This window comes from Sturnira hondurensis, unplaced genomic scaffold (genome assembly GCF_014824575.4).
Source record: "Sturnira hondurensis isolate 20B ecotype Veracruz unplaced genomic scaffold, ASM1482457v3 Scaffold0009178, whole genome shotgun sequence".
In the NCBI taxonomy this organism is placed as follows: domain Eukaryota; kingdom Metazoa; phylum Chordata; class Mammalia; order Chiroptera; family Phyllostomidae; genus Sturnira; species Sturnira hondurensis.
The window spans coordinates 1,455,268-1,526,453 of NW_028081809.1; the positions used below are offsets into that span (position 1 = coordinate 1,455,268).

General features: G+C 48.3%; 1 protein-coding gene and 1 pseudogene across 2 annotated transcripts; both read right to left on the reverse strand.

Annotated features, from left to right (window-relative positions):
- Positions 1–23,777: 23,777 nt before the first annotated feature.
- MALL (mal, T cell differentiation protein like) lies at positions 23,778–52,070 on the reverse strand. 2 transcript variants are annotated; one of them, XM_037056765.1, is made up of 4 exons: positions 51,880–52,051; positions 30,277–30,444; positions 27,568–27,690; positions 23,778–25,157 (listed from the first exon to the last, which is right to left on the reverse strand). In XM_037056765.1, exons 1-4 carry the CDS (start codon positions 51,985–51,987, stop codon positions 25,095–25,097), a joined length of 462 nt encoding a protein of 153 aa, XP_036912660.1. In that variant the 5' UTR covers positions 51,988–52,051; the 3' UTR covers positions 23,778–25,094. The 2 variants fall into 2 exon arrangements, with proteins under 2 accessions (XP_036912660.1, XP_036912661.1); XM_037056766.1 differs by lacking the exon at positions 27,568–27,690 and having other exon boundaries at positions 51,880–52,070.
- LOC118994189 (myb/SANT-like DNA-binding domain-containing protein 3) lies at positions 34,075–34,989 on the reverse strand (annotated as a pseudogene).
- Positions 52,071–71,186: the final 19,116 nt, after the last annotated feature.

Here is a 71,186-nt window from a genome sequence, read left to right on the forward strand (position 1 = left end):
TAGACACCTTCCCACCTATCCCCCTCTGTGCCCATATTCCCACCCTTGGGCCCTCCCTGCGTCCTGGTCTAGAACAGCCCCTTCCTCTCCACCCCCAAATCCTGCTCTTCCTTCAAGTTCCCCCCTCAGCCTTCCAGCCTGCAGGAGCCTCAGTGTCGACAAGAGAGACCTGGTTCTTCTTACTGACGCATGTAAAGAATTACAGATCAGCAAATCTGTTAGCATGCAATAAGTTTATTAGTGATCTATTCCCATGGAAGAGAACAGGCCTAGCTAAGGTGGGGGTGTGGGGTGAAAGGCAGAGGTTCAGGGCAAAGCAGGGGGGAAAAAGTAAGGGCGGCTGAAGGTTGGGGTAGCAAGGCCCTGGGCAGCCAGAGGCAGGTTAGCCTGAAGCCAGGCGGCCAGAGAGCCAAGGGAGCTAAGATAGTGAGTCCTTTGTTCTGAGGACTTATATAGCTGTCAGGATGAGAGTAAAAACATTTCCATTGATTGGCCGAAAAATGTGGTGCCAGCTTTCCCGGGGTGCGGGAGCATGACTTATGTATGTGTGGGGGTCTGTTAGCCCAAATCCTTATCTTGCTCCTACTCCACTTGTTCATGCTGTAAAATAGATATACAACAGGAGGCAGGTAATTAAAGTTGAGGCAGTTACCCAGAGTTATTTATGGATTGCTTCTTTGGGCACTATGGACCCTCTCTGGCATTTCAGGCCTTGCGATGAAAGCAGTTTCAAGTCTTTCTTTCCCAGGCAGTGGAAACGCTACACAGAATTTCAAGGACTCCCCTGCTTCCTTGCTAACACGGTGTTTCTTGTGATGTTGGAACACCTGCAATATTATCGGATGAGGCCCAGATTGCTGAGTTGGGGGGTAAGACATGTCTCCCTCCTCCTCTCTGCCTTGGTTTGCTATTCATTCTACCTGAGTGATAAAAGGCATTTCCTGACTGTCAGGATGCTGGACACTGGCGAGTAACAGCAGCACGGTCTCAGAGTTCTTCCTATGCTATCTCCTGCCTCATCAGGGCACAGATTGCAGACCCTCATTTGAGAGGCTGTCCACTGTGGGAGCCAAACACAGCAGTGTGGAGTCCAAGAGGACCCCTGACTGAAGAAGCCCCTGTGTGGCCCTGTCTTGGGGCTGGTGTCATCTCCTGGGCATGCTCCCACTTTCTCCTCTTCATGTCTTTCTTGCTCCTTGCCATGTAACCTCACCTCACACTCAACCTTCACAAAGACTTCAGCTGCCAAGGTGCTATGGACCGAATTGTGCTCCCCTCAAATTCACATGCTGAAGCCCTAACCCCAACTGTGACAGTATTCTTTTTTATTTATTTTAAATTTTTCTTCTTAGGGAGGGGAAGAGAAGGAGGAAGAGGAGAGAAACATCAGTTTGCAACGCAGGCATATGTGCTGAGGGGGAATTGAACTGGAGACCTTTTGCTTTGCAGGACAACACCCAGTCAACTGGGCTGCACCAGCTAGGGCTGTGATGGTAGTTGGAGGTGAAGCTTTGGTAGGTGATTAGATGAGGTTGTGAGATGGGATGTGCTCTTATAGGAAGAGGAAGAGACCAGAGCACCTTCTCTTTGCCATGCTGTCAAATAGGATAAGGGTCTCAAGGTCTGAGTGGCTTTTACTAAATGTTAAAATGTAGCACAGTATTTCTCAGATGCAGCTGTAAACACTATGAGCTGCCCAGAACTCAACAGGTTAAATGTGTCCACTGCAAAGAAGAAATCAACATGTAATTGACCAAATAGGGTATAGAAGTAATGGCTAAGCCTCCCTCCTGGAGACAGAAGTTTGGATATGTATCTCTTCTCCTTACCTGTTGTTGCAAGTAAACAAACCTACCTTGCCATAACCCCAGCTGGTTCTTGAACAGAGCACCGCAAGAGGCAAACCCCATCAGTTCAGTAACAATGTTGAGGACAAAGAGAAGGTGGCTGTCTGTCTGAACAATGAGAAGAGAGCTCTCACCAAGAACTGAAACTGTTGGGGCCTCCATCCTGTACTTCCAGCCTCCAGAACTGAGAAATACACCTGAGTTTAAGTCGCCAGTCTAAGGTCTTTGTTACAGTGGAGCTGACTCACGTAGGCCTCCCCACTTTGATTTCAGCCGTAGGACAACTTCACTAGGCACTCTGTGTGTTCTCTGCAGCAGCCGCTGTGCTCGAGTGAGGTGCAGATGAGCCATATGAGCTCTGGTAGGAGCCATATGAGCTCCACGTGAGGACAAGGAACCGGAGACACAGGAAGATGAGGTAACCTACCTGAAATCACACAGCTAGAATGTGGCAGCTGGGATTTGCCTCTGGCTCTAATGCGCCCCAGAGTTCGTGGTTTAAACCTCAGTGCTGTATTCTGCCCCAAACCAATGAAGTGGCCTCTGGGTCTCAGTAATCCAAATTTAAAATTGTTATTTATACACTCAGTGTTTGCAAAGTAACGCAAAACATAACTCTGTGAGCCCATTGCCAGGGCTGCCTCCCAGGGCCGAGGGGAGGCCTCACAGCCTCGGGAGAAATCCTCTGTACTCTTAGTGGAGGCCATCACATCCTGGAAACAACTGAAGAGTAGATTTATGAGATAATACGATACATCGATAATGGATTTTAAGGAATGATTGCCTCCATAAGGCAAAGTTAGAGCAATATATAAAACTGTGACTCCTAGGGAGAAATCAGTCTCATCTCGATTGTCTTTTCCCTGTTTTAATCACGGAGCTGGGGCCACTCTGGTTCCCTCCCATGAGGCCCCCAAAGGAGACCTCTACGGTGGCATCTTCACTGTCCGTGAAGGAGGCTTGGGCACCAGAAATGTTAGCCAGAGGTCAGTCTGCTTTACAACTTTAATACTCAATTCATTAAACTCACAAAGACCTAGTTTTTATTTAAGCATTAATTTTGGCCAACACATGTTTGAATCTTACATATTTTAGCTTACATATTAGCAATCATTTTAAGAGTGCCTTTATTTCTTGATAATTAAATCCCCTTAAGCCTTTAGAATTGAGTTTATAAATATAATAGTTTCTGTTTTTCTTTTAAGTGTTTCTGTTACTGTAGACAGTCCATTGGAGGGCTAAGGAGCCTCCTCCATTGGCCAAGATTTCGGCAGGGAGAGGTTCTTACACTGAAGGCTGCCGAAAGCTAGAAAGATGAATGGACAGGGCCTCGAGCACACCCGAGGCAGAAAGATAACTGGGTAGGAAAAAGCCTCCCCCTCCTTCTCCCTACAAGAACACTGCAGGCTTGAGCAGGAAGAAGAGTTGGTCTTGGAGATGGGAGTCCACCATTCTCACAGGTTGCAGGGCACCCGAATAAAACTTCTTTCCTTTTGCACCAGCACCTGCCTCATTAGTTTGGCTTTTGGTGTGGCAGGCAGCCAAACACCCATTTGTTCGGTGACGGTCTTTGCCAACCCTGGCGGGACAGCATAGACCTCAGAGAGCCTGGGCTGGGGTCCCAGCTGCCTGTGGCAGGCTGACGGCAGAGTGGGAATGTGGGCGCTGCCCAGCAGGTGCCGAGAGCTTTCCTCAGGGAATTTCCTTGCACTCCTTCCTCTCTCTCTCAAATCAATCAATAATTTTATTCTTATTTTTTATTATTTATTATTTTTTTAGATAAAGAGCTTTTGGGGATCCAGCTGATCTCCAAGGGGAGGCAGAGGGTATGACTGTTTTGTGTCAAATCGAGGACTTTAAGGAGTCTGATGGAAGAATATAACCTGTGTCCTCACAGTTTGAGATACAGAGGGACTGGTCCCAGGTTCAAGCTTGAAAAACGCCGGAGTGAGTGATGGCGGGTGCCTGCTGTCTCATTGGAACCCAGTGGGGGGTCAGAATGCCACAGATTTGCCTTGGAACAGACGGGGACCACCAAGTGAGGGAGGAGCCTGATGGTCCCCTCAGCTACTGTGGGAACAGGATAGCACTGAGGAGTCGCAGGGGCAGCTGGCTGCCAAGGGCCTTTGTTAGCAGCCAACATGGACAGAGCCACTTCCCTCATTTGGGGTCTGCCAGCTGGAGATACACAGCAAAGCACCTTTGGGACAGGGGGTGGGGTGGCGACTCTCCACAGAAGTCATGAAACACCCTGCTTCCCACTTCTGCCAGTGCCAGAGCACAGTGCAGGACCCACTGCCTTGTCTTCCTCTTCCCTATTCACCCCCAGGGTCTCCGACCCCTGCTGCAGCGGGCTGGGGTTGGGGGAGCAGAAAGGTGGAGGGGAGGAAGGGACTCAACCTCAGGTTCAGTCTTCACCACCTCAGAAGGACCCGACAACCTGTCCAAACTTTTTCCTCCAAGAATCAGCCCCGAGGAGTGAATTAAAGGCCGAGAGGGATGTTAACGCCCAGCTGCTTTTCAATTGCTTTACACAAGTCGTGGATAAATAACAGTAGGTTGGAAGGGCTGGGCTTGGTAGAAACAGAAAAGGCCACTTCTCCTCCCTCCCTCCCTCCCAGCAGAGCCCTTTCTCTGGCTCCTGGGAGAAATCTCAGCTTCTCTGCACAAGACTGAGGGACAAGATATCTCGGCAACGCCATTCAGCAGACAGATCACAGAAGCCATTGTGGATGGAAAGGGGCCACACACTGAACTTGACAAGCTCAGGGGAGGCCTTGCATGGTGGCCTCACAAACTCACGTAAAAGTAACCACATAGGATGATCCGAAATTAAGTCTTTCTCACCAAAGCAGGTCATGGCCAGCAGTCATGTCCTAGGCTAGACTCTTCCCTGACAAAGGCCAGCCTTTACCTTGATTGAGCCTGTCTGTTGTCTTTTTACATCTATGATAACATCCTTTGGAATGTCGAATCTCCTTTTTCTGGACCCCTGAAAGCACAAGCGCTGCGCCAGGAGCGGAGACCACAGATCTCACTGCCATTGTTAGCAGGTTACTTGTTGACTGTTAACTATCCTGAGCTCACCTGCGTAAATGAAGTACGTGTCTATCGTTTTACTTTTTATCCAATCCTGGAGCAGTCTCCCTTTGCTTTCTCCTGCCTCTGTAATCTGTCACCAATGGATTTCACGTAACCCACTTACATCTTCTGTTTTGGTCGTAATGTATTAAGTAAGGTGCAAAACTGCCATTTTTCCGGAGCATTTTCTCAATCTAAGGAGATTTTGCTCCCTAGCAGGTGTTGTCAGTTTGGCTCAAATAAACCGCAGGTTTGGATGTTTCTTGCATTGACATTACCTTAACACAGCGCAGCAGTGTTCCAGAGAAGCCCACGCAGGACCACACTGCAGACCCGGACTCATGCTGGGTACCCACAGGGGCCCATGGTGCCCCACCAGCCCCTCACTTTGCAAAGGGTGAACTTGAGTGAATTTCGGTTGGAATTCTGGACCTCCCTGTTTTAAGGTAAGAGGTGCTGACTTTATTTGAACTGTCTCTTTCAAGTCCTTGAGGTGGAACTAAAGGTTAAGTAAGAGTTAAGAGATAACCCAGGAGGGGCTGGAGGAAAAATGGGTGGCTGGTTTTAACCTTGGCTTTTCCATTGGAATCGCTTTCTGAGAGTCTAAACAGAAAAACCTTTTTGTTGGATAAATGAGAGCCTAAACGTTTTGGGCTCCGAAGACAAGGGGCACTTCCTCCTCCAGCCTGAATCTCAGTATTCTTAGAATACTGAGAATACTAAGAATCTGCGGAGGCGTCAGGGGGCACCCCCCACAGCGTGTGGGAGCCCCACAGGGAATTCCAACTCAGCTGCAGTTGAACAGTTGACTTGTGGGGCACGCACACATGGAGGTTGGCCACCCGGAACTCCGGGTCCTCACTGCTGTTATTAGACACCCGAGGAGAGGAACCGAGGCACCAAAGGGGGTTGATGTGACTCAGGGAGTGAGAGCCTTGAGGTAGAGCTCCATCCGTACACAGTCCGGCTCAGTACACAATGCCCCTAGAAATTTGTGCAGACTCTACAGATCCCACAATGAAATTAAAATTTATGTGGCAAATTGTGCCTCCACGGCCAGAAACTCCCAGACCCCAGCCCTCATTAACACTCCTGGAGATGTAGGTAGACTTTACTTGCAAAGACTTTACAGAAATGGGACAATTTAACTAGAAACGATATCAACTTAAAATGGCCAAAATGAAGATTCCTTTGGATGCCTAAATTAATTTTTGCATGTAAAATTAGAAAATGCTGGCTCTAAAATTAAACTAAATGAATGGGAAGTGTATCTTGATTTGTAAATTAGAAGTTTCTAGGAGGAGCACAGATAAATTCTTTTAAAAAAAGAAGTTAAGCCTTGGCTGGCATAGCTCAGTGGATTGAGCATGGGCCTGTGAACTAGAGGATCATGGTTCGATTCCCAGTCAGGGCACATGCCTGGGTTGCAGGCCAGTTCCCAGCAGGGGTCGCATGAGAGGCAACCGTACAGTGATGTTTCTCTCCTTCCCTTCTTCTCTAAAGATAAATAAATAAAATCTTTAAAAAATTATATATATATAAAGTTAAGAAATTTTAGAGACTCTCTCTGAATTAGAGAAGGCTTCTGAGGCTAATAAACGCCAAAACCCCATTTGCCCCCGTCTACAGCTCCTCCACTGTATTCTTTGGACTCCGGAGCTTCTTTGTCCAGACTTGTCTTCCCCTCCCTCCCTTCCCTTCTCCTTATTTCTTCTCTGTATTTCCTCTACTACCTCTCTGTACTGACCTAGGGGAAAATGAGAATAGAAATTTGGACAAGGATAATCTAAGAATTCTAGCAGTTCAATTTGGAAAAAAATTGGCCTCAGGCAGAAAGGAATCAGCAATTGTGTATGTTTCTTGGACTTGAACAGAATGAAGGAATCAACCTAAAATTTTCCCCAACTTTCTCCGGGACTCTGATGGGTTCACAAAGGAATTTAACTGTTAGAACATGTATTCCTGGCTACTCTGATCTATTCCAATTAGTGTAGCTGCTGGTTTCTGGGAGCAAAAGCAACCGAATTACTAAATTGGGTTCACAGGGAAACCCCTGCTGAGGACCTGTCCGCCTTGGGGAGTGGAATTTAGAAAGAGAAAGCAAACAGAAGCAAGCATGTGCTTGCTGAGGACAATGAGCAGGAGTTCCCCTTCTCCTTATTGGTATTTTAGGAAAAGTTAAAAATTACCAAAATAAAGGGAAAGCTACATGTAAATACTGGGGTTATTTTATCTGTTCTTAACCACCAGACTAAGATTGCCTCCTCCCTCAGAGTAAAGCTTCTGTGCAGATGGAGGAATATGTAACCAACCAATGTCTTATTTTTTTAAAAATATATCTTATTGATGATGCTATTACAGTTGTCTCGCTTTTTCTCCCCCTTATTACCCTTTACTTTGCACCCCCACCCCCATTCGCATTCCCTCACTTAGTTCATGTCCATAGGTGGTACATATAAGTTCTTTGACCTCTCCATTTCCCATACTTTTCTTAAACTGACCCCCAATTCATTTTGGACTTACCACTTATGCTTCTTATTCCCTGTGCCTTTCCTTTTATTCTCTCCCTCTCTCTGCTGATAACCCTCCATGTGATCTCTATTTCTGTGGTTCTGTTCCTATTCTAGTTGTCTGCTTAGTTTATTTTTGTTTTTTTCTAGGTTCAGGTGTTGATAGTTGCAAGTTTGGTTTCATTTTACTGTTCATAGTTTTGATCATCTTTTTCTTAGATAAGTCCTTTTAACATTTCATATAATAAGGGCTTGGTGATGATGAACTCCTTTAACTTGACCTTATCTGGGAAGCACTTATCTGCTCTTCCATTCTAAATGACAGTTTTGCTGGGTAAAGCGATTTTGACTGTAGGTCCATGCTTTCATGACTTTGATATTTCTTTCCAGCTTCTTCTTGCCTGCAAGGTTGCTTTTAAGAAATCTGCTGATAGTCTTATGGGAAGTCCTTTGTAAGTAACTGTCTCCTTTTCTCTTGCTGCTTTTAAGATTCTCTCCTGACCTTTAATCTTGGGTAATTCATTATGATGTACCTTGGTGTGTGCTTCCTCGGGTCCAACTTCTTTGGGACTCTCTGAGCTTCCTGGACTTCCTGGAAGTCTATTTCCTTCACCAGATTGGGGAACTTCTCCCTTATTATTTTTCCAATATGTTTTCCATTTCTTGCTCTTCCTCTTCTCCTTCTGGCAACCCCATGATTCAGATATTGGAACATTTAAAGTTGTCCCAGAGGTTTCTAAGCCTCTCTTCATTTTTTAAAATTCTTGTTCCTTCATTCTGTTCTGGTTGAATGTTTATGTCTTTCTTCTAGTCCAGATTGTTGATTTGAGTCCTGGTTTCCTTGACTTCACTGGTGGTTCCCTGGTCATTTTCCTTTATTTCACTTTGCATAGCCTTCACTTCTTTCTCTGTTCTGTGACCATACTCAACCATTTCTGTGAGCATTCTGATTACCAGTGTTTTGAACTGTGCATCTGATAGGTTGGCTATCTCTGTATTGCTTAGCTCTATTTTTGGAGTTTTGATCTGTTCTTTCATTTGGGCCATTTTTTTTTTGGTCTTGCCGTGCCTGTTATATAGTAAGGGGCAGAGCCTTAGGTATTTACCAGGGCAGTGCAACCTACATCTCTGCATTGTGGTGCTGTATGAGGGGAAGGGATCCGAGGGGGAACAGTGACTATTGCTCATCTCTTGGCCAGCTTTCAGTCACTTCCCCCACTACCCACAAGAAAATTGGGCCTTTCTGGTGCGGATTCCCAGGTGGATGGGCTTGTGTATATTCTAGGACCCTGTGTATCATTTCAATGAACTCTCCTGTGAGGCTGAGAGTTCCTCCTGCCACTGCAGCCCCCACAGGTTTTTATAGACAGAGGTTGAGGATTTATTTCTTCACTCCAGGACCCACACAATCCAGGATTGTATGGTCTCTCTCACTCCCCAGGTTGCTCCTGGTTTATCTGCACACAAATGTGGGACCACCTGGTCCTCCAGCTGCCACCTTGCCACATGTCCTCTCGGCCCCAGCTGCCCATCTCTGCCCCTCCTACCAGATGTTTGGATGAGTGTTTCTTCTTTAACTCCTTAGTAGTCGGACTTCCATACAGTTTGATTTTCTGTCAGTTCTGGTTGTTTTTGTTTTTAAATTTGTTGTTGTCCTTTTGGTTGTGTGAGGTAGCAACGTATATCTACCTATGCCTCCATCTTGGCTGGAAGTCCTGTCTCCCAATGTCTTATTTTAAATCAGAAGTTGTTCCTTTCACTAGGGAATGCTACAGGGCAATATATATTTTTTGCTAATCAAATCTGCTCCAATTCACCTGTTAGGGCAAGGTTTTCTTAAAATCAATGACACCCAAATATCCATTTTCATCGAGGTATTTGACGTTCTTTTTTTCACTCTAAGTCTTGGAAATGTGTGTGCATTTTACATTGACAGCTCATCCCACTTCAGACCAGCCTTGTTTGAAGAGCTCAGGAGCTGCAGGTGGTAGTCAGACATCAAGGTACCAAAACGTCCAGTCCAGTCTGGAGCCAAAACCGCTATCTTTCATCCAAGTCAACCCTGCAGCGGAAGGGCACCTGGCAGGGACTATTCTCTCTCCTCCCTTTACCTTTTCTTCCACTTGATAGCTGTTCTTTCTGCACCCCACACCTCATCCTCTGCCCAGGCTGGGACAGTCAATTAAAGGATGAGGACAGAGTTCTCGGCAGGGTTGCCCTGAGTTGTTTATGCTGGGGAGAGGCCCTAGGCAGCCATTCCCTCAACTGGAGCTTTGTGCCTATAGTTCCTTCTTCTTTTTAAAAAGATTTTTATGTGTTTACTTTTTAGAGAGGGGAAGGAAAGGGGAAAGAGAGGGAGAGAAACATCAGTGTGTGGTTGCCTTTTGCATGCCCCCATCTGGAGACCTGGTCCACACCCCAGGTGTGTGCCCTGTCTGTTTGTGGGACAATGCCCAATCCACTGAGCCCCACCAGTCAGAACTGTGGTTGCTTCTTGTTTGCAGTTCAGCTCTGGGCGGCTGACTCTCCACCCCACCCAGGTTCCTCTGAGGAGGTTACCTTGCTTTTCAAGGTCTCCTGGGCCCTTGGAGATGCCTGCTTATGCCACTGCCCCTGCTGTTGTGCACGCCTCTGTCACTCTGCTTCTTGGCTGGAGAAGTGGCTCCGACCATGTTGGCAGTGGCAAAAACGGCACCAGGTGTTAGACCAGTGGAGTCAGACCCGGCCTTGATTCAGCAACCTTGGTACTTGAGTTCTGGCTAAGAAAGAATTCAGACCCTAGACTCATACTATAAGAGAAACTTTATTTAGGAAGTCACAGAGGTGGAAGTGAGCTGTAGAAGAAATACATTCAGGAAACAAATTACAGAGGCAAAAGAAGGGGCTGTTGGAACTTAGGAGAGAGAATGGTAATGTACCCAGGGTGTGGGTACAGGTTGAAGCGGGGTTAGGGAAGGTGTGGGCGTGCTCCTGAGAGGGAAAGCTGCACGCGGTCTTCCAGCCTAAAGACTTTTAAGGGCAGGGATTCTAGGGGTGGTCCCAGGAGAGGATCTCAGTGGAATATTCATCAGCTTTCCTGATGTGTCCTTTCAGGGTTGTAGTCTCCACTGATTGGTTGGTGCCAGGGCAGGGGGTCATTAGTCAATGGTGCTGGTCCTGATGTCAGTGGTAGCATCATTAATTTAGTGTTGTTGCTTTTCTGGGCCTGGAGCTGAAACAAAACTGAAGCCTAAGGGGTTAGTGCTTAGCTCGAGGGAGTGGTCATGCCAGGGCCCATGTGAGTCTCATGAGGCCACCCTTTAGCCTCTTGTTTCTCTGAGGGGGTCTACTGCATAACCAGTGACAGGCCAGTGAAGGAAAGGTCAGGGGAGCGACCAGTAGTATGAACACTTAGAGGGTCTAAACTGCTGGGCCAATGCTGTACTAGGGGAGGAAATGTTACGCTGGGGGCGAGATCTCTGTTTTCCCAGTTTTGCCCATTGCTAGGCACCCAGGGCTTTCAACCCTTGTGACCTGTAGCTGGTGCATCATCCTTGCTCAGCTCATGTCTGTCTGACCACCTACCACAAGCACATCTCTTGCTCTTAGATTTCCCAGGCACAAATGTGGTGCTGTACCCTGGCCCCCACCCCCACATGCCAGTTGTCTGTTGCCTCTTTATTTGTTTGAGGCCACCCTCCACTTCCATCAAAGCGGGCGGTGGGCTAGCAGTAGTGGCAGAACACGCCCTGGGGGGCTGGACTTCCTGTTAGCTACTGATCTCCATGGAGATGTCAAGACCCCCATTATCACCCTTCAACCTTTACGAATACAGCCGGGGAGAGCATGCCCATCACCAAAATACTACCATTGGCAGCCCCTGGGTAGAAGCATTCCACGTGATTTCTACTTTCACTTTTGACACCTTGGGATTTTCTAAAATACATTTAAATGTCTAAAATTAATCATCTTTATATTGATATTTTTTTGAGACAACTCATAACTCCTGATGTCAGATGAGAATATGAAACTCTAGGGAAAATGCACAGAAAGAGTGACGTAACTAGCAGGTGTTAGTGTGTGGTGTGTGCGCACACGTGTGAATGGAATGCTGCATATTTGGAGAGTAAAACTTCTCAAACAGCAGCTCTCCTGCCTTGCTCTGCTGTGCGCCACCCCCAGGCTTCCAGTGCCACTGCTTTGTCACGTGGCCCTCCCTGCAGGGCACTGACAGGGAAGTGGAGGAATCAGCAATTGTTCTTTCTCTGTTTCTGGTGGTTGCTCTGGCTGCGGGCTCCAGGTGCCCCTGGCAGTTCCCCCAGCCCCTCCTCCCCATCTTGTGTCCCCCAGTCCTAAGCACAGTTCCGACTTCCAGAAATTATTAATCTCTGGATTCCCTTTCATTCCTCTTTTTACTCTTTCAGCCCTTTAAACTATTTGTACCTACCTCCCTGAATTAAATCCCGTCTGTCTGAAACGTGTAACCTGGTTTCTGTCTTCCAAACTGGATTTAGCTAATCCAGTAACCAAGTCCTTTTTACCATCATCCTGGTGCTGTTAGGTGGCTATTTAGGTATTAACAAAAGAGAAGGGAGCTAAAGTGGCTAAGCCAGGGGCATAGCCACTGGCTATACCCTCTGCCAAAGGGATATTAATCCCCAAGCAGGCAGAAAAGACACACTTTTAACAAACTGTTTTTATTGATCATGCTATTATAGTTATACTGATTTTACCCCTTTGCTCTCTCCACTTAGCACCTCCCCACTCCCTCAGACCATCCCCCCACTATTGTTCATGTCCATGGGTCATGCATATGTTCTCTGGCTACGCCATTTCCTACACTGAAATTGACATCTCTCTGGGTATTTCATAACTACTTACTTGTACTTCTTAATTCCCTCAATTCTTCACCCATCCCCCCCTCACACATTTCTTCCATCTAGCAACCATCAACATACCCTCTCTATCCATGATTCTGTCTCTGTTCTTCTTGTTTGCTTAGTTTAGTTTTTAGATTTAATTGAGGGTACATATGTATTTATTGGCATTTTATTGTTCATAGTTGTGATCTTCTTTTTCTTAATAAGTCCTTTTAATATTTCATATAATAATAGTTTGGTGATGATGAATTGCTTTAGTTCTAGGAACTAAAGCAGTTTTTTCTTGTCTAGGAAGCTTGTTATCTGTGTTTCAATTTTAAATAATATCTTTGCTGGGTAGTGCAATCTTTGCTGCAGGTCCCTGCTGATCATGACTTTGAATATTTCTTGCCAATCCCTTCTGGCCTGCAAAATTTCTTTTGAGAAGTCAGCTGACAATCTTATGGGATCTCCCCTGTAAGCAACTAGCTTATTTTCTCTTGCTGCCTTTAAGATTCTCTCTTTATCTTTAACCTTTGGCATTTTAATTATGTGTCTTGAAGTGGGCCTCTTTGCATCCAGCTTGTTTGGGACTCTCTGTGCTTCTTGGACTTGCACGTCTATTTCCTTCATCAAATTAGGATAGTTTTCATTATTTTTTCAAGATTTTCCATTTTTTGTTCAAGATTTTCCATTTTTTGTTCTTTCCCTTCTCCTTGTGGGACCTCTATGATGAGAATGTTGGTCCTCTTGAAGTTGTACCAGAGACTTCTTTCACTTTCCTCATTTTGGGGGATTCTTTTTTCTTCTTGTTGTTCTGTGTGGTTGTTTTTTGCTTCCTTTTGTTTCAAATCATTGATTTGATTCTCAGCATCATCCACTGGGCAATGTTTCTTGGTATCTGCATTTTGGCAGCCTCCCTGTGTTTGTTTCTATGTATTAGGTAGAGCTGCTTTGGCTCTGTGTCTTAGTAGTGTAGCCTAATGTAGTAGGTGTCCTGGTGGCACAGCCTCCCCTATCACCCAAGGTGGGTACTCAAAGTGCTTCCTTCATGTCATCTGAGTACAACCTCCTCTTGTAGTTGAGCCTTGGTTGCTGTTGATGTATTAGTGAGAGGGATTTATTCAGTCTAGTCAGCTGCAGGGGTTGGCTATGACCACTTACCACCAACTTCCACCCTCCAAGGAGGGACGGCTTTCAGGGGCAGGGTGGTGGTGCTCTGACCTAGTCTGTAGCTGTCCACTGAGTGCCCAGGCTCTGGGGTTTCCTGAGTGGTACAGGTCAAGTCCAGCCCCTCCTGCGTTTTGCCCGGGACCAGCCTGCCTGAGCTATAAAGTAATTTGAAGTGGCTGCTACCTGTGCTGGGCTTGGAGATTTCCAGGCAAAGCCAAAATGTGAATCTAGGATGGCTTCTGCTAGTGCCAGGCCTGAGGCTGACTAAGGCCAGCTGTTGTTTGTTTGATAGGATTTAGGAAGTTGTGAAGCATGATCCAAGGCCAGCCATTCATATGGAAAAGCAGGTTGGGTGATCCCATAAGTTGGGTAGGGAGGAGTTTCTGGGAATCTCCAAGAGAGGGTGAAACAGTGTCAGTCAAGTTGGTGGAGTCTCCAGTATGGCACCAGCTGGATGGTTCTGTGGTGGGAGGGTTTAGAAAAGGGACAATGACCTCTGCTTGCCTTGATGCCAGACTGTGGAGGATGGTGAAGGCTGGCATCATACAACCGCAACCCCCAGGGGTTAAGAAGGAGGTACTTAAATAGTTAACCACAAGCTTCAGCTGAATGCGACTGTAACTTTTGCAGAAGAAATATTTGTCATTTAGATAGCCTGGGAACAGAGCAATTATGCCTGAAGTCTTTCCCTGAGTCTACAAAACGTCCTTGAGCTTTATTCGACTAACTCTTATAAAATAAACACAAACACCATGTTCAGGGTCATTGTCTCTCCATCAGAGGATGATGTCCCACGTGGTCCCCACTTTTTCTTAAACTATCTGTGCCTGTGTCTTTCTTAATCTCCTGTCGCACCCTGACAGGGACCTCCTTCCCACGCAGGTGGCAGCACCAGACACTTCAGTTTCTACCTGTATGCCACTGGTGCCTTTCGAGTTGCTACTCCAGTGGTGGAGCTCAGAGGGAGTGAGTCTGAGTAGGTGAGTCTGTGTGTGTGTTCTTTAAGAGTATCTGCTTGTGGCTCCAGCAGTTTCTTGTATTGACTCAATCCCCATTGCTTTTTGCACCAGAAGTTGGGGGGACTTATTTTCCTGGCACTGAAACCCTGGGCTGGGGGGCCTGGTGTGCAGTTAGGATTCCTCACTCCTGAGAAATCCCTTCTGGATTTTTACCCACCACATATGGCTGTGGGACCAACCCACTGAACATCTGCACCACTCCACCAGTCTATGCGGATGTGGGTTCCTTACTTCCGTATTTGTCAGACTTCCATTCAACTCAGTTTATGACAGTGCTGAGTGATGGTTTTCCTATATTTTAGTTGTAATTTTGATGTGGTTGTGCTAAGAGATGAGCCATGTCTGTCTACACTGCCCCCTTGACCGGAAGTCCTGAAAAGGCCCACTTTCCAATCTTCTCATGGAACAACCAGCCCTTTCCCATAGATCATGGGGGAGGGGTTGCGGAGGAGGATAAATGGTAAAGGGGAAATTCCTTTGCTGGGTGCATGGGCAGTAAAAGTCAGATGACAAGGCAGAACTGTGAGGGTTATGCAGTGGGAGATAATATGGAGCCCATAAAGGGGAGGAGCTAGCCTGGGAAAACCTGGGAAGAAGACTGGATCAGTTAAGGGCATGGAATCCCAGAAGCTCCAAGAAAGGGATTGGATAGGCGGAGGGCCCAGCACAAGCCTGTGAAGAATTAGGAAGAAGATTGGTTAGTTTGAAAGAAAGCCTGCTCTCACCTGAGCCCAAGAAAATGTAATAAAAGATTAACAAAGGCCCCAGGCGCATTCTCGCCATAGCAGCCACACAGCTGAGGCAAATTGCTAAGTGTGGGCCAGGTGGAAACAGAGACTATGCTGGACACTGGTCTCAAATGCCAGGGCGATGACGCGGCAGGTCTAGGTCCTGGCCCTCTTGCTGTGCTTGGTGGGCCCCCAGAGGCTGGTCTTCTTATGTAGTGAGACGGAGCTGAGCCACCTGGTCATGGATGGGGCACTGTGGCAGCCTCTTCAGGAGCATCTATGCCCCGTGCACCCTTCCATTTAATCTTGCCACTCTCACTCAAATGCTCCCATGAATAAGCCCCTGAAATTCTTTCCTTGAAACTTCATTTTCAGACCAGTCCAACAGACCCACCTTGGTCCCGGTCCATGTCCAATAACAGTGCTGTGTGGGTTCAGCCTCCTCTTCTCACCGTCCACCCCAAGGCCCCTGGCTGGCTGCCACAGCGGGCAGGTATGTAATTTTAACACACAGCTCTGGCCCCAGGATAGTCTTGCCTTCCCAGAAAGTGAGCCCTCTGGTCAGGACTCCTGATCTCTAGTGCTTCCTGGCCTTGAGACAGCCCTTGCCGCTCTGGCTCTGCAGCTGCAGGACACGGCAGGCCCTGTAGGCCTCTGTGTTCCGTACACCTAAGGAGCCTGTGTCCTCAGGCCAAACCAACACCACAGCCATGATTCTGGACTGTCCACACTGAAGGACACCTTTGAGACATTAAACCTTCATCTTTAGGATAAGGAAACAAAAATAACAGAAGCACAGGGGCGTGATCTGCCTAGGGTCACACAGTGACTTGATGGAAAAACCATGGAAAAACAACTTTTTACCTTAGGTCATTGTAGTTTCTCCTGCAGTTGTAAGAAATGATGCTGAAAGATCTGTGGACTCTTTGCTCAGTTTCTCTCAGTAATAACATCTTTCAAAACCATTGTCCAGCATCACAACCAGGATACAGACATGGATATAGTCCACTGATCCTGTTCCCATTATATTCATCCCTATTTGTCTGAGTGTGTGTTCATGTGCAGAAGTCAGGAGTAGTGTGTGTATTTAGTTCTTTACAATTTTATCATGTGTGGATTAGTGTATCCACCACCAGAGTCAGTATTGTATGGCTCTGGCTCCACCTCTCTGTTCTGGATCCCTAACTGTCCTTAACAAGCGCACCCAAGTTGAGGATTGCCTGTGTTCCTGAAATTTATACAATGTATCCATAAATATTTTTGTTAGTAAGGATTGGAAAGGCATGACAACCAACATAAATATCAAACTGACGATAGTATCAGTTAGAAACAATATCTATCACCAGACCATCAGGAGGTATAGACCCTGGTGCATACTACATTCTTTGTTTTGACAATCATTAGTACCTGACTTATGCTATAAAAAAAGGACTGTCTTCCTGGCCAGGTAGCTCAGCTGGTTAGAGCATTGTCCCGATACACCAAGGCTGCAGGTTGGATCTGCGGTCAGGGCACATACAGTAGTCAGCCAAGGAGTGCATGAATGAGTGGAACAACAAATTGGTCTCTCTCTCTCCTTCCCCCTTTCTATCTCTCTAGACCAGAAGTCTTTCATTTTATTTGTGGGTTATTCAATCCTAGTGTACAGCCAACAATTACTCTTAATGGGCTGTTGATTAGCATTTGGTTTCAGCCATGGCTGGTGTGGATCAGTGGATTGCACGACAGCCTGTGGATTGAAAGATCACTGGTTCAATTCCTCGTCAGGGCATGTGCCTGGGTTGTGGCTCAGTTGGGGGCGTGCAGGAGTCAAAGGATCTATGTTTCCCTTACATGTTTCCCCCACCCTCCCTGCCATTTCTCCCCTCTCTAAAATAAACAAACAAACAAACAAATGAATAAAATATTTACTTATTTAATACTAATAAATTTATTGCTGACATGAAAAGTATAATTTCTCTTATATATGCATCATGATGTGGGATCCAAAATGACAATTTTTAGTTCTTTAAGAATTCATGGTACACAGATGCTTGAAATGGACACAAGACCCCAAAGTGGCTCTGGTCAGCTCTCTGAGTGTCCTGCCACTTGTTTGGGAGGCCAGGGTGGCCAGGGTAGGCACAGGTATCTGCCAGCCCCTGCTTAACTGCCCGTCCCCACCCTGAGCTCCTCATCCTCTGTAGAATCATGTAATGGCTACAGTCTCTGACAGCCCAGATCCTGTCACCAGTCACCCCAACTTGGCTGCTGTTGGCTCCTAAAATCACAATTGCTTCTAGTGTCAGAGCTTTTCCTTATGTGGCTTCCAGCGCGCCTGCCCTTCACACCTGGCTGCACCTCACCCCTTAGAGCTCCAGCCAGGGCCACATTGGGCTGGGGAAGGGCACATAGTCAACCGCTGATCATTCTGGTAACTTCTGGAGGCCCCACTTTCTAGGAAGCCCTTTGCAAATCTCTTCCCCCCACTTCCAGTAGGAATCAGTGTTTTGTTGCCCTGAGATGTGTAAACCCTCTGGCCCCTGCTATACCCCACTTCCAGGTTCTTGAGATGGGGAATCTGCCCAGGGCCAGGCATAGCAGTCCCTCAGCAAACCTGCATGCAACAGAACCAAACCTGTGGATTTCTGCTGAAGGCAAACACCATGGAGGTTCTCAAAAGGCACATACCGTGGCAGACCTTTGCTCCCCTGTCTCCTGAATCCACATTAAGGGAGCCTGGCAAGGAAGGACCCCAGGCTTGACCTGGGCCTCATGACCAGACCTCTTACTGCACAAAAGTGTCCTTGCTTGGTTTCTCCCTGCCTTGATTTTATTCTCCACCATCCCAGTCCCCCTCTCTAGGAGGGGATCATGGTCTCAGAGGGCCTTTGAGGGCCTCTTTGTGTATACGTTAGTCCACGGAGAAATAGATGGAGCCACAGAAAGAGAAAGGTGTCTAGGCCTGTGGACATTAGAGCAGCTGGGACAGTCCTGCATCCAGCAGCAGAATTTCAGTGACAAGTAGAGCCAGATAACAGGGCCTGGGCCCTGACTGCCTGCATGAACCTGTCTTCTCAGGGTCCCTGAGGAAGCTGGAGAACTAGGCAGGTCAGGGGTGCCACTGGAAGTTTCTGGGAACCTGGGCATATTCTACACAGGCAGAGACTGATTAAGTGCACAGGTTGGCATTAACAGTGTGCTGACAGCTGCAATTCTCCTATAGCCCTGTGACCGTATGGCCTCACCTTTTCCTTTCTCCTTCAGCTGTCCTGGGAGCTGCCACAGCTCAGCTCCTGTCCAGTGTATGTCTTGTTGCCACACGGCTCACCCAGGGGCCCAGGAGGCTGTGGGTACTTGGTGAGCAAAGCTGAGCACAAAGGGGCAAATGCGGTGGAGACACAGCCCCTCCTGACTCCTTCCACACAAAGCAGATCTTTCTCCATGGCTTGGGCCCAGCCATCACCTCACCACAGCAACAGAGGATGGACAGAGGAGTCTTCTGTGCGTACCAGCCCTTTCAGCCCTGATTCAACATTCTGGGTTGGAAACATTCTGTTCTGGGGCTTCAATTTCCCCGTGTGTGTGAGGCAAGGGGCACCTGTCTGTCAGCCTCTTCAGCAGGGGCAGCCTTCCCTGGCAAGATTCTCTAGGACCCTGCTGGGGTCAAGACCCCTCCTCCATGGCCCCCACCGCTTCTGGCCCTGACCCCCTGCATCACCTGGAGGACCAGTCCTCCGGCACTCAAGCAGCCCATCTGCCACCTAGTGGAGCAACTCAGGTAACTGCACTGAACTGTCAACTGGTGCCCTACCTCAAGTTGGCTCCTGAATTATTTTCCCTTAAATGCAGTCTTAACTCGGAGAGGAGAAATAGTTCCATCATCTTAATAGTAGTGGGACTGCTCCCTGTGGTCGCTGAAGAAAGAGATGTTACCTGGCACCCCTGGGGTTCCCTCTAGGTTTGATTATGCAAGTCAGTGGTGATCACATTTCACAGGTTCCCAAACCTGCAGCCGTGGTTGTTACAGGTGTGTCATGGCTGCCATCCCCTCAGTGCACCTGGAGAGGTGACACAAATGCACCTGTCATCACTAACCTTGGCACATAATCACACTATAACAGGGATGTCAAACTCATTTTCACCGAGGGCCACATCAGCCTCACAGTTGCCTTCAAAGGGCCAAATGTAAGTGTCAGTGTAACTACTTCTTAACAGTCAAGTGAGAGCTTGGTGCTGCTGCTGAATAGAAACAAGATGCTGGGCTGGATAAAACACGGTGGAGGGCAGCATTCGGCCCACAGGCCTTGTGTTTGTCACCTGTACACTATAACCGAACTGTATCTGACATCATCCACGTTGGCCTACCTCCATGGTGAAGTACCTGTACCTGGATATCATCACAGTGTAGGGTCAGCATCACGCCGAGTTGTGGATATGAGACAAGTCTTGAAGAGTCCACCAGCCTTGCCTGAGTCCACAGCCTCCTCTGCGCTCATGGTCCCCACATACGGGCTGAACAAGCTACCTGGCAGAGTTGGCCCCAGGAGAGTCATCCGCAGCATCCCTTCTTCCCAAAGGTGAGAGCAGGTCTCCACACAGAGAACAGGGGTGTGAGGTAGATGGTGCCCTGAAAAGAGCTGCAGCAGCCCAGTGCCAGCCTCCTCCACACAGAGAGTGGAGAGAACCCCTGCCCATTACACTTAAAGGCCACAGTTGTCCCTTCTAGTCCCAAGTCCATGTGCCTCTCCAGTTTGGCTGTGACATTTGGAGCTGTGGTTTTAGCAGTCCCCTTAGAAGAACTCCCTGACACACAGGCTATGGGGGCACTGAGTGCCTATTTATTAACCCTACTGTGTGCTGGGTCCAGAACCAGGGGAGGCTGGAAAGCACGCTGGCCAACGGTGGTAGCTCCAGCTGTCCGTAGTGCGGCCTGCAGCAGGGCCCCAAGAGGCCACCTGAGTTGGCTGAGGGGCTGGTGGTGGTGAGCTGGGCTCTTCCTCATTGTGGATGAGGGTCGAGTGTAGAAGGAGCTGGATGGCCACATGGAAGTAAAGGGACAGGCATAGAACACCTTTTTCTCCCAGGATGTCAGACGGCGGGATGGAGGTGAGGGCTGGGAGGCAGACCCAGCTGTGCTATCAGTCCCTGCTGGCTGCTATGGCCTTTACAAGTTCCTGTCCCTGTCCACAGTGCTGGGAAGGGCGCTAAGAGCTGAGGTTGGTGGGTCTGGGCCAGGGTGGGTAGGGACAGGTTAAGACAATAGAAACATCGAAGAGCCAGGCCCCAGGTTTGGAGAATGTGTGGCCAGTGGGGGAAACAGCAGCACATACCCAGGTGCAGAGGCACCGAGGGGACGGGTGGGGAGAGGGGAGTCGGGGAAGACGACATGCAAGACAAACAAGAGTTGTCAGTGTCAACAAGAGGCTCAGGGCTTCATGTGCCCAGAAAGAGGGGACAGAATGTCCCCCAGGTGCACAAACGCAGCAGCAGGGTCGAGCTGGCCACAGCGGCCATCCTGACGCAGGAAGGACTGTCAGGGTTGGGCTGGGAGGGCGACGCAACTGCATGAAAGGCAGGGATGGCCCGCTTCCCAAGGAGGCTGGACTTCATTCTGAGGGCAGTGAAGGATTTGGGGCCAAGGAGGGACAGAATCTGACCTGTGGCTGGGGGGGTGGGCTTGAGGTTCCCGAAGGCAGTACCTGGCTCTGGGCATGCAGGCCCTGTGTGCAGTTCCAGAGGTGGCCTAGAGTAGCAAGGAGAAGGTGGATTCCAGACCCCCTCAGCAGGTGGGGCCTCCGGGTCAGGCCGAAGGAAGGCTGGGCTCTGGAGGGGCAGAGGAAGGTGGAAAGAGGGCACCTCTCAGAGCCAGGCTGTTCACTGCTGCGTAGCAAGCCATCCACACTGGGAGTCATCTTCCTCACATAAAACACAACTGCCAAGGAGAGCAGTGGCCCGTCCAGCAGTTGGTCCATCAGTGCCTGGCCAACGTCTGTGCTATCTCCTTGGTGGTGGACCGGCCATGACGTCCTTGTTCAAGGCAGGAGGAGGAGAGGGCAGAGTGGTGGGCGTGATGGTGTCTGCCTGGGTCACCACTTCAGGTGAATGGTCCCCTCAGTGCTGGGAAGTGCAGTTGCCACTGACACCTTGTATGCCCCCATCCCTGGAGATGACCTGGCACCGATGATGCTGATGACAAAAACCTTGCCCTCGTGACTCAGGCAGGACAGCTCTGCAAGGGCAGCCTGCTCGTTGGGCCAAGGCCGCAACCTGACTGCAGGCCAGCTCCCCTCTGCTTGTCCAACCTCCCTTACCTGTCCCAGGCTCATTTCTCCAGAGGCTCCTCAGTAAACCTGCACACACACAGCCCCAGGCTCAGAGTTTGGCCCCAGGAATTTAACTTAAGACACACAGTCATGTCTGACCCCTTCATCAGGAAAGCAAATGTTTCCCAGACCCTTTTACCCCGCCCTACCTCCCACCGACGTCCGCTTCCTTCTCAGGGGCCAGAATTCAACCCTCACCAACAGCAGGATCAAGGGAGCAACAAAGAAGCCAGAAATGGGTGTCAGGGGTCCTGCCTGTCACACACCTTAATTTTTCAGCCTGGAGCTGATGCAGAAGTGGGAAGAGAGTGGCTCAGGGCTGGCCGACATTCCTGGGATGGCATTCTGAATATTTTGATAAATGGGTCGTATTTTCTGTGTTCCATGCTTTGAAAACTTTTCCTTAGCTTAAGGGTCAAAGTAAGGAAAAAATGTGGAGAAACACTCAAGATGAACGACGTTTAAGGCCTTGACCTATGACCTGAGCGGGCGGCATCTGGTATGAAATTGGGATGGTTTCCTTTGTGAGGTGAGGATGTGGTGTCACTGAGCAGTGGACACGGGAACAGAGCCTGGTCAGGGGGACTGGGGAGTGGGGCAGAGCTGCGCAGCAGTGACCGGCAGGGCTGGGAGGGGCAGATGGGCAGGGACCGCCCTGCTGCTCAGATCCCCTGGGAGATGCGGGGGCAGGCTCTGGAGCAGGGGTGGGTCAGAGGACTCAGGTCAGCGGACACTGTAGGGCTGGTGGAAACCAGTGCTTCCTGGACACCCCTGGTAAGTATGTAACAGTGAAGAGGCATCTAGGTGGGGCTTCGAGTCCCCCCAGGTGCTTTATCACTAAGCCCAACAGTCTCCTGTGATAAAATACACACCCAGGGCAGAGATGGGCGGATGATCCTGGCTTAAGCTACACAGAGACAAGCCCCAGGGCAATGAGGATGAGGTCTGTTAAGTCAGGAAGAGTTCCTGGGAGCTAAGCCTTTGATAGGGCACCCTGGCATCACCATGGATAAGCCACGCCCTCCCCAGTTGGGAGCTGCTGACAGGTGACTGCTGCAGTGTACTGTCTGGGGTCGGACAGGGGCCAAGACACACAGCCTGGGGAAGGTGACAGAGGTCCAGGGGTGTGAGAGCAGGGGCTGCTGCTCCTTCAGTATCCCCGGAAGGACCAGCTCCAGCCAAGGGAGCATCCAGCTTTGCAGGTTTTGGGGGAAATCCACAGATTGGTGCTGCTTTCTCCCCGTCCGTCCATCAGGTCAACCAGGGCCTATGTGTGGTTCTCCAAGGTTGGCGTCCAGCTTTCCCTGAGATGGGCTCCACTCCACATCTGTAACACGGAGGCCAGCAGCATATTCAGGGTGGGGCGGGGGGACCCATGCCTGTCACTTAGGGCTTTTCTAGTCTGGCTCTGCTCAACCCCAGAGGAATGCTGTTTTTCACACGTTAATGTTTTATGATTGTTTCATCTTTGAAAGATTGTAGCCCTGTTACTGACTGGGTCAAACTGCAAATCCAACCTGCTACCAGCTTGCTTGGCATGGTGCAGGGGTGTGACTGGCAGGCCCCTGTCACCACATGCGTGGTGCTCAGGGAGTGATATGGGGTGTCTTGGTCTGAAGTTGTATGATACTCTGAGCCATAGACTTGGGTGCAGGATGCTGGGAGCCCCCCGGGAAAGTGGGGTGCATGGAAAGTGGGGTCCAGATGAGCTAAATATTATGCCCTGGCCCATGGGGTGCACTCCTGCTGGGGCACCTTGGGGTCTCCGCTGCAGAAGATGGGAGCCTGGGGAGGGCTGAGGGGAGACCATCCCCCAAGGTAGGAAGGTGGCAGCGAGCTGGGGACTGAGTCAGTTGCAGGTGAAGGGACGGGCAGGGTTCAGGGCTGGGCCCATAGCGTCTGCCCAGAGAATGCGGGGCCTGCAGGGTAGTGGGAGAGGACTGCAGCCTCGGCGGAGACCTGGCACGGGGCCTGCTCCCTGCCCAGGGAAGTTCTCCCAGCCCCGCCCCTGGCCCCGCTTGCCCCAGCCAGTGTGTCTTCAACTCTGCCTCAGCTTGAAGTTTGGTTCTGGGACTTGTACCCGAACTATCCTTCCTAAGGTGGAAATGTTGCCACAAGCCCAGACATCAGAGACAAATGTGGCCTCCCCACGTGGTTGACCAGTGGGCTGGGCCTCAGAAACCTTCACCGGGGCATGTGCGGGAACTGCTGCCAGGACCTGACGGGGTGGCTGGTTCCAGCTTTTGACATGGCTGAAGTGACCCACTCCGTATGTGTTACTGTATAAAACACCTTTTATTTACCGAACCGTGCTCACCCCAGACAGCTGCCAGGCAAGACAGAGAAGTGGTGGTTTTTCGAGACAGCAGGGCAATTAGGAAGTGCAGTCAGTGATAGTGAAGCCAGTTTTCTCTTCCGTGACTCCCTGTCCCCGCCCCCCACCCCCACCCCAGGAGCAGATAGAAGAAGACAGTAACTGTGAGCCCTTGAATTAGCCAAGACAAGTCACTCCACATCATTTCATTTCAAAGTGACAGCAGGTGCGTGCAGTTATGGGCTATGCCCGACTCGAGAGGCCAGGAGACCCGTGGTGGAGCTGAACAGTGTGGAGAAATCCCAGATGCGCAGCTTTCTCATGAAAAACATTTACTTTGAAACCAAGCACCTCGATTTTATGTTTCTGCACCCACAACACCAGTCTTTTCGTTGGGAATTGTCCAAAAGCCAAATGCCGCCGTGTGTCCAGCCTGTGCGAGCCCCTCACTTCAGGAGGCAGCAGAGTGGGGGTCCTTTCTCAGCCTCCTGAAATGTCCCTTGTCCTGTGACAGCAGCCTAGAGGAGAACGCTTGCACAAAACATCCTGCCTATGTCCTTGAAGTTCTTGCAAGAGATAAGGTGGCTTCTGGCCCTTGCAGCATGTTGGGCAACTCAGGTGTCTGTCAGTCATGCAGTTTTCTGAGACAGCCTCCCCTCCCCACCAGTCTCTCTGTATAACAATTTTGTAGAGTCGATCACATATTTTCCTGCAAGTCCACCGTCCAAATTGGATCGCAAAGCTGGGCAGGGAAGGGGACGGGACATGGCATGGGGGTGGCAGTGTGCCCTAAACCCGAGCCTAACCGCGGGACAGGGAAGAGGCTGCATGTGCACAGAGGCACTGACGGCACCATTTTGGTTTTGAGAAACTAGGACTGAATGTTCCCTTACATTCCCAATGCTCTGGGGACCCTAATTGCTGAGACAGGGTCTCTGTCAAGGTGCGACGCTGGTGGATCGGGATTCTCGATGGTAAGGGCTTTGGAGACTAGTTTCCTGGAAGAGCTACATTCATTATCAGATAACCCTAAGAGATGTTTGCTTTCCCAGGCAAAAGACAATAACAGCCTTTTCATATTCATCATAATGGATTAAAATGTCCAAGAGGACATGCAGAGTGTGATTTCATCACTCAGTCTGAAAAGATGGTCTGTTAGTCCCACTGACGTTTTGTTGATCTGCTTATCATCCAGATGGCAAATGCTGGAACGACTTTTGGGAGCCAATGACCCAGGCTTTAAAAGAGCGTTTCACACAGGGCAGGACTCCTTGGTTTCTCAGTGGTAATAGATGCTGAAGGCGTGGAGGATATAGAGCAGGGTGGTGATGAAGGCGAAGAACTGGAAGGGGATGAGAGTAACTGTTACAGGTAAATAGTGCTGGATGTTGCCCATCCCTCTGGGGGGTGCTCAGCCCCTGAAGCCTAAGTGGCCATGTGCCCTGACCCTGCTGTGTCCCCTGTCCACCTGAGGACAGCAGCCACTGGCCAGCTGCTCCCTCCTCCCTGAAACTGCCCATTGTGGGCGCCCTGAGACTGCACTCCTGGCGTCCTGCTAGTGCCTCAATTGCAGGCTTGTACTTCCCTACCTGCCACAGAGCAGCTTGTCTCCCTCCCTGCCTTGGGCCCTCCCTCTCACGCTGTCCTCTGGTCAAAGTGTCTCCCCTATCACCTTCCATCACATCTGTGCTCCGATGACTCCCACAGTTTCACCCACCAGCCCGGACTCCACTCTGAGAGCCTGTGATCAGCTCCTCAACAAAGTCTCAGAGGCCCCTTCAGCTCTCAGTGGTCCAGACTGAGCTCCTGAGATTTCCCCATAAGCTGGACAAGCTCAGTCAACTTCAGGACCCTCATCCTCTCCAGCTCCACACACCGGAAATCTGTGATCTCGCCCCCACTGACTCCTCCCTCCCCTACCTGCCAAGGTCAAAGTCAAAAGTCATCTGACTGCACTGCCTGATGATCTCGAGCTAAGTTCACTTCTCTCTTGCCTCAGTGCCGTCATCCCTCACCGGGACTTCTCATGACCTCAACTTGTCCATTTCTGCCCACTCTGCCCCTCCAATCTGCCCAAAATGAGTATGTGAGCTTGTTTAACCATCATGTGATTAAAACCATATGATGGGCCCTGGCCTGGTAGCTCAGTTGGTTAGAGCGTTGTCCCAATGTCTGAAGGTTGCGGGTTCGATCCCTGGTCTGGGCACATACAAGAATCAACCAATGATGCCCTGGCTGGTGTAGCTCAGTGGATTGAGCGCGGGCCTGCGAACCAAACAACCGCAGTTCGGTTCCCAGTCAGGGCACATGCCTGGGTTGCAGGCCAGTTCCCAGCAGGCGATGCACAAGAGACAACCATACACTGATATTTCTCTCCTTCTCTCCTTCCCTTCCTCTCTAGAGATAAATAAATAAAAATAAAATCTTTAAAAAAAGAATCAACCAATGAATGCTTAAATAAATGGAACAACAAATCTATGCTTCTCTCTCTCAAGTCAATGTTAAAAAATCCTTATGATGACCCCCACTTCTCAGGATAGAGTCCCTTGCCCTTAACATACCTTCAAGGTCTGGCCAAATGCTCCAGCCTGTGTCCTGCTATCCACTCACTCTCTGTTCTCATTCATTCATTCATTCATTCATTCATTCATTCAACAGGTATCTTTTAGGTACCTGCTGTACTTCAAAAACTACAGGGCTGTAACAGTGACCATTCAGAAACTCTTGTCTTCCAGAATCAAGGGTGTCCTTGCCAAGGTCTTGAGGCCAGAGCACATCTTTAGTGTTCCAGGGGCAGCATGGAGGCCAGTGTGGCTGGAGCAGCTGAGAGTGAATGGTGCTGGGCTGGGCCACGAAGGGCCGGGACCCGTCGCTGCGGTGGCAGTTGAAGGGAGGTAAAATAGTTCAGGGAGAAGGGCAACCAGGCAGACAGGCTGGAAAGGCAGCTGAATTCTTGTGGCCACCCTAGTGGGTCATGGTGCTTGCCTGGAACCCCATTCTTATGCTAGGATAACACCCCATGCTGTACCCTCTGCCACCTAATCCTATGGGAGCCCCCAGTGACACACACTTGACCTTTCTTGCCACAGTGACTCGGAGCCAGCTGCGCAGTGGAGTCCTGCCTTGGAAGTTTTCAAAGTGGGGTTAAGGAATGTTAGGCCTGTTGGAGGAATAATTGCTGGCTGTGAGCTTCCTGCCACGTGAGGGAGCCATTTCACAAAGGGATAAAGGAGGCCGATGCAGAGAGACAAGGAGGGAAGGCAAGGAGACCTGGAGTCTGGCCCTTTGCACCTAAGGTCCAGGGGTCCTGCTTGTTCCGCCATTTGGCTGCGCCAGCTTGCCTTGGTCCCATCAGCTGATATATTACTGCTGTGGACTCTGTCACTGAAATAAAAGGACACCTTCAGCCATGCTGAGGAACCTGGGCTCCACTCCACAAACAGTGAGAGCCATTGAAGGATTTTCAATAGGAGAGGCAGGTGCTCCAATCTGTGTTTTGCAAAAAAAAGAAAAGAAAAGAAAATCTGAGGGCAGTGACGTGGATGAAAGAGGTCAGAGGTAGGAAAAATGGAAGACACCTGTATGTGGGCCTGGAACACGTGTTCACACACACACATGCACACACACACACCTCCTCCAGTCCTCCAGGCCTCCATCAGCCCCAGGGCTCAGGGGGTCTGTTCTGCAGGAGGCAGAACCAAGCCTCCTGGGGCCCCTCCCCGCTGCGGTCAGGTCTCTGGTCCAGCACCCACCGAGGCTGCGGTGTTTATGAAGTAGTTGTTTAGATCCTGGGTCTCAGAAACGATGGTGGCGTGGGCCTGCAGGACAGCTGCACTCATGTACAGGATGCCGGTGGTCCCGTGGTACAGGCTGTCCTGGAAGGGCAGAGCAGAGGCCACGTCACATGGGCACTTAGGCCAGTGAGCCCTGTCCTCTGAACACACCACTGGGAAGAGTGAGGAGAAGAGACAGGTGTGCTCCCCAGCTCCTGCCTTTTGTTTTGTTTTGCAGTGTTCCTAATGAAATATCTATTTATAATAGATATTATATAATATCTACAGATATAATATCTATATACAATAATAGTGGATTAATAAACAGCAGTAATAATATCAATACTGGCCAACATCAATTCATAGCCTGTTCTGTGCCAAACTCTAGGTTAAGACTTTTTCTCATTTCTCTCATTTAACTTTGTCAGCAATAAGATAGTTCCTATTTATCATTAGTAACATTTCAAGGAATCAGAAGCAAGGGTCAGGTCAATGAATAAATATCTGAGCTCTGGCTGGGTTACTTGGTTGGTTGGAGTGTCGTCCCATACATCAGAAGGTTGTGGGTTCGACATACCTAGGTCATGGGTTTGATTCCCAGTTGGGCATGAATGGAAGGCAACTGATCAATGTTTCTCTCTCTCTCTTTCCCTTTCTCTCTCTATAAAAATCAATGAACATATCCTCAGGCGAAGATTATAAAGAAATATAGAAATGACTGAGCCAGGATTTGATCCCAGGCTATATTAACTCCAAGCCTATGCTCTTAACCATTAGTGTTATGAAGACCCACAGTGTGCTGGGCACTGTCCCAACAATACACACATGTTGTCTCATTTTACTTTACAGCTAATTTAATGAGACTGCTCCATTATCATCTCTGTTTACAGAGAAGGAAATTGAGGCTTCGCTCATACATGGTAGAGTTGGCAGAGTTGGCCAATCTGATCTGAGAGTTCAATATTGGAACTTCTACACTGAACTCTGTGCCATGTTCTTTAGCCCCACAAGAATGTTACGCAGCCATTAAAAAAGGTCATCGTGCTCACCCCAGACAGCTGCAAATCGGCATTTCCCTACCTTTCCCCCAAAAAGGCACATCAGCATTTCATGTCTCTGAATGGAATATTCAGTTCAGGAAAACTCATCAGAAGATGAAAAAAAGCATTAGAGAAAAAGTCGATGGGGTAAGACTGCCACGCTCTCCAAGAGAAGTGCCACCAGACACTGTGTGAGATGTGACTTGAAGTCACTTATGAAGCATTCTTGCCAGCAAGTTTCAACCCGTTTTCAATAAGCCTTTAATACTAACTTCCAGCTTACAGAAAGTTTGGGGACTAGAGGGACGAGTCAAGTTGTGTCAGGAAGAAGAGAACATACGAATCCCAAAATGGGGGAACTTCTACAGGGCCACTGACCCCGTTTCTTCAACAGGTCACGGGCAGGGGGAGCCACTCCAGACTAACGGTGCCTGGAACTGTGGCTGCCAAGTGTGACGCAGAGCCCTGCTGAGGACTCTGACTCAAACAGCCAGCATGAAAAGAGACGTTTCGGACATGACTGGGGAAACTGTGACCTGGTGTTCGATGACACCGAGGAATTACCATTAACATTGTATATGTGTAGACATGTAAGAAAGGTGAACATTTTTGGAGGTATAGTGAAGTGTGTAGAATGGGATTTGAGGGTTTGCTTTACAGTTCTTCAGGGAAAAACAAAAGCAAGGAGACAAAGTGTGGTAAATCTTGATAATGCTGGAATCAGCGTTATGGGACATGAGAGTCTGCAATATAACCCGCTGTACTTTTGTGCGTATTTTAAGTTGTTCAATATAGAAAAAATCTAATGGTTAGCAAGATGCTGTGACAACATGAAAAAATTAATGATGTAATATTAAGTTAAAGAATGTACACCCACAATTACTGGTTCAGTGTGATTAAAATATATACACATTTTGCACAAAACTTGTACAGAATATGGAAGAATGAACCCAGTGATTACGATAGGACCTTGAGACTGGGGCAACTTTCCCCCTGCTAGCATTTCCTTCGATGTTACTCCACTGATTTCACCCAAATAAAATCTGGGGGGAACGTGTCAGGATGTATGTGACACAGAAATACTGTCAACTCTTGACTGATGCGGATTTGAACTGTGCGAGTCCCTTTAAACGTGGACTCTTCTCAATAAATCTTGCAAATGTATTTTCTCTTCCTTATGATTTTCTCAATAATGTTTTCTTTTCCCTAACTTAATTTACTGTAAGAACACACTATTTCATACCTATAACATACAAACTATGTGTTAATCATCTATGTTATCGGTAAGGCCTCTGGTCAACAACAGGCTATTAGCAATTACATTTTGGGGAGTCAAAAGTTGTAAGCAGATTTTCAACTGTGTGGGAGCGTGGGGTCCCTAAGCCCACGCTGTTTAAGGTCACCTGTGCACAGAATGTGTACGCGCCGAGGAAGCAACAGGAGGGGAGCACAGGGAGAGTTGCTTTGGCAGGGCAGTGCTTTCCTTCCAGGTTAGCAGTAAAAGCATTAACACAAAAAGTGTTCTACGGGGGCTGCCCCAGAAAGTTGTCTTTCTCCCTCTGCACCTAGAAGACCCATTATCCCCACAACACCCAGGACATCAGTCTTGGGGGAGCCCACAGCCCTGAGTCCCCTTGCTGGTTCTTACCAGGACTCTCCAGGACTCAAATCTCCTGTAAAATCCAAACAAGTAAGACAACAGGAACATGAGGGAGATGAGGAACGAGGTCAGTGAGACGTATAACACCCATCCATGCAGCAGCGGGTTTGCCACTTGGGTGGCAGCCACCAGGATCCAGACCCAGCACCCAGATGCCTGTAAGAGAAAATGATTGAAGGAGAGACTTCAGCTGCTTGTAGGGGGTGCACTTCCCTATGCAGGGTCTTTCTCCACTGTCTCTGGTTCAAAGTTCTTCAGGTGAAGTTAGATGGAAATTGAGGGAAGCAGGGAGGAAGACTGGTCCCCTGAGTCACAGTAAATTTTGTTAGAAAGCCAAGGGGTTAACACAGAGGCTGCCCACAGAAGGACTTGGCTAAACTTGGCCTGTGGACATATTTTCTTGGCCCAAACAGTGTTGGCATCTACTGTTTTTTAAATGTGTTTGAATGAATGGCCAACATTTAAAATAAGACACTTCACACGAGAAATCCAGATTTCAGCCATTTCTTGAGAAATCCATAGTTCTGGCTAGAGTGCACCCAGATCCCAGTCAAGAATAGGCTGAAATGACCGAGTGTCCTCAGGGGACCACAGCTCCCTCCCCTGTGTGGCACGTAGTGTTGCTTACTTTCACTGTGGAAGAGAACTCTCCTTCCCCTGGTTCCTTTCACCCACTGACAGTGCCTGCCTGGCCCTGCGGGCACTTGGGTTGGTGCCCCTCCCCCCAGGCTACAGTGCCTGATGCGCTGGGGTCCATTACCAGCTGGACAATACAGTTCGAGTTCAATCACCTCTCAACTGTGTTAAGCCATGTATTGCACCCTTGATGGAGAACAAAACCTTTTTCCTGTCTTCTCTGGGCCCTGCCTTTGCTTTTGGGCAACAGGGCTTGTACCCCGGTTGGTGAGCCCAGGGAGGAACTACGTGGCACGAGATGCGTGTCTAGTTAGAAGCCTCGAGGAGAGGGTCAGCAAGGCTCCACATGGTTTTGGTGTTGGTCTGTCTCTTGTTCTCTGAGTAACTCTCCTTCCTGGGGCCTCCTTAGGATGTCCTTGCTAGCCTCCTCAGTCTCTCTCTTTCTCTTTATTTTTAGTCTTCCCAGAAGGATATGTTTATTGATTTGAGAGAGAAAGAGGAAGGGAGAGAGAGAAACATCAGCATGAGAGAGAAACATCAATCAATTGCCTCCCATATGTGCCACAACCAGGGATTGAACCCATAACCTTTTGGTGTCTGGATGCTCCAGTCAACCGAGCTGCCCAGCCAGGCCTGTCCCTGTCTTCACTCCTGTTAAATCTGTGCTTTAAGGGACCACACAGGCTGGATCCCAGGAACCAACTGCCAGCCCATTTCCCTCGGTGACCTTGGGCCCCACACATTCACCCATTCGCCTACCAGATGTCTCACTCTCTGTAGAGGCCACCCCTGCACCTGCATGATGCTGCAAGTGAGTTCCTCATTACACCTCACTTGCCTCACCTGGCCCTATTCCTCATGCACCTCAAATCCAACAGGCACAAAACTTGAACTCATTGTCACTCCCAAATTCTTTCAGAGCCCACCTTCTCCAGCATCTGCTGAGAATGGCCCTCCCGAGGGAGAAAGAACTATGGAGCTGGGAGTGGGTGTACAGAGGCCTCCAAAGATACTCATAATGTCCCATTGCTTGTACTGCATGGTGAGCACACAGGAGTTTGTCTTTTATAAAGTAATAAAATAACTTGACAAAGAAGAAGACCTCGTTGGGTATGAGCACTGGAGATTTAGGGTGATGGCGGGGAGCCGAGGCTTTCTCCTGGGTTTGTATTTGAAGTCACATCACCAGCTTTTGAACTTTCTACAGAGTCACTGTAATCAAAAGGGTTGTCGGTGCAGGTGACGCACTTCTGCCCGCCTCCGAAGGCAGCTCCCCGCCTTCCCAGGTCTGTCGCCCTTCCACACAAAGTTCTGGATCAGCTTGTCAATGTCTGAGTGGGATTTTGTTTGTGTTGAATCTAGAAATCGACTGGGAGAGAACTGACATCTGTTCTACATCGAGTCTCCCAGTCCATGAACATGGCGTGCCTCTCCAATTATTAAGATGCTCTTTGAATTTTTAAAATCAGTACTTTTTCGTTGGGGGCAATACAGATGCTGTGCACATTTTCTCATATTTATGCCGTAGCATTTGATTTGGGGGGAGCTACTGCAAACAGTATTGCTTAACATTTAAAGAACTTCCCCAGCTGTTCATCGCTAGTGGGTAGAAGCAGGCCTGGTTTTGCATTGACCATGTGTCCTGCCACTTGCTGAACTCACGTACTATTAGTTCAAGAGGGGCTTTTGTTTTTTTCTTTTTGGTGGTGGTCTGGTGTATTCCTTGAGATTTTCTGTGTGTAATTACTAATGAGATTGAGCTTATTTTCACGTATTTCCTCTTCTGTGAAGTTTTCACTTTTTTCCAAACTTTTGTTTATCTTTTATTATTGATTCACAGCGGTTCTTTCTAACATGTGGCTCTCATTGACTACTATAAAATCACAAATGTATTCTGCCAGCATGTCTCACACAGTTGGTAGTACCTTTTGATGAACTGAGTTTTTAATTTTAATACAATTAAATATGCCAATCCATTATATACTGTGCGTTTTGGGTCAAGTTTAAGAAACCTTTCCCTATCTCGAGTTATGAGGATATTCTTGCATCTCAGATAATTCTTTGGGAATATTTTCTTTCTCTCTGAAGTACAACTTCTTCTTTCTTTCTTTCTTTCTTTCTTTCTTTCTTTCTTTCTTCCTTGTTCTTCTATAAATTCTAATTAGGAAACATTACATTCAGAATTATAGTACTCATAGTGATAATTTTCAGTTGACTATTAACAGCTTCTTTTCCAGTTAAGGGGTACAGAGGGTACACCTATCTACCTGAATGTGTTCTTTAAAAGAAATTTTTTAGCCCTGGCTAGTGTGGCTCAGTGGATTGAGTGCTGGCCTGTGAACCAAAGGGTTTCCAGTTCAATTCCCAGTCAGGGCACATACCAGGGTTACAGACCAGGTACCAAGTAGGGAGTATGCAAGAGGCAACCACACATTGATGTTTCTCTCCTCTTTCTTCCACCCTTTCCCTATCTCTAAAACTAAATAAATAAAATATTTTTAAAAAGAAAAAAATTAGCGTATTGATTTTTAGAAAGAGGAAAGGGGGAGAGAGAGACATCAATTTATTATACTATTTATTTATGCATTTATTGGTTGCTTCTTGTATGTGTCCTTGTCGGGGCCTAAAGACGGTGAATGCAATCCATCAAGAAAATCGCACCAGGAGGGCTTGGCTGAGGCAGCCCCAAACAGGATGCTGCAGCCGAGCCAGGTAGCCCCCACCCTTGTAGGCATCTCTTGATCACGAGTACTACCTACCAATTAAGATGCTGATCACGCGCCCACCCACCAACCGTCGCCAAGAGCATGCAGTGAGCATGCACAGGACAACCTATCAGGACCACTTCCCCTTTTTCCCTGCCCCCTATATAACAGCCCCGCCCAAAATAAAATTTGCAGCTTGATCAGAATCCTTTGTCTTGCTGCCTTTCTCCGCACCTCTTGTTCCCATCCCTATTCATCCGTTTCAGGTAGACTCGGGACCCCAGTTGACTGTTCTGCGGGACGGAACATGTCCTGACTGAACCCTAAACCTTGGTGCATCAGACGATGCTCTAACCAACTGAGCTACCCGGTCAGGGCTGCCTACATGTATTCGTAAGTGAGTGACTATGACTACTTTAGTTTTCCTAGGTGACGCTCTGTTAGAGGTTACTGACCTCAAGTTCATGTTCCAGACTTACTTTGCCAACACAGATTAACTACAAGTGAGCCACCCTTGCAGTCTTAGGATGAACTGGGAAAGGGCCAGTTAAATGAAGAAACAGGCCAATCCTTGGTAAAAGTTTTCATTTTCCTTCCAAATCTATCGTTTTATTGAGCACTTCCATCTCTGCCTGTGTTCCTCCTCTGCCTTCTCACACTCTGGCTCTATCTGCTGGATTTTGGCTCACACACACCTCATTCATTTGTAGCTGCTGCAGTTGTCAATAGGGTTTCTTCCTCATGCATCTTTCTTAAAAGCACCTTCCTGACAGGTTTTGCTCCTGTACTTTTGTTGGCTGTCATTCTGACAGCTGAACACCAGGGTTCAGGTTGAGAGGTCCCCTCACATGCCAGGAGATGTATGCACTCATTCTCGTCACCTTTCTTATCGGAAAGGTGACTTTCCGGAAGGTGACTTATCGGAACTGTATGCACAGTTCTTAGCGGAACCAGCACAGACCTGCGGGCTGCAGCTTCCAGGGCCCTTCTCCCGCGGGCTCTGCAGGAAGTAGAGCTGCCAGGGCATTGTGTGGGCGATCTTCTCCTTGCCCAGGAGGAGAGTTCTCAGAAGCCTGCTGACACTCAGTTTCACTTTCCCCCTTTACCGGCCTTGATTTTTTTCAGTCCAAGACTTGATGTTCTCCCAGCACTTCTTCAGCTGTTTGAAATCCCTTAGTGACACGTTTGGGTGAGAGTTGTATTCCGTGACCAGGTGCCGGCTGGGTGCGTTGCTTGAGTGCAATAATTTGCGCATCGCACACCCCAGCACCTACCTGTACTTTTCTACTAAAGCAAACAGGACACTCTTTCCCAGTTCTGAGAAGTATGTGGCAGGTTTTACAATTTCTTTGTTTTGCATTTTCTACTCTATTTCTCCTGGGCCTTAGCCATACTGAAGTGGTGGCACGATGACAGGGGAGAGGCCTGCGCGCCTTGGCTTGTCCCTGCAGGCTGGGCCGCCGGAAGGGCCGCGGGCTCTGGAGCACCAGGCGCCACAGCCACAAAGCCCGGGAGTCCTGACTCCTTGCCAGCCCGCAGCTGCCTTGGGCCAGTGGGTGCCCGCTATGGAGGGCAGCAGCTCAGCTAGGGGGAGCTGTCACCTCCCGGAGTTGCCGCGGGTTGTTTCTGTGAGAAGGTCAGTTGTTAGTGGGCAGTTTGATTTATCAGAAAATGTCCTTAGCGCCCTGCCCCATGCCACTCCGCTCCACGACAGGTATTGGCTCTCATCCATTCTAGATGTTTTCCTATTGGGTTCTGCGTCTTTCCACATCTTTCCAGTGTGTCTGGGCCTCCACGGCTGCCACAGTCAGCTGAACCGCTGCCCCTTTGCAAGACTCTGCCTTTGGTTTCCGGTGCTTCCACAGAGTCCACTCTCTCTTTGCTGTTCTGTGGCTTGTGCTGTGGTGATACAATGCATTGAGTTGTGGGGATCTTTGTTAACCTTGCTTGTATTCACTTTGCATTCAGTATCTGATCACACCATTAGCTCAGGCTTGGCAGCCTGCTTCTGTAGTCTGTGGCTTTTGTTAACGTTCAGTCCAGTGCAAGTCTTCCCTTCTATGTTTAGTGGACTTTGCACATGATGTGGAGGCAGCTCGGTTCTGAATGATGCTCTCAGAGACCCTCTGGACTTAACAATGCTGCTTCTGCCCAGCTCAGCGAAAAGTTACACACTTTCAGGTCCTGCTTTTCGTAACATACCCCTGGCTTTCTGGGACAAGCAGTCCTCACCTTACAAAAAAACCCAGAACACACTAACCTAGATATGTCACCCATCCCTGACAAGACTTCCACTGCTCTTGTCCTGGAGAGGAAAGTGCTTTTGAACTTATGGAGAATCCATGGCTCTGAAGAAGGGAGAAGGAACAGGAGGTTGACCACAAGGCAAAGGCTCTTATGGGTTGGGCAACATCTCCAGAAGCTTGGCATCTCTTGAAGCGCCCTCTCTGGGAGACTTTAACAGGGAACCCAGACCTTAACTGGATTTTGGAAGTCCGAGGCTAGGCCTAGGCTGTGAGCTCCTTAGTGTTGCCTTGTCCCAAGGAAGAGGGAGGGAGGGACCCAGGGTTCTGTTTCCCCTGAACTGGGTCCTTGCATGTCAGTCCCAGTGACAGGGGCTGCTGATGCTGCAGGGAGGCACCAGGGCTCAGCTTTAGGGCACCTGGCAAGTGTCCTGCCTGCTGCAGCATGGCAAGTGCAAACAAATGCTGTCACACAGCCAGCACCCTAACAGTGCTGGCTCTTGGTGGAGATGGCAGTCAGGATTTAGTGACTTCACCAAAGCCTGTAATATTGTAGGCTCACATTAGGCCTCTGAGGGAAGAGAATGACCCGTACTCCTTGTGCCCAGTTAGGTCCTAGAACAAAGAACGTGGGGAGGGGGTCAAAGAACATTCTGCCAAATGAATAACGATAACACCCCTATCACCTCACATTCACTGGGTGCTTTGCAGTTTGTAAAATGCATTCACTCAGACAACCTCATTTAATTTGCACAGCAATTCTAACTCCTTTGCAAACTTTCTAAGACCAGAGAGCTGCCACTTGATATCTGCCACCACTTACTGCCAGCTCACCTGTGCCAGGCCCCGGTGGGCGAGGGCGCCTCCGCCCCACCATGCCTGTCAGTGCCTGCCTCTGCCTGCCATCAGAAGCTGCCCTGACCAGACACACATAACTTACACATCCACACTTGATTCTCATCATAGACTGTGAAGTGGAGCGTGCTGGAGGAGACTGAGGTCACATAGGACACCAGGCAGGACACCAAGGGTCTCTGCACACAGTCAGATTTCACACCTGGCCTCTGAGCGTTGGAGAATCTACTTAGATTGCACGGACATCTAGTGAAGCGGCTTCACTGTTGCCCAATCCACAAGACACAAAGGAATGTTATTGACTTTTATTTCCATGCCCTCCACCTTCTGAACAGTAGAAGCGATCGGGGCCAAGGACAAACCCCAGCAAAGTAAAGCCCAGTCAAGTGTATTTTCTCATTTTCGTGTCAAGCAGTCTGGGTTGGTTCTTTACAGGTTAGGCAATGTTGAGTGTTTGTCTTTCCCCCCATTTTAAAAAACCCATTAAGCTTTCCACATTTTCTTGGCAGCCTCAACTGCTCTCTCCTTTTATCCCCATTTTATATTTCCCAAGAGCAGGAGACATATTTTGATGTTTGGGGGCTGGCCCTCACAAGTGGAAGGGTGTTGCATTACCGCTGGATGTGACCGTCAAGCACATTTCAAGTACAGTTTAGGCAGAGTCTGTTCCCTGTGGACAAACGCGGAATGCTCATCTACACATTTTTCCTGAGGCCGAAGGCTGATTTCAGGCTGAGAGGGAGGACGCGGGGCCCAGACATCCCATCACACCAGAGAGTGAAAGAAGCTTTCAAAGATTCCTGGGTTTGGCCAAAAGATTCAGAAGTTTCCTGCTGACCAAAGGGGGGACAACGGAGTTTCAAATAAGTATAAAAGCCACAATATATTGAAATATTTACATCAACTAAGTTGAAATCTATGAGTTAAAAATGATAGTTTTTTTAAACCCTCTTTTGTCAGCTATAGGGGATTTTACTTTGGAAGACAGCTGTGCTCACCACTATGCCATCAATCCTTACTATTTGGGGGTGGTGAAGCTTAATAAAGGAAAAGAAGCCAGAAATACGGTGTAAGGATAAGGAGCTTCAGAAATTCGTAGACCCCGAGTCTTCCCCTCAGCACGCTGAGTGCTGCCCCCGTCTCGCATAGTCCTGGAATAACTGGGGACTTTGGGAAAACCTCCAGGTCTGGGTCCTGCCCAGGGATTCTGGTTGACCGTGAGGGTGCCTCGTTAGATGCTCCCCCAGTGATGCAGCCTGGACAAGGGCCCCCAGAACCCATTTCCTCATTCCCACTCTAATCCACCGTAAAGCAGGGCAGCACCGTTCCTCCTGGGTTTGAACCCCAGTACTGACTGTTGGGCAGGTTACTTAACTCTGTGCCTCCATGTCCACGCCCATGTGATAGAGACACTGGGGATCCCACTGATTCTTCTCGTCTGGTTCTCATAAGAATGGTGAGTGCTGGGTAACCTTGTTGGCCGTGCTAGCCGTAATCGTTTGGAATGACGGAGAAGACGGAGGGTGACGTTCTCTAAGAAAGACTCAGAGGAGACTTCTGGCCAAGATGGAGGTGTGGGTAGACACACTGTGTCTCCTCACACAACCAAAAGAAGGACACCAAGAAAAACAAAAAACAACCAGAACTGACAGAAAACTGAACTGTATGGAAGTCCAACAACCAAGGGGTTAAAGAAGACAGATCCATTTTGACTGGTAGGAGGGGCTCAGATGGGCAGCCGGCGGAGATAGGTAGCTGGGTAGAGAGGACCCGAGGCAAGGCAGTGGCTGGAGGACTCAGTGAGGCGGTGGATTGTGGAGCAGGGTGCGCAAGGCTGCAGCAGGCAGACCTGGTCAGGTGGCGGATTGTGGACTGGGCAGTCCCACATTCGCGTGCAGATAAACTCCAGGAAACAACTGGGGAGCAAGACATACTGTGCTACTCAGGGTTTAAGTGTGGGGAAATAAAGCCTCAAACCACTGACTGAAAACACCTGTGGGGAATGAGGCAGTGGGAGAAACTCCCAGCCTCACAGGAGAGTTTGTTGGAGAGACCCATAGGGTCCTAGAATGTACACAAGCCCACCCACCCAGGAATCAGCACCAGAAGGGCCCAATTTGCTTGTGGGAAGTGGGGGAGGTGACTGAAATCCACCAGAGAGCAGAGCAAGTGCCATTGCTCTCTCTCAAACTCTTCCCCCCCACACAGCATCACAACACAGCAATGTGGGTTACCCAGCCCTGGTGAACACCTAAGGCTCCACCCCTTACTATGTAACAGGTGCAGCAAGACCAAAAAACAGGCCCAAATGAAAGAACAGATCAAAGCTCCAGAAAAAATACAACTAAGTGATGAAGAGATAGCCAACCTATCAGATGCACAGTTCAAAATACTGGTGATCAGGATGCTCACAAAATTGGTTGAATTTGGTCACAAATTAGATGAAAAAAATGAAGGCTACACTAAGTGAAATAAAGGAAAATGTTCAGGGAACCAATAGTGATGGAAAGCAAACCAGGACTCATATCAACAATGTGGATCACAAGGAAAAAAGAAACATCTAACCAGAAAAGAACAAAAAAACAAGAATTCAAAAAAAATGAGAAGAGGCTTAGGAACTTCCAGGACATCTTTAAACATTCCAACATCTGAATTATAGGGGTACCAGAAGAAGAAGAGGAAGAGCAACAAGTGGAAAACTTATTTGAACAAGTAATAAAGGAGAACTTCCCCAATCTGGCAAAGGCAATAGACTTCCAGGAAATCCAGGAAGCTCAGAGTCCCAAAGAAGTTGGACCCAAGAAGGAACACACCAAGGCACATCATAATTACGTTAGTCAAGATTAAAAATAAGGAGAGAATCCTCGAAGCAGCAAGAGAAAAGAAGACAGTTACCTACAAAAGAGTTCCCATAAGACTATCAGCTGATTTCTCAAAAGAGACCTTACAGGCAAGAAGGGACTGGAAAGAAGTATTCCAAGTCGTGAAAGGCAAGGACCTACATCCAAGATTGCTCTATCCAGCAAAGCTATCATTTAGAATGGAAGGACAGAAAAAGTGCTTCTCAGATAAGGTCAAGTTCAAGGAGTTCATCATCACCAAGCCCTTATTATATGAAATGTTAAAGGGACTTATCTAAGAAAGAGAAAATAAAAAATATAAACAGTAAAATGACAACAAACTCACAGTTATTAACAACCACACCTAAAACAAAAACATAAGTAAACTAAACAAACAACTATAACAGGAACAGAAACACAGAAATGGACATCACATGGAGAGTTAACAAGAGGGCAATCAGAGGAGGAGAGAGGGGGAAAGGGTACAGAGAATAAGTAGCATAGATGGTAGGTAGAAAACAGAAAGGGGGAGGGTAAGAATAGTATAGGAAATGTAGAAGCCAAAGAACTTATATGTACAACCCATGGACATGAACTAAAGTTGGGGAATGTGGGTGGGAGGGGATATGCAGGGTGGAGAGGAGTGAAGCGGGGAAAATGGGACAACCATAATACATAATCAATAAAATATATTTTTAAAAAAGACTCAAAGGGGAATGCCCAAGGCTGGTCTTCCTGAAGGATGGGAAGTTGACTCTGGAGGAGCTTGGAGACCAATCAGCAGGGTGAGAAGGATATAACCTTGTACAGAGTTGATGAAGGCTTTGGTCACCTAAAAAAATGTACCTATGGATATGCACAATTTTTGTCTACAAATCTGGGGACCCTCAGACACTCAAGTCCAACTAGAGTCCCCCGATTGAAGTTCATTGCCATTTCAGGTTAAATAATGGTGTCACCAACTGCTTTACCATTTTGACAATATCAATCAAAACACTAAGTGCATGCATTTTCCACCCAGTAATTTCACTTTTTGGAATTTGTCCTGCAAATAATGCACATAAGCAACATGACAAAGGCATAAGACTATTTGCTGCAACCCTTCCAGTTACAGAGGAGAAAGGAAACTTCCTCAGTGTCCACCCAGTGGGGACCAGTGAGAGCAATGAGGGCTGGACAGTGGGACACTCGGCAGCTTTCAGAGTGAAATACTTTTTTATACCACAGTGAAACAAAGTCTGAGAATTGTGGGAGGCCCCAGACCAGTGAGCCCAATGTGCTATGATCTGTAGAAAAAGAAACGGTATGTGTGTGTGTTTGTGTGTGTGCACTTGTCTATGGGTGCACAGAACATTTCTGAAATGAGACCTAGTCAATCAATCAGTGACCTGGCCTCCGGGAAGAACTGTGTGGCTCAGTGACAGGATTTGAAACTAACCCCCAAACAACCAACATGTAAGTTCAAAAAGAAAAAAGAGCCCTGGTTGAGTAGCTCAGTTGTTTAGGGCGTTATCCCGATACACCAAAGTTGCGGGTTGTGGGTCTGATCTCTGGTCAGGGCACGTAGAAGAAGCAACCAATGAACGCAGGCATAGGTGGAACAGTAAATCAGTGCTCCTCTCTCTCTCTCCTCCCCTTCCTCTCTCTAAAATTAATAACTGAAAAAGGAAGGAGAAAGACCCCAAGACCCTGTGCCGGACCACAGAAATGCACAAAAGACTTTTGAACGGGAGAGGCAGGAGAGGACTGCCTTTGCTTTGGGAGGACCTGTCCATCTGGATGGAGCAGCGGGCTGAGAGGCTGGTGGGCAGGGCTGGGCTGCCACAGCAGAGTGAACTTCAAGCATCACCAGGTTCTGAAGACAGACACTGCCCGAGCGATGACCCCGTGTGTAGCACAAAGGAGAAGCCCTAAAGATGCCTGATCTCTGGTGTGCAGAGCCCAGGCTTCTAGCCAAAGCTTGCGGGTGTGGGTTTGGGCTGGGCCGGCCAGGAGCTTAGAGCCAGGGAGGAGCTCCACAGGTGATACAGATGGCAGGTTTTTCTGCATAGCTGGCAGGATTTCAGCCTGGTGGGTCTCACCCACCATCGATACTGCATTCCTCTTACCACTTGTCTTAATTTTCATGACAGCTTTGCCTCTCCTTCCCTTTCCTCATACTCAGGTGAGTACAGGCTGTGCCGCCACCACCAAGCCTCAGAAACCTTTAGCTGAGAGGAAGAGGCCCAAACCAAGCCCCAGGGGGCCGGGCACTCAGGTCAGCCCTCCTCCCACCACAGCCTCCCTGTGGCAGCTCAGAGACCTTGATGCGAACGGGGTACTGTTTATGGACCACAGGCAGCTCCTACCCCTGTGTCTGAGGAGTGGCAGCCTTGGGATGCTTTCTGGGCTTGGTCACCTCCTAAACCAGTTCTGAGAGGCCAAGTGATTTCTTCCCCAGTTCCCACTGGGACATGGCAGGCCTGGGCCCAAATTCAAGGCCCTCAAACAACTAGCATTTATATGGAACTTCTATGCTCCATATTTCAACCCGAGATACCCGCAAATAAATACCCACTTACTCATTCTGACTCACAGAGGGAGAATTTCTCTCTGTGGCTTTAAGGCTTGCAGGAAATTGCCAGCCTGGTCCCCTAGTCCCCAGTGAGGGCCCTTGTCTCATCCGGTCCACACCAGGAACAATAGTGCTTGCTGAGCTCCGTCCAGGCTGTTGCTGGCTGACCAGGTCAAGTGAGGAGACCTCGGTGCCCATTAGGGCTCTCAGGACCGGGCTGGCTGCCTGCCAAGGAAATCCAGACCCACCCTGGGGCGTGCTCAGGCCAGGAGGGGCAGGATGCCCAGGCGGGAGGGTGGTGAGTCAGAGCCAGGCCTCCTCTGCCTTCCTCTCGCCCAGCCACTGGTTTCCTTCCCAGGACCGCACCCACTCATTCAGCCCCTGGCTTCCACTAACCCAGCCTTTTACTGACTAACAGTCCAGGTTTACAGTGTGACATAAAAATAGAATAATAAAAACATTCCAGTCCAGCCAAAGTCGAAAGGACTCTTCTTTCTTGTCTCTTAAAAAAAAAAACAAATAAAAAAACCCAATTCAAAACTAAGCATTTGGGTTAGGCAAGCTTTTTTTTTTACTTTTTACTTTTTTTAAAATATACTTACGCACCTTAGAAAATTTAGAAAGTACTGAAAACATGCAAAGAAGCAAGGTAGTGCATTCTGTCCCCATAGAGGCCAATGGGCGGTTCCCCCACTCATGGGCTTCCTACCCTGGTCTCCTCTCTATTTCATTAACCTTATGTCCCTTTACATGCTTCCTGGAAGTCACCAGATGAGTCCTAGAGTTGGACTCAGGAAGGTCCCCCCACCTTCTCCTTCCGCCAGGAATCCACAGATATTTTGTGACCAGCGACCATGTTCCTGCCCATCATCAGACACTGAGGACCCAAGGACGGTCACCATCCACTCTAGTCCCAGTTAACAGCCTGCTGAGCTCTCCCTTCCCCTACCTTGTCTATGACCAGACCCTCAAGGGCAGGGGCCAGACCAATGTTACCTCCTCCAGGAAGCCTCTCCTGACTGCCAAGCCCCCAAGGCACCCCTTGGTGGGCTTCCTCATGGTCACTGTCACTTTTCACTGCCTCCTTCCCAGACCCTGAGCTCCTGAATGCAGGACTCTTCCCTGTGGTCTTTGTGTGCCTGGTGTGGGGCACAGAGCCTGGCACTAAGCAGGTACTTGATAGGAGCAGCTGACGAACTCAAGAAAGGAAGCAGGAGGCTGTTGCTGAACTCTCTACTCGGTGTTCAGTCTCATCTTCCTGGGCCCGATTCCCATGCAGATGGCGCCACCTGACACCTCCGGGCCAGCCAGTGTGGCCTAGCCACCGATGGACATTTCCTCCAGGAGCCTGGACCAAGGAGGACAAACACCGTTGGTGTCATCCTCACCCAACCCCTGTGCCATCATCACCTGCAGACGGGATTTGCTGAGAGGCCTTCCCATCCTCCTGCCTCCTCCCCCCGCCCCCCTTCGTGTCCTACAGTACCACACAGCCTGGCACTCAGGAAGAACTCCACAAAAAATGTGCTGGCAGAGAGGATGACGTTCACTTAAACTCTGCCCCCACAGCCCTCAGCCTGCATCACTTGGACAGGGAGAGGGTCCAGATGGGCAGGGGGGCTGTGAACAGAGCAGTGGCAGAAAAGCAGAGCTCTGAGACTCCAGCCAGGGTGAGGGCCTGAGATGGGTGGACTTCTTTGAGACGGGCCAGAAGATTCTGGGGCCTGACACCGATGATATCTGGCTCCACTGGATGTGGAGCCTACTGCAGCCCTACTCCAGGGTCCCCCGGGTGCCTTCTAGGTGCTGCTCGAAGCAGGAGGGTGGGGAGTTGGGTGTCAAGAGCAGTGGCTGTGTGAGGAAGGTGAATGTGGTTCTGTTGCTACGGGGTAGGGCCTGTGTGGGTCCCCAGCAGCAGATCATGTTGGTCGAGATGGGGAAGATCTGCCCAGGTGTTGACAGCTGAGGGACAGGGCTGGCTGGCAGGTATGGGAGGATGCAGAGAGCTGGTTTGAGGTAAGAGGCAAAAAGGCTGAGGAACCTGGCTCAGAACTCTGGTTCCTCGGAGGCTGAGAAACCCTCCCTTCTCTATCCCCTTCCTTCTGCGTGTCAATCTGGACAATACTCCAGAAAGCTCTCCCACCTTCCACAGTGCCCCAGGGGAAAGTTCTCCAATGAAAAGCCCCAGGAAGAGCGCTGGTGCAGGTGGGGCACTTCCTATCAGTGAGGCTTCTTATCTGAAGCTGCCGGGGTCCAGTGGGTCAGAATGTGCTGGGCTGCTCCCTACCACCTCTGCAGGAGGCCCCAGTCCAGTCTCTCCTCCAGAGCATGCACTAGCTAGTGAAACCCTGCAGGGGTGACCCACCTGCCGCAGGCCTGCTTGCCCTTCTCCTGGAACCCGACAGAGGCAACCAGTTCAAGGAAGGCTTCTCGTGGGTTGGCTGGACAGTCAGGGGAAGAAAAGGACTCAGAGTCCAGACATGGGAGGGGTGGCTGTGAGCATGGATGGTGCCTTTTAGTTCCCAGGGTCTCTCAGCTCCAGCCTCTCCTTCTCTGCTGCAGGCTGGAACTCTGCAACCATAGTCCCTGGCTCACAGGTCCTGTCACTGTTAGTCTTCCAGTGGCGGCAGTTGGCTCCAACCCCAAGATCCCTGTACTCCTCCTCTAGGGTGACCCCCATCTTCAAAAGCTCCAGTACCAGCTGGGTGGGGCTTAATCTGGAGGCCTGAGGAGCTCCCGCTGGTGGTAGCCCTCAGGTGTGCTTATCTCTGTCTGCTGGCTTCAGGGTGTCCTCTGCTCTTCCAGCTTTCAATAATGGTGTGAGCAGTCCCCTGTAGTAAAGCCCCCTCTGAATGCAGCACCCACTGTGGTGTCCAGCTCCTTCTGCACGCTCATGGGCACAGCACCAGGTGCTGGTCTCCTTGGCTAGTCTCCATCTGCCCCGTGAGGCTCCAGACTCCATAGGCAGGGTCACGTCCGCCTTCTTATCTTTACACCCTCACGCTTGGTGGAGCCTAGCTGCTCACTAAACGTCTGCTGAGTGAACACAGGAGATTCCCAGGGGTCACCTCGCTCTTTCCCACAGCCTGACCTTCTCTACACGTTACTTTCTAGTCCTGGGCAGTGCCCAGTCCTCGGCAAACATCTCACCCCTCAATCCAAGTCCCTTCAGAGTGCTAGGCCCTGAGTAAGCTCAATCTGATGAGCCCCTGGGGCCTCTGGCAGCTGTGGCAGAGTACCCCCCAATCCCCAGCTTGGAGTCCTCCCCACAGGTTCCTGCCTCACTCCTACAAGGCAGAGGTCACGTCCTACCTTATCTGTGCAGACGGGATGTGAACCTAACTCACTCCCCAGATGCCCTGCTGTCCTTAGCAAGTACATCAAAAGCTTGTAGCTGATGATTATCTGTGTCCCTTAAGATGTGGCCATGCATATTTTTGTTGGCAATGGCCAATGGTGTGGCCACTAAGTATCAAACTGGCCCCTGGCACTACTGCATTCTTTGTCCCTTTGTCTTGTCAATCATCAGTACCTGAGTTATAGTATAAAAAGTACTCTAACAGGCCTTTAGCGGACAATAGCCTGTGCAGGGTGCTGGACCATCTGTCCGCTCTGACCCTGCCAGTAAGTGGCCCCATGATAAACTCTTGTTATATTCTAAAGGGTTGCCTGCTTGGTTCTTCGGTCTTCAGATACTTTCTCGCTACGGTGGCCTCATCGGTGGACATCACCGTTAGACATTACCCCTGATTATCACCGCTTGCTCTTGTTTTCCCCTAAGAAGCAAAGTCTGGGGCTTCATAAATGCTTGTGGATTTACAATTGCAATCTGCTTACAGACTCCTGCTCTCTAGGAAGAGGTCCGGATGACCATCAGCAATAAAACAGGAAGAGCTGACATTTCTAGAGCAGACTCTTGTCCTGTGGCTTCCTGCGAAAACGCTTACGGAAACCACAGAGCTGTCTTACGAGGTCTTTATTGTTCCTCTCTTTATTGCTGAGGCTGAGTGGTTCAGTGACCTGCCTGGGGTCTTACAGCAATTAAGTAGAAGAACTGTCCCATGGATTCTATTCTACTGCATCTGAACACACTGGGGGCCTCCCAGAGTAAGGGCTGGGCCTGGCGCAGAGGAGCCGAAGGGGTGCTGGTAACATGCGGGGGCAGACAGGCAATCCTGTCCACATCGCCCCCTTGCCCAGCCCACTCTCTGTGTCATGTTACTCTCCCCGCTGGCTCCCCCCTGCACCCCCTACCCCCTCTTCCAGGGCCATCCTGGCTGTTCTTATAACAGACTCAGTGGTACCAAAGGAGCCAGGCAAGGGTGCTTGTTGGTGAGGCGGGAGTGAATGAGGGACGGAAGCGCTGAGATGATGCTTCATGAAGTTAACCTTTGCCACTTTTCAGAAGAATGGAGAATTGAAGGGGAGCAGACATGAGCAAAGAAAAGGATTTTTCCTTTCGAAAACTCAACTTCTAAGGCAACAATGTAATGAAGGGGAAGGGGCCTACCCTAAGCCTGTGCTAAACTGAGCCCTGATCTTGCTCTCAGCCCCTCACCATTGACCTGAGGTTCCGGTCTCAGTTGGTTTCAGATAGGCTTTTACGTATAGACAGAGTGAAAGGGCAGCAGGCTGACATCTCCGGACCACGGAGGATGGGGCTGCTTCCCAGCAGGAAGCCCCTGACTGGAGTAAGAGCACGCCTCTGCCCACCATGCAGGCCAGGTAAGGAGCTCAAAGGAAAACATCAAACACCAGGAGTCATCTCACCTTTCAACATGCCCAGTCTCTAGGTATCTTCTTAGCTATTTTTTTAATTAGTCAAAAATCTAATTTGTAAGTTAAGTAGTGAAAAGGTTGAAAGTCACAAGACTTCCCCGGACTCTTATTCACAAAATACTCCCCCAGTCCCAGTCCCCTGAGTCACCTCTCAGCTTGTAAAAGAGCTAAGAGCTGAGGGGTCATACAGGGAATTAGGCAATCACAGGGTCACCGTCTCCCCACACCCCTCCCAGCACAGTCTGCCCTACAGAGAGAAGGAGTGGGGGTGAGTCATATGGTCCCCAGGCCCTGCCTAGCACCAGCACCAGCAGGCACTCACAGTCAGTGAATGAAGGAGATTATATTTTGAAATCAATGTTTTCAAATGAGAAATCTGAAGTCCACTATAAACCAAAATAACATACAAACTTGAATGTTGAAATATCAAAAATCTTTCCCTGTTGCTGGTGGGAATTTAAGAGTACAGTCCCTCCTGAGAAGGGTTTGTCGGTATCTTAATAAAAAACCCAAATATGCACTTATTACGCAATCCAACAATCACCCTCGGCATTTTCCCAGAGGAGGGAAAACCACTTTCGCCAAATCCTGTGCACGAGTGTTCCTAGCAGCCTCAGTTAGAACGGCTCACAACCCTAAGCAACCAGTGTTCTCAACGGGCCAGTGGACAGGCAAACCTCAGTCGGCCCACACCAGGGACACTATGAAACAATGAAAAGGAAGGAGCCATTGATACACTCGCAACAACTTGGGTGGACTTCCGGGGACTATGCTCAGTGAAAGAAGCCAGTCTCAAAGGCCACATGCTTTGTGACCCATTTTTTTATCTCACTTTCTCAAAATAACAAAATTATAGAGATAGAATTAGTGGTTTCCAAGGCTTAGGAGGAGGAGAGGGAGGAGCAGGTTGGAGTGGGGAGGTGGAGACTGTGACAGGGAAGCAGGAGGGAGGCCTCTGGAGTGACCAAACAGCGCTATATCTTGATTGTGGCTACAGGAATCTACTAAGGTGAGAAAATGACGTAGAATGACATATTCCTCCGCTACCCGGAAGTGGAAGTCCCTATGAAACCTTTCAAAGCTGAAATGGCATAAAGCAAATAAGCAATTACCATTAATTTATATTGAAAACTTTTTGAGTGTTCACAGACCCCAAAAATAACCCACCAAATCATACCAAATATGCTTAATTATGTCCAGTTTTATGCTAAAGGAAACACCCCAATGAGCTCTCAGGCGTTTATGTTACCGTAAGACCTCTTTTGCTGATAGACACGCAGAATCAGTGGAGGTGAGGCCCAGACGCTCCCAGACCCGGCTCAGAGCTCTGGGGCTGGGTGTGCGGTCCCGAGGGCGGTTCTGGGGAAGCAGCGTGGTGGGGCCGCTCTCGCTGCTGGGGGCAGATGCTGTCGCTAGTGTCTCCACAGGCGTAACCTGGGGGCACTGGGTGAAGCGCATGGCACTCGTCCCTGAACCAGCTCTGTGACTGCCTATGGATCTATACTCACTGTGAAATCAAGTTTAAAAACGTGAATTTTAATGTTAGAGACTCTAACATACAGCAAGTTAGGTAGAGATTCTGTGAGAGCCGGCTGCGGGGAGCAGAGCGGATGGAGAACATAAGAGGCCCTGAGTCTGTGCCATCCAAGGCTGTCGTCACCCACGAACACAGAAGGGCTGCCCTGTCTGGGCAGCAGGGCTGGCATGGGGGCAAGGGTCTGAGGAGCGGAGCTGGGGCCTTGGCGGACTCCTTGTTTAGTTCTGCTCTTCTCCCTTCCTGGGGAATGCCCTGGGCACTGGCCCTGCTTTCCAGACCTCACCGCCGGCACTCAGGAAACAGTGGCTGAAAGGACATGCGCATACAGACACCACCCATGTCTGCTCTGGGCCACTCCATGGATGACACCTAGTCCGGGTTACAGACTGCTTCCTCTGCCTTGTTTTGCTGTCCTTAGAAAAATGTACATCTGTCTAGGATGTCTTGGGTCCCAGGACAGAGAATCCACTGGGACCGTGAGGCCGGGTGCTCTGCGGCAGCCCCAGTGGGTGGCGGTGGGCAGCATAGCCAGGAGACCGGGGACAGAGAGGAGCTTCCGTCGGCTGACTCTGCACTTTCCTCTCCAGCCCAGCTTGTCTTCTGCTCCCTGGGGTCAAGAATCACCCACTCACCTAGGCGTTCTCCCCTCCTGTCCTGGTTACCTCCCCATCGCCCTCCCCAGATGTGAGGCTCACACGATTCTATATTCTGTGTAGGGAGGCTTATTTAAGGAAGAAGCCAGTGCAGAGCAGCATGTACAGAATAACCCAACCAATACACCGAGTGTGCAGTGGTGCCCCCTTACGCCAGGGGACCACAGTCCAAGACGCCCAGTGAATGCCTAAGACCTCAAACAGGGGACAATACCAAACCACCTATCTATATCTATACATCTCTATCATCTGTATCTCTATCATCAATAGCTCTATCTGCATCTACACCCACACCTATAGCTACATTTATCTATATCCCCCCCACACATATATACTGTCTTTTTTATATGTACATACCTATGATAAAGTTTAATTTATAGATAGGCACAGGAATAGATTACCAATGAAACTAATAATAAAATAGGACATTTTAAACAACATACTCTAATAAAATTAGTCTCTCAGCAACTGGCACAAAACTCCTTTTACTTCTTCACAATTTCATGAATAGATTTGTTCTTACTTTAGATCTTAGCAACCTCAGCTTGCTCTTTTGTTTCTCTCCTTATTACATTGAGAACTTTAATCTTTTTATTTAAAGGAAGCATTTTATCACTTCTCTGTGGCATCTTCAAATTGTCAGTATCACCAGTCCTGCATTTTGGAAATCTTATGTAAAATAAAGGTGACCTTATCTGGGGTCCTGTGACCATCCGTCTGATAACCGAGACTGCAGCAATGGGCGGGGATGGGAACCGTGTGGAGATGCCAGACGGTGCCAGACGGTGCAGTGGCTCCTGCCCTGGGCTGCACAGGACGGGGCTGCGAGAGACTTCACTCTGCTGCTCAGAACGGTGCACGATTTGAAACTTACGAGTTGTTTACTTCTGGAATTTTCCATTTAATATTCGCAGGTCATGGTAGACCGCGGGTAACTGAAACCACGGAAAGCAAAACCATCGGTAAGGGGGACCACTGTATATTTATATGAATATATGTTCTATTTCTTTCTGTGTTTTCTAAGTTTTCAACAGTGAGTATGGATCACTTGTGAGGGAGAAGTGAAGTTGTAATGAGGAGACATTAGACGTAGCAAATGGAGGAACATTGTACAAAATAACTAGTTCGTCGTCTCCTAAGTGTTAAAACAGAGACTTGAGGAATTGCCCCAGATTAAAGGAGAAAAGGAGACATGACAACTAAATGCAGTGTGAAACCCAGGACTGCATCCTGGACCAGAAAAATGAAGTCAGTGGGGAAATCAGCACAGCCTGCGTTTGGCTCCCCCGAATCCCACTTGCAGGAGCCAGCATCACAGGCGTGGGTGCATGGGATGGCCCCTCTCACTCCTGTGCCTCTGGATTCTAGAAGGCCTCTACCTCCAACCTCATGCCTGTTGGTCTTTCCTGCCTCTGGGTCTGTCCCTCTCCTCCCACCACCTCCACCCCTCCACTCCCTGCTAGCCACCAGCCCCCCCGCACCACCCGGCCCCAGCCTGGAAATCTACTATGCTTAGAGATCCGAATGCACAGCAGTCTTCTCCGTGAAGACCACTCCCCAACTTGACCAGGGCAGATGGCCTCTCCTTTCCTGTGCCACCACCCTGAATGGTCACCTCCTTCAGCACAGTCTGACGAGTGGGAAGGAAGTGCCCCCCAGTCTTTCTCCAGCAGTTAAGGGCCCTGGGAAGGCAGTGGCACCAGTGGTATGCCTGCTGCACACAAGCCACCCACACGATTGAGTCAACCACCATCCTGGCAATTCAGGTGGCTGTTCTGAGGTGAGGGACGTGCCCGGGTCTCGGCACAGTGAACTTGCAAGAACACTAAGATGTCATCAGCTTGGCAGGATGCCCACTCTCGTGTCCCCTAGGGGGACAGGCCTGGTAGAAACTTGCTTTTGGGGTGAGGTTCAGCTGGAGCTGCCCAAGTTCTGGGCCCGCCCTGCCTAGCTCCCTTTCTGATTGTCATTAGTGGGTGCCCTTTAATCAGTTTGCCAAAAGGCCACTCAACTGGGGCCAGCCTTCTAAGCAGATGACAAGAGTGAGAGGGCTGGTCGGGTCCAGTTGAAAGTTGGAACCACTTTCTATCTTTCCCTCTTTGCCCTGGGCAGCACCGCCACATTCAGAGCCTGTAAGAAAATATCACCCACAAGCTAGGTATTTCATAAGGGGTTGGAAAAACAAACTCCTTTGCCCCAATTTGTTCACCAGACTTGAGTGTCCCCATCAGTGACAAAGGGATGATGATGGCAGCTTAGTGAACTTTGCTTGCAGAACACTCCAGCTCTGGTAGGAATTGGACCACAATTCAGCTGTAGGTGCCCCAGAGAGTGACCAATGGAGCGACCAATGGGTTCTCATGTGCGGCCAGAGTGGCTCCCCCAATTATCTAATAGCCAAGGCTCTCATAAGCTACCTCCTGTGGGGGGTCCACCTAAGTCAAAGTTCAAAGCCAGCTGACTTGACAAGAAGATACTGGAAGACCTCCTCTCTCAGGAGGAAAGACAGACTCTCCCATTTGGAACTTTAGAAAAGCACAAACAAGTTGTAGAAAAGAAGCCATAAAATAAAAGTTTCCAACACCTTCCTGAAGATCCAGAATAGCAGCTCGACTGCCCCCCACCACCCGTCACCACCCACCCTCGCTGCAGGGGCTGAGGGGGTCACAGGAAGGAGTGGAGAGTGTCCTGGTCACCCCACGGAACAGGTCTGGCTTAGGTCTCCCTTCCTCCCCTGGGAGGGAAGCGCCCCAGCCCCAGCCCCCAGCCGATCTGCGGGGGTTACTCACCAGCTCTGGCAGGAAGAAGGCATAGGGGATGGTGAAGAACAGGGCCAACCCTGAGGGCACATCAGGTGGCGCATGGCTGGTGGTGGGCGGTGGGTTGGGGGTGGCCATGCTCGCACCCTGCCTGGCACCGGGCTCCGAAGCGGCCGGCCAGCAGCCCGTCAAATATCACCTCCTGCCAGACACACCCATTGGACGTCGCCTGGGAGGGACAAAAAAAAATATTCCAGCCGAGCAGGTCCTTCCACTTGCTCCAGCCAGAAATCCTCAGTGAAAGGCAGGCTGTGCATCAGACAGGCCTTGCCTGTGGAGCCAGAGCAGCTGGGCGGGCCACCTAGTCTTCCTAGTCTCTTCCTTCCTAAAAAGTTTTGAACCCTGGAGCATATTACTCCAGGGATGCCAGCCACAGCCACCACCCCCTGCCCTGTGCCCAGAGTATAGGCTAAGGCCTTTGCCGTGACAAAGACCATTTATTTAGGATGTACTATGAGCCAAGCAACATGCAGACCACTCTGATGCTCCTCACAGCACTGAGCATAGGTAGTTAGCCCTTTCTCAAGGACAGACACCAAGAATCTGCTAAGTCAAGTCAAGTTCACAGTGCTGGTCACTGACATGCTGGGTCTCACATGTATCTGCACCTGTTGCTTAGCTCCCTCCTTCTCCACCCCTGGAGGCCACCCTCAACCTCAAACCAGAGGGAAAGAAGCAGTCCTCACTTCCAGCTCTTGTCCTCCTGGACTTGGTGCTTCCTTCTTTCTCTGCTCCCTCTTCCTGATCCTCCTCTCCTCTCTTCCTAACACAGGAGGTGGAGGAGACCACCCTCTGGGAGAAATCTGCCTCAGCAGGCACCTGAGCAGGGCCCAGCCAGCTGGGTGTTGTCCCAAGCCCCACCTCTTTTCCCTCCCCGCCCTGGCCCCCTAGCCAGGGCCGCCAGGAGCTGGGCTTCAGGCCAAGCAGTTCCTTCCTGCCTCCCTTCTGCTGCGGGCCCAGCACAGGGACTGTGACCTAGAGGCCAGGCAGCTCCTTTCCCACTACAGACTGGTCCCGGAGACAAGCCCTTTCCTTTCTACCTTAGATTTGATTGCCTGCTGCACCCAGAACTTTGGGTCCTAGCACCCAAAGTTTGCTGGGTGGATTGGGGTTGGGTCCCTTCTTTCTGTCCTCATGACCTCAGCCCCAGTCCTTGGTAGGTACAGAGGGATTTGGGGAGAACTGCCTTATGTGCCGGGGTAATTAGATATCCTCCACAAAAGACCAGGCCTGCCCTCCCTGGCACAGATGGGTGGGCTTTTGAATGATCTGGGGAGAGCCAGGGGAGGGGGGCTGAGAAAAAACAAAGCTCGAAGCAAAAGTCTTGTAAGGAGAAACAATGGGCCCACCAAATGAACCCCACAGCAGCCTGGCACCATCTTTCTCTTGGGCCTGTGGAGGTCCAGGGAGGACGTGAGGCCCAGGGCCACCTGCCATCAGCCTCACCTTGTTCGCACAATGATCCCAAAGGAGGCATTGGCCAGGAATCCCACCCTTGCCTCCTCTCCTGAATGTTGTGATGAACCTTGTGCCACCCTCATAGACCCGAGGGTCTGTTGACTAGGCCACCGACAGCGGGCACAGGGGGAACCGCTGAAGGGAAAGCAAAAAGGGAAGCCTTTCCCGGGCTTATCTCTTATCCACAGAGCCGAGGTAGTGATAGGACTGGAGCCACTGAGAGACTGGCAGGACCTGAGCCCCTTTTGCCTCCTGAGGCACTAAATGTATTAAGAAATGAAGGTGTCACAAGACAAGGTTCTAAAAAATTGGGCATGTTTTAAACTTTTATGGTTAACCAAGTGATGGTTTTATTATATGCAACAAAGTATAGCACAGTCTCCTTAGGTTATTTATAAGAAAACTACATAATTCACAATGCACTGCAGACAACGAGATTCCAGAAAGGATGCAAGTTAGAGCACTAGGAACGTCTTCACCTTCCAGGACAATCAATGCCCCTCAGGGGCTGGGGTATATGAACGCCCTTGGACACAAGGTCAGAATCTGGTATGAGGCGGGGGGCTGGGGAGGATGTCAAGAGAAGAGGGCCTGGTTTCCACCTCATGGCACTGAGAATTAGATTTGATCCTGACCATCACTTTAACATGACTTGATCACAATCACAGTCCCCATTCTCTCGTTCATTGACTGGGACAGGTTAGATAAGACGATACATATGAAAACTGGATGGCACATTTCTGGCTTATGGCAAATACTTCATAAGTACTTGTTGACCTAATTCTAATCTGCAAATCACTTCTCTTCTGGATTTCTTTCTTCCCGCAGCAAGATCAGCACCCCTCCTGTTAAATCTTCCATGCTAATTTTTAAATTTCAAAAATTTTTCAAAATGTTATGGATTGATAATACATTTACAGAAAAGTGCATAAGACATATAGACCATAAAACTACTACCCAGAGCAAGAAGCAGAACATTTGCAGTCTCCTTCCAACCACCTTTCCCGCCTTACTCCCAAAGCACCTACTCCTGATGCGCAGCCCTGTGGGCTGGTTTTCCTCTTTCCGAGGGGACTGCTTTGTGTCTGGCCGCTGTCACTCGATGGCAGGCAGCAAAACTCACCCACGTCGTCGTGTGTTGCTTCAGTTACCAACTGTTGTACAGTGTATTCGGTCTGTGGATATTCTGCATTTTATCCATTCACTTGTTTATAGACATTTGGGTTCTTTCAGTTTGGTGTATGACATGGATGTGCACATTCTAGAACAAGTCCTTTGGTACATCTGTGCGTACATTTCTATTGGGGCTATATTAGGCGGGGGGCTGGGGTGACACGGTGTGTGTTCTTCACAGATAATGTCAGTCATATTTACAAAGTGGCTAAATCATTTATAGTCCCAACAGAAACAGAGTCAAATTCCATTGCTTATAGCTGATGTTTGTGTGTATATTATCACACTCGGTGTTTGCAGAGTATGTATTTTCCCACACTTTTACTTTTAACTAACCAGTGTAGTTACATTTATAAAGGTTTTCTTGTTGCTATGATATAGTTGTGTCTCTCTACCCACCTCCAATCCTCCTGAAATTTGCTGCCTTTAATTTGTAGGTTCACAGCACTTGCTTTTAATGTAATTACTGATACGTTCAGATTTAGCTCTACCATTTTTTTGTTTTCGTTTATTTGCTTTTTCATTTCTATGCCTTTTTTCTTCGTTTTTTTGGATTTTTAAAAATATATTTAGGGTTCCATTTGAATTCATCAGTTGAGTCTTTGACTATGTTTTTTCTGCGTTGTCCAGACACGTACAGCTGCCTTAGGAGTCACGGCACACACAGCTTACTTTTCAGTCTATCAGGATTAATGCTTCACCACTTCAAGTGGAAGGCAGAAAACGTACAGACATACGGGCCCCTTTACCTGCCTGCTTTCCAGGTATAATTGTCATGTATCTCTAAGCTGAAAACTCAACAAACAATGTGATACTTTTTGCTTTCAACCATCATATCTGTTCTAAGTAACTTAAGAGAAAAAATAATCTATTCCACTCACCCAGATGTTTACCGCCTCTGCTGCGGGCCCTTCATCCCTAATGTTCCAGTGTCCCCTCTGGTATCTCATCCCTGCTGTCTGAGGAGCTTCCCTAAGTGCGTCCTTTAGAGGACATCTGTTGACAATGAATTCTTAGTTTTCATCTGAGAATGTCTTCTATTTTTATTGAGGTGTAATTGACTCAGAACATGACATTAATTTCATGTGTACAATATAATTATTCAAGATTTGTATATATTGTGAAATAGTCATCACACAGTGACACAAATTTTTGTCATGAGGACTTTTAAGATCACTTTTTAGCAACTTTCAAAGATGCGATGCAATGTGATTGACTATAGGCACCGTGTGGTGCACAGTATAAACTGTGGACCGCGTCACAAGTTTGTGTGTCGAGTTCTGCGGGGGCCAGGCTGCCCTTCACAGCATCAGCCCAGTTTTAGTGTATGTGCCGCCTCACAAACACAGTCTGATACTGTCTTTATTTCACTTTTATTCCTCAAGGATATTTTTACAGAATATGTAAGTCTGGGTTGACAGGTTTTATTGCCCCTTTCCCCCCATACTTTAGAAATGTTCTACTGTCTTCTGGCCTTTGTTTGCTCATGAGAAACTCACAGTCATTCAAATACAACTCCCTATATTTGATGCATTGTTTTTCTCTGGCTTTTGCGATTCTTTGCCTTTCCATTTAGTAGGTTACGATATGGATTTGGATTCAGGCATGAATTTTCCTGAACTTAGCTTGTTGGGTGCCCACTGAGCTTCTTGAATTTGTACCTTTATGTCTTTTATCAAATTTAAGCAGTTAAAAACCATTATTTCTTTTAAAAAATTTTCTTTTGTACTACATTCTTTCTCCTCCCCTACTGAAACTGATGACAAGAAAGACCTTCTGGTATGGCCCTACAGATGCCTGGGGATTTATTTTTCAATCTGTTTCCTTTCTGTTTTTCAGCTCAATAATTTATATTGACCCATAGATCAATTTATATTGTTCTGTCTATATGGATCTATTTAATTATTTTAAAGTTTATTGACTGTCACTTACATTCTGTTATTGAGTCAAATGATGACTGTTTTCATTTGTTATGTATTTTATTTCTAAAACTTAAATTTGATTCTTTTTGTATCACTTGTCTTTCTGATTAGACCATCCCTCCACTCATTCTGAGGATAATTGCCCTTACTTCCTGCACTATGATTATATTAGCTGCTTTAATGTCTCAGTTCCACTATGTCATCTCAAAGGTGTTGTCTCTTGATTGTCTTTTTGCCTTTTTCCTTGACAAACATTGAGATTTTCCTGGGTTCCCAGATATCAAGTAATTTTTTTTGTACCCCAGGCATTTTGCATATTGTTATGGGACTGAGGATCTTGAGTAAATCGTATGGAAATGTTGATTTTTTAAAAATCAGGCAATGAGCTTGATTAGGTTTAGGGTGCAAGTTTCTGTCCACCTTCTCTGGGCGGTAACACTAAACAACGTCTTCTTAAGGCTTCACGGGGCTATTTCGATCTGTTTGGTTTGTGCGCTCATCTCGGGCCTGGAAGCTCAGTTCTAAATCCTTCACTGTGCTGCACTGGGTCAGCTTGGGGGGAGTCCAGGCTCTCGTCTACCACATTATGGGTCACTTTCTTCAGTCCCTCTCCTCCATGAGGTCCCCAACACTTTCCAGTTCCAGGGGACATGGTCCCTTACAACCTCACCTTGGTCTTTGGCTAAAAAGTCAGGGTTTTTGTTTCCCTGCTCTGTCAAAAAAACAAACAAACATGAGATACATAGAGAAGAAGAGGAAAAAAGGCAACAGGGATTTTCCCCGTGTTCTTAGCTCTGCAGTTCTTTGGGCAGAGCAAAGTGTCCCCCTCCCTCAGTGCTCTGGTCATTGGTCTGGCGGCCACTGCCATTGCTATCACTATGGTCACTGGCTGCCTGGGGCCTGGGCAGGAAAGATGGAAAACACAGAAATAAACCAGGGTTTTCTATACTCTCTCTGACTGTCGGGGCTCTTTCCCATTCCCCAGACCCACAGTCGAGGGCCTATTCTGCAGATATTTTTGTCTGTCTCCATTGCAGTTTCTGGTTCTATGTTGTCTCCGAGGCCAGGCCCAGAGAAACCAGAGAGGAAAATGGGAAGCTCCAGCAGTTCGGCAGTATTTTGAATTCCAGTTCCCTTCCCAAGTCTCCTTGCTCCCATTTATTGCTTCGAGTCTCAGATTGCTGCCCTGTGCCTTGGCTGCCCTCGGTGGGGGACAGTGTGGCAGATCCACCCCTATTTGACCAGAACAGGAACGCCACCCGCCTGCTGTGATTGTCTGTGTGGCGCTCTCACTACCCGATCCCTTTGTTTGTTCACTCATTGGTATTTTGTGTCTCCCGATCCTGCCCCTTCCAGGCTTTGGGAGAACAGTAACTTGGTGCCTAGTGAATACTACCTGGCACACAGTAGGCACTCAGTACATATTTTCTTCTTCTTTTTTATTACTATTTTTTGTTGTTGTTCAAGTACAGCTGCCCCCCCATCCCCACCTCCCACCCTCAATGCACGTTTTCGAACAATTGAATCTACCCTCTCAGTCACAGAGATTTGTGGATAACTGCTTCTTTCTTTTCTGAATCCTCCTCTTCAAACTCTCTCCTTGCCATAAATTGCTTTACACGTTTTTTCAGAAAAATGTATTAGTCTCCTGACAAATGAGGGCCAGGTCAAGAGGAATCCTGAGACGCTTAGGGAAAGAACAGACACATGTGTCCATCAAGAGTCTGGATTCCAGCTTTAACCAGGGGAGGGCATTTACCCCCTCGGGGAAATCGGGAGTTCAGAGGAATAGTGGCTTTAGGTGAGGCTTGATCCAGTGACTCAAACAATGCTGCTGAGGACGCTGACCCTTTGTGGCCGTCAGCTCTGCTTGTCACTGTTACTGCAGTTGGCTTCACTTTTAATATCGATCAGTACTACCCCCATGGCCACAGTGCTGCCTAGAAAGAAGGAAGACCCAATGGGCATGGCCATCCGGAGATACCTACCTGTAGAAGAGCTCAGAAAGCTAGGAGCCTCTTCTGTTTCTTCCAAGGTGGCCTCTTCAAAAGGACAAAGTTCTGCAAATTTATCTTTGCTGGCAAAGCCAGGCACAAACGAGCAGGTTAAGGTCCAGCCTGCCTCTAGAGCCTGAAAAACAGACTAAATGACAGCCACACGACCAAAGTCCTGAGACTGAGCTGTATTCCATTAATGATTTCCATTTTATATTTCTGCCAACAGTCCCACAGGCCCTCCTTCAGTGTCGGTCATCACTGAGTTACAGCACCCAAGGCCCCAGTTTCCTACCTGAGAGGCACAGCCCTTCACCGGCCCTCACTTATGGCTCTACCCAGCCCTCTCTCTCTCTCCAAATCTATCGAGTGCTGCACTTAAACACTGTGAGTTCAGACAGCAAGTCTGGGGTTGAGAGGTACCAGGTTATCTACTCCATCCACATCTCAGAGACAGCAAGGGCTGGGAGTTCAGACAGTGAGGGACCCATCCAAAAACTGGTCTCTATGATTAGGTCCCCAGAGTCAGATAGCAAGGTGCAGAGAGGGAGAGTGTGGGCAGGAATGAATGCCCATGTTTAGTATATGACGGCTTACTTTGTGCGGCTCAGTGCTAGGAACATTCCAGATTTAAATATGGTAGCAGCAATAAATAGACACAAGGATGTGCTCTCTAGCACTCTGCACCCTCCCTTTGTGGTTTCTTTGTGGGATTACTGACCACCTCGTGCATTGTGAGTTAGGACAGACATCATGTCAGGGCCGTTCCCACTGTATTTCCCGGGCCTGATGCTGGGCCTGGGGCTCCACGATACACATTGAATGGGGGACATCTACAAAGCTCTGATAGTCAGGGCCTTAGGAAGTGGTGTTCTGCCTATGACTCTCTTTTTTTGAGGAAGCAACACACCGCAGCTAGGTGACAGCCACCTGGCCCACCTGCCCACCCTACTTGAACACTTCCCCAGAGGAAGCCGAGCCAGTCCACGGCTAAGGGTCACCTGTGGCACTGCAGACTGGCAAAGACCTCAGCCAGTGGATGACTTCTCGCTCCCTCCCTGGTTACACGTGTCTCCCAAGTGCTACTGGGTTTGTGGGTCACACCTGCTCCATGTGCATGGGGTGTATTATGTATCTCAACTGGTTTCTTGTGAGTTGTTCTGCCCCACTCACACCTTAGACCATAAAACTGTTAAAGACAGAGATTGTACCTGCTCTGTGGTACATGCCTGTCCTTTTGCCATCCAAGCATCCAAGTGAGGGAATGGCTATTTTGTGGCAGCATTTTCACCTCCCGGCCTGATGGACACAACAACACTCAAGCAGTAAGAAGAGGCTGGGAGGTTGGGGAGAGTGGGCCACATCATTTGCTATTAGAACCCCTGCCCTGACTGCCCGCCTGGTTCTGATGTGGGGAGTCCGAGACCTTGCAGGTGGGCCCTGTGTGCCCGGGCTCCTGCTGCTGTCCCCCCAGCATGGCTGTTGGGATTAATTCGGTGTCACTGAGTCATGCTCCTTGACACAGCCCCCAGGACTCATTTCCAGGGTGTTTTTGGCTCTTGACAACCTCTTCCTGTTTTGCAAGCTAAAAAGTAACATTTCAAAGACACAGAGAGAGTTTTTCTTGTTTAAAAAGAAAGACTTCATTGACTGAGGAGAGAACAGAGTCCACAGTGGAGCAACTTTCACCCCTGTGTCTATCCCCACCTTTCACACTAACTGCCGAGGTGCCTCACTGTTTGGCCCACACTCATCAATCACAGCACCTTCAAAGGAACATGGAAGACTGTCTGTAAAAACACATCCAAACAAGCTCTCTCCCTTTATTCATTGAAAGGCCTTCACCAGCAATAGTTTCTTTCACTCAAAATGCCCAACTCTGGCTTAATGCTAAGAATAAGCTAAATAATGCTTTTTAATTTTATTTATTTTTTAAAAAGATTTTATTTATTTATCTTTAGAGGGGAAGGGAAGGAGAGAGGGAGAGAAATATCAACGTATGGTTGCCTCTCATGCGCCCCCTGCTGGGAACTGGCCTGCAACCCAGGCATGTGCCCTGACTGGGAACCGAACTGCGGTTGTTTGGTTCGCAGGCCCGCGCTCAATCCACTGAGCTACACCAGCCAGGGTAATAATGTTTTTTTAAAAGATAGAACTTAGGAATTAAAGATTCTACAGAAAAATAACTTCACAATGGGGATGAAGCGGTTTCACTTTCCTTTAGACAGGACTGCAGGGCCCTAAGTGGAAGCAACTCAGTAACTGGTGACAGAGAGGGTTAAAGTCCTTTGTACACTTCCACTGCCTCCTGCCCAGCGGGAGCAGGAGCCTCAGGATGGCCTTGGGCTGAGGAAATGGGGGTCAGTAGCTGTGGTGAACCAGGAGAAACAGTCTTCATGAACTCTCTCTGGAAAAACACCACCACAAATAATTGTGAATGGATCTGCATCGTTATTTGTTAAGTGTTAAATCGATGAACTCTGTTAACTAAAAGCCATTATGGGTGGGATGGAGGTGACACAGTGCCTGGCAGGTCATGGGCTCCACACCAGGGACTCAGTCAGAGAACAGCCCCTCTCAGTGGATAAGAGACCCCAAGAGAGCAGAGAGGGAGCAGAGAGGATCAGTTCTCCCTCGGTCCACAGGGGACTCTGAGTCCCGGGCTCTCCTGAGCCCCACTGAGGGTGTCTCACCACTTCCATCAAGGAGATTGGGGTGCTGAAGTCTAATCCTGATGACAGGGGTGTGCGTCCAAGTAAATGCAGCAATGTGAAGTCAGCTGTAACCGTGTAATTCGATTACAGCACATCAGAGAATTGTAACGTTTTTGTAAGGGAAAGGCAGCAAGTGTTCTGCATGTGATTCAGAGAAAGCAGACCCCAGGAGTAAGATTTCCTGTCAGACTCTTCCCAAGTGACAAGAGTCTGCAGCGTAGACACTGTCACTCGGCCCCTGACACCGAAAGGCTGAGAGGGAATCACAGAGCACACAGCCTGAAGGTGGAGGCATCCAAACACAGCGGAGTCTGCACACAGATGCCGCCCCTCCCGGCCACCTGTGTGTAGAAGGGCGATTTCCACAGGCTCAGGTCCCACAACTTTTTCACAGCTGTTCCAGGAGAGCCTTACTTCAATGTAAAAGTGCTGGTCAGAGGGAGGCTCAAGTAAGGGTACAGTACAGGGGGAAACTCCCCCCAAACCAGAATTATCTTCTGGAGGGCAGGCCCCTTGTAGTACAGGCTTTCCCTGCTAGGTGAGTGTTCTAGGAACCCATCTGTATCAGTGCACCAGCTGGTGTTGTTGTGAGAGGCCGCACTAGGCTTCAGTGAATTTTTCTGGAAGACTCTTTTGACTTATTTGCCTATTTCACAGTGGGTGATTTACTAACACACCTGCCCATACCTCACTGAGTGTTTGGCAGTTTTTGACCCAAAACAGTATGACCCCCATACCCCATCCTCCCTATTCAGCCAATCTCACCCTGAGCGAGTTGTTTTTTTGTTTCCCTGGATGAAAAAAAGTCCTCAAAGGGAATGTTTTGCCAATGTGGAAGAGGTAAAACAAAAAACAGTAGAAGCACTAAAAGGTATCAAAATCGACAAGTTCAAAAACTGTTTAGAGCAGTGGAAAAAACATCTCAATAGGTGTATTGCATCAGATGGAGAGTACTTTGAAGGTGACTGAGATTTAAACATGTAAGAATAAATATACAATTTTTTGTAAATGAATTCTGGAGTGTTTTTGCTCCCCTCTTGTATGTACTCATATATACATTAACTTTCAGGGATTTTAGTTTATAGACAATGAACATTTTAGATTAGAAGTCCAAAAACCACAGGCCATGGGTCCATTGTGGCCCACTGCCTCTTTTCATGAACAGTGTTCTCTAGAGACGGCCATGTGCGGATGTGTACATACCGCCTATTGCTGCTTCTGGGTTACCATGGCAATGTTGAGTCATTGTGACAGAGACCACAGGGCCTGTAAAGCCAAACATATTTACTACACACTCCTTCACAGAACACATTTGCTGAATCCTAGATTGGAGCAGCCAAGGCGCTGCTCACTGATAGTGTGGGTGCTAGTGGTTTGCAGTGACCATGCTTCTGTGGAATGTGAGCATGAGCCATGCGTTTTTTCTTTTTCTTTTTTGTTTTTGTTCTTTTCTCTTTTTTAAATTGTATTTCTCCCATTACTATTTAGTCCCCTATACCCTCTTCCTCCCCTCAATCACCACACTATTGTTTATGTCCATGAGTCCTTTTTCCTTTTTGCTCATTCCCTCCACCTCCTACCCTCTCCCCACCCCTTAGCTGTCATCCTGCTCTCTATGAGTCTGTTCCCATTTTCCTTGTTAGTTCAGATTGTTCATTATGGGATATGTCTTCCTCTGACTGGCCTATTTCGCTTAGCATAATGTTCTCTAGGTCTATCCATACTGTTGCAAAGGGTAAAATTTTCTTCTTTTTTTATGGCTGAGTAGAATTCCATTGTGTAAATGTCTCATCTATTAACCGTTCATCTATTGATGGACACTTGGGGGCTGCTTTCATATCTTGGCGATCATAAATAACACTGTAATGAACATAGGGGTGCTTATGTTCTTTCAAATTAGTATTTTGGGTTGCTTTGGCTATATTCCCAGAACTGGGATCTCTGGATCAAAAGGCAGATCCATTTCTAGTTTTCTGAGGTATCTCCATGCCACTTTCCATAGCGGCTACAGCAAATCTGCACTCCCACTGACAGTGCACAAGTGTTTCCCTTTCTCTACATCCTCACCAGCCCTTGTTGTTTGTTGATTTATGGATGATGGCCTTTCTGACAGGTATGAGATGATATCTCATTGTGGTTTTAATGTGCATTTCTCTGATGATTAATGACATTGAGCATCTTTTCATATATCTATTGGCCATCTGTATGTCCTTTTTGGAGAAGTGCCTGTTCATATCCTTTGCCCATTTTTCAATTTGGTCGTTTTGGGTTTTTTGGTGTAAGTTCTTTATAAATTTTAGATATTAACCCCTTTCAGATGTACCAGCAAATGTGTTCTCCCATTCTGTGGGCTGTTTTTTTACTTTGTTGATATTTTCCTTTGCTGTGCAAAAGTTATTTAGTTTGATGTCTCATTTGTTTATTTTTTCTTTGTTTCCCTTGCCTGGGGAGATATATCCAATAAAATATTGCTACAAGCAATGCCCAGGATTTTGCTGCCTATCTTTTTTTCTATGGTTTTTATGATTTCAGGTCTGACATTTAAATCTTTCATCCATTTTGAATTTATTCTTGTGTGTGTTGTAAGAAGGCAGTCTAGTTTCATTTTTTGGGTGTATATCTGTTCAATTTTCCCAACACCATTTATTGAATAAACTATCTTTTGCTCATTGTATGTGTTTGCTTCGTCTGTCAAATACTAAATGACTATAATTGTGTGGGTTTATTTCTGGGCTCTCTGTTCTGTTCCATCAATCTGTGTGTCTGTTTCTATGCCAGTACCATGCTGTTTTGATTACTATGGCCTCATAGTAAAGTTTTTTTTTTAGGTAGCAGGAGTCCTCCAACTTTGTTTTTCTTTCTCAGGATCACTGTTGCTATGCAACACCTTTTGTGAAAATTTTTGAAATATTTTTTCTAGTTCTGTGAAATACATCATTTAAATATTTGTAGGAATTGCATTGAACCTACAGATTGCTTTGGGTAGTATAGACATTTCAGTGATCTTAATTCTTCCTATCTATGAACACTGTATGTGCTTCTAGTTATTTGTATCTTCCTCAATTTCTTTCTTTCTTTCTTGGAGACAGTATATATATGGGTCTTGTTTTCTTATCCATTCATCTACCCTAAGTTTTTTGGTTGGAGCATTTAAGCCATTTAAACTTAAGGTGATTATTGATAGATACATTTTTAGTGTCATTTTATTATTGTTAGACTATTTTCCTCTGTTTCTTCTCCTTCTTCTTCTTCTTCTCCTCCTCCTCCTCCTCTTCCTCTTCCTCCTCCTCCTTCATCTTGTCCTTCTCTTTCTTTTAGCAAGCCCTTTAACATTTGTTGAAATACTGGTTTGGTTTCACAACCTCCTTTACTTTTTTCTTCTGTGAGAAGCTCCTTATTTCTCCTTTGATTTTAAATGATAGCGTTGCTGGGTAAAGTAGCCTTGGTTGTACATCCTTGCTTTTCATCACCCTGAGTATTTCATGACACTCCCTTCTCCCCTGAAATGTTTCTGTTGAGAAATCAGATGACAGTTTAATTAGTGCTCACTTTTGTGTAACTACTTGCTTTTCTCTTGTGGCTTTTAGGATTCTCTCTCTTTTTTTAAGCCTTGCCATTTTAATTACGGTGTGTCTTAGTGTGGGCCTCTTTGGGCCCAACTTGTTTGGGATTCTCTGTGGGACTTGTGTGTCTTCTTCCTTCACCAGACTAGGGAAGTTTTTGGTCATTTTTTCTTCAGGTACGTTCTTGATCCCTTAGTCACACTCTGACTCTCTTCTCCTGGTATTCCCATGATGCAGATATTGTTAGACTTCATGCTGTTCCAAAGATTTCTCAATTTCTCCTGATTTTAAAAAATTCTTTTTTCTTTTTGCTGCTTTGCTTAAATGTTTTTTCTACCTTGTCTTCCAAATCACTGATTTGATCCTCTGCTTCATCTAATCTACTGTTTGTTTCTTCCAGTGTATTATTTATTTCAGATATTGCATTCTTTGTTTTTGACTGGTCCTTTTTTATGGTTTCTATGTCTTTTTTCGTGCTGTTGAGTACCCTTGTAATCATTACTCTAAACTCTCTTTCTGATGAATTGCCTGCCTCCTTTGCATCTAGTTTTTCTTCTGGGAATCAATTGTTCTTTCACTTGGGGCCTATTTCTTTTTATTTCCACTTTGGCTGCCTCCTTGTGTTTGTTTCTATGTATTAGGTAGATCTGCAAAAATTCTGGTTCAGCCCTATGTCAAATGCTGCCTATGACTGGCCCTGGACAACCAGTTTGGAGCTATCAGTGATCCACAGCTTGTGGTTCCATCTGCTGGGCCTATTTGTGTGTAGAAAGAAGCAGGCTGTGCACCAGGGCTGGCTTTTACCAACGCCACAGCCAACGGAGGCTCAGCTAAAGTCTCAGAGTTCCCAAAGGTCCTCCTCTGCCTGCAGGGTTTCTGTTAGGCTTAAAGAGTGAAATCCTTCTTGTTGTACTCTTCAGCAACATGGCTTAAGCACCACTGGATGGGTCAGAGTAATTCCTGTGGGGGGCTATTCTTCCCCTCAGGCTGATGCCACTTGGAGGGCAGTTCTTTGTCTGAAAAGATGGTTCCTGCAGTATGGGGAATGACTCAGCACAGGGATTCTGGCAGCTGTTCCTTAAGTTCTCTTCCCAGAGCCACCAGCCCCAGAGTCTCCTCATGTGTCTCTAGCCCACTCTGCCCTCCCTCTGTCAGAGCCCAAGGTAAGTGGCTGCAAACAAAATTTTGTGTGTTGGCCCTTTAGGAGGCTGTATCCCCAGCTGTCTCTCCCTGGGCAGAAACCTTGCTGCTTTTCACAGCTGGATGTTTTCTGTTTTCCTTTCCTGGATCTGGTGCTGTAGGCTTGGGAGCCCAGCTTGGGTTTAGACCCCACACTTCTCAGGGGGAGCCCTCCAGCCACTGAAATGTGTCTCCAGGACTTCAGCTGCCACCCGTGGGAGTCCAGCCAGCCCTCTTGCTTCTTCTGCACTCCCTACCGGTCTCATTGTGGTGATGTGGCTTCTTCCTTCTGTCTGTGGTTATAATAAGGCTTCTCTTAAGCTAGTGCTCAAGTTGATTATTAAGGATAATTTTTCTATAACTTATTTTTTAAATATTTTATTTATTTATCTTTAGAGGGGAAGGGAAAGAGAGAGGAAGAGAAACATCAATGTATGGTTGCTTCTTGTGCATCCCCTGCTGGAAACTGGCCCCTGCTGGGAACTGGCCTGCAACCCAGGAATGTGCCCTGACTGGGAACTGAACCGTGATCATCTAGTTCTCAGGCCCGTGCTCAATCCACTGAGCTACACCAGCCAGGGCCTTCTATAACTTAGTTGTAATTTCAATTTAGTCCTGGGAGGAGGTTAGTATAGCTTCTATTTACTCCTTTACCATCTTGGGTCTCTGACATGTGTTTGTATCAATGTATGACATGGCTGAGGCCAATTTTATTTTTCCTTCTCCTTCTGATATAGACTTTAAGAGCTAGAGGGATTTTTTAAAAGTAAGAAAAATTTGATGGTCAACTGGGAGGCTGCTTTACAAACTTCCTCTCAGCTAAATGAACTCGGTGATTTGAAATGTCACCTGATCAGGTGTCTTTTCACATTAGGAATCCATCACCCAGACCTGTTCTGGAATGTGTCTTTGCCAGCACAACGGCACAGTTTTAACAGATTAAGAGGGGTTATGTCTACAGATACTTTTGCTTAAAAAAAAAGAAGAGTCATTATTAGAATGTGCAAGCACACACTGACACTGCATATATGATATTCTCATGGAAAAGCATATTACCTTCTCTGATCTTTTTAAGGTACTTTCTTTTTCAGCCCGTGGACTCGAAAAAATAGAAATGTTATATTAATCTGAGGATTCACAAGTCTTTGCCACAAACCTGCAACTTTACTGTAAGTGAACCTATGGATAGGGCTTAAAATGTTGTAGAGGACTGACACACATCAGAATTGAAACTGTGGCCCTGGATGGATGGCTCAGTTGGTTGGAGCATCATCTCGTACACCCATAGGTGGAGGGTTCAATTCCTGGCCAGGGCACCTATGTAGGTTGCGAATTGGATCCCAGAACAGGCCATGTACGGGAGGCAATCAATCAATGTTTCTCTCCCACATCCACGTCTCTCTTTCATTCTCTCTTTCCCCACCCTCTCTCTAAAAGTAATGAAAAATGTCCTTGGGTGAAAAACAAAACAAAACAAAACTGAATCTGTGAGTACCTATTGCTAACGACCTGAAACCATACTGGCCAGGGCGGGGAGAGATGCCTCAGAAGTTCGTGCTTCTTACAGATTAAAACTAGTTTAAGAGCAGAATCAGTGAAACACTAACACATGTATTCAAACTGCACAAACACAGCACTTGAACAATTAAATACAAGCAAGTTTTGAAGGAGAGACAGTAAAGTTGGCAGAAAATTTATTCATCTACAGTTCTGTCTGCTGGGAGAATGACAACGTTCAGGTGACATAAATGCAGCACAGCTCCACAAGTGAATATTTTCAATCTGTCCACAAGGACAGATCGATGCTTTTTTAAGAAATAAAATCCCGGAGTTCCTTTAGCCCCACAGAAGTCTGGATGGAGCTTCCTGGTGCCAGCTCCACACACAGTAAGCAAGGCAGCACCTGGCTCTGAGCTGCTGGGTCCTGGGCTCACAAACGTGTCCTCCTGCCGGCGCCTGATTGCATGGGTTCCGAGGATGCATCAGCCCCTCCTCGGTAGGGAGGCCTTCCCTAGAAAGTCCTGTGACTCCCTGGAAGAGCCGCCTTCGGGGGTATTCTCCTAAACCTGCTGAGGCTGCACCCAGGGCCCTAGAGAGTATGAAGAGGACCCTTAGAGCCCAGAGTGCTTCACTCGACAAGCCAGGTGCCATCATTGGCAATCCAAGCACCAACAGCAAACTGGACTTTGCTGAGCTAACAGTAGGAAGCTCACACACGGCACAGCATGAACTTTGTTAGGAATCTGGCTTAACACGAATAGCACTCAGCAACTTTAGACTTATTGCCGGCTGGTGACATTTATCTATTACTTGTTAGTTAAGTGTCAAGGTCCCAGCTCTCTTTGCACCAGCAAGCAGTGGCATGTTTCACCTACTGTAACTTGGCGGGAACAGGGAAAAACATGGGGGAGGGGAGGCCATTACTATGCACCAAGATCACTCCTCCCTCCTCTGGAGCAAACCGGAGACCACCTCTCAGCTCCCTTCCAGTTCAGGGGGGCTGTGTGACTGATTCTGGTCAATAAAGTGCCAGCAGAGCTGCCCATGCCATCAGGGGGTACAGGCAGAGGGAGGCCCGTGGACAGGCCCCCATCCTCTTCCTGAGGGGCAGCTGGGAACACAGGGAGCCACTAGTGCAGGTGATGCAATCAGCCTGCACCCTTGGGTGACTGTGTAGCGGGGCCTCCCACAGATCCATGCTGCAAGGCACCGTGAGTGGGAGCAGAACCTGAGCTAGCGACTTCGCACAGCCTAGCTTCTCCCCCGTCATACAGGGTGCCACCAAGAGAAGGCACAAGACTGGCTGTAGGAACAAACTACTCTTTTGTTTTATCATTTATTATTTAAATAATTTGCTTTGGAAAATTAAGAACATACAGAGGTAGTCATTGTTGCCTTTCTAGAGTCTATTCTCCTAACCTGTTCATAGGCAGCTATATAAATATAAATGTATATACTTCAACAGACTTATACAACAAATGGACCTTATTGCTTTCCACATAATAGTATCTGTGAACAACTTCACGCTACTGGAAAAGCCCGTGGTGTATCTGGATGCACCCAGAGCTGTGCTGCGTGGCCAGCCAGGTCACGGCCCTTCTCTGCTGTCTGCTCACCAGGAAGTGCAGAGTTTGGACTGGACCAGCCCTGGGGTTCCTGCTAACACCAACGCCCAGATTCGGGGACTGTTACACACCCAGAGAAACCTCCCAGTGCCCAGCACAGTGCCTCAGCCACAGTGGGCTCTCGTGAAATCTTTATCAAAAGAGTCAATGTACGTATGTCCTGCATAATAAATACACATTATGATACTAATGACTTTACAAGGGAAGGAGAAACTCTGCATCATCTAACTATAGTGCCAAATGAATTTGTCTGCAACTATGGGTAATCATATGCCTTGAACATCCGAAGCGATTTTGTTGGAAACTTCATTGTTACCGTTGACAGCCCCACACCAGCCACAGCGGCACACGAAATCAGTTTCAAAGTCTCATAAAAATCTCCATTTCTCTGTCAGGCTCATATGACCTCCTTCCTTACCAATAGGAGTCGCCTCCCAACACAGCTCACCTTCCTCCTGCAAGCGTGCTCCTCAACCTCTCTGTGCTGTCGGGAGTTTTCCTGACAAAACCTTCACGGGTCACCTGCCCCTCCCACCCTCCCCACCTGGACATGAGACTCACACAGGCCGTGCCCAGATGGCAACATTCAACCTGGCAACACTCAACCTGCCCCATGGGTCGCTGCTCTGCTCAAGAACACTCTGTAGTCCTTCCGGCTGCAAAGTGTTTGTTCGTGCTGAGCCTTCCACCTGTAGTGTCTCCCACTCCCATCTCTGCCTGTCAAAATCTGACGTGGCCCCAGCCAGGTGTCAGCCAGGACCTCTTTAATGGAACAATTCCTGGTCCTCATTTGCTGCCTTCTTCAAGTCTCCAAGGACCTGGGTCATACTTCCCCTGAGCCCCCTACCTTGGTATCTGAGCATCATCCTGGTAGGCATAGAGGTTTTCTAATAGTCGTTGACCTTGATAAAGCAAGTTGAGCTTTTTATAAAACTGACATTCTGAAGATTCTAATAGTCGTTGACCTTGATAAAGCAAGTTGAGCTTTTTATAAAACTGACATTCTGAAGATGAAAAAATGGCTGAAAATTGGAGATTTCATCTGGTTCAAGTAGCGGCTATTTATGCAGGAGACAGTATATATCGATTTAAACAAAAATGATAGGCATGCCCTGACTCTCCCCTGAGAGCTCAGTTCATTTATCTAACACACCATTTTGGATTGTTGCTCTTGGGCCACAGCTGGTGGCCATCGTAAGTCAAGGAACAGACGAGAGACAAGAGATTGCCACGGTGTATGCGGCGTGCACTCCACCTGGTTAACCGGTCCTGGGCAGCCTGGGAAAGTTACACTCACACTAAGAAAGGGAGGATGGGACCAAGTGAGCTAGAAAATGGACACAGATCAGGAGGTGTCATCCAAATAGGGGGAAAACCCTAGAGCAGGTGTCAGAACATGCCGGTGCAGTGTGTCCAGCTGCTTCCCGAGCACACCAGGCCACCCACCCGGAGAGCATCCATCACGTCTGGCTGCTGCAGGAGCTCGGGGAAGGTAGCCAGTATGGGATTACTGATTAAATCTGAAATACAAAGACCAAAAAGGATTCTATACAAATTTATCCAATGTTTTACTGCAATAGAAAATCATTCATTCTGATTAGAATCGGGGTCACAATACTTGTTGACAACGCATTCTAACATTTAATCCTCTAGAAGTCAACCTCCGTCCTCCCCTATACCCATACCCCAGAGGGTTCTGGAACGAGCCTGTACCAAGTGGACAGAGCTTTTAGGGTAGAAGCGAAGTGGCTCTGAGCAGAATAACACTAGAAAACTGTGCTCTTCAGTGTTTTTTCCAGGCTCACTTCCCTCCCATGACGGCGGTGTGGTAGGAGGAGTCAGGAGGCACCAGCAGAAAGGAGACTGCTGGTGCCTGAGTCCAGTCCCCTGCACTTGGGGGAGAACCCTGGTGTCTGGGGGTCAGGGGATGGTGGTGAATGAGACTGGAAGGCATCGGGGCTTGGGGATTTGGCCACGTGCCTAAATACTGTGCAGGAGTGTAGTGGTATTCTACAATAAGTAATGGCATCTGAAAGACCTGTTTGAGGAAGTACACGAGGAAGAACACTTTGGAGATGATCCTATATCTTTAGCAGGGGGAAAAAATCCATTCTCCAGATTTTTCTAGGTTTATTCTGATGGTCAGGTT

Coding starts and splice junctions, on each gene's coding strand:
- MALL (XM_037056765.1), bottom strand. CDS start 51,987: ATGGCCACCCCCAACCCACCGCCCACCACCAGCCATGCGCCACCTGAT. Junction 30,445..51,879: donor CCTTCTTCCTGCCAGAGCTG/GTGAGTAACCCC, acceptor TTTCTCTTACAG/GCATCTGGGTGCTGGGTCTG. Junction 27,691..30,276: donor TTGAGTCCTGGAGAGTCCTG/GTAAGAACCAGC, acceptor CTGCCCTTCCAG/GACAGCCTGTACCACGGGAC.